At 44.8% G+C, this 71674-nt stretch overlaps 3 protein-coding genes and 3 long non-coding RNA genes across 13 annotated transcripts in view; 5 read left to right on the top strand and 1 right to left on the bottom strand.

The window, feature by feature from the left end:
• Positions 1-374, top strand: part of LOC127328236 (F-box/LRR-repeat protein At2g42730-like) — a 1581-nt gene extending 1207 nt beyond the window's left edge. The window contains exon 1 of the mRNA XM_051354850.1: positions 1-374. This exon is cut by the window's left edge and continues 1207 nt beyond it. Within this exon, the coding sequence (XP_051210810.1) occupies positions 1-374 (374 nt within the window).
• A 6320-nt stretch (positions 375-6694) lies between these two features.
• LOC139835962 (uncharacterized) lies at positions 6695-14183 on the top strand. Of its 4 annotated transcripts, none has more exons than XR_011751387.1 (9): positions 6695-7346; positions 7451-7550; positions 8446-8677; positions 8996-9192; positions 9974-10087; positions 11421-11509; positions 11752-11850; positions 13013-13204; positions 13434-14183. It is a non-coding gene; the product is annotated as an uncharacterized lncRNA (long non-coding RNA). The 4 variants fall into 4 exon arrangements; XR_011751385.1 differs by lacking the exon at positions 11421-11509 and adding an exon at positions 7879-8008 and having other exon boundaries at positions 6697-7346; XR_011751386.1 differs by lacking the exon at positions 11421-11509 and having other exon boundaries at positions 6699-7346; positions 11752-11854.
• Positions 14184-18732: 4549 nt separating this feature from the next.
• LOC127328237 (F-box/LRR-repeat protein At2g42730-like) lies at positions 18733-20312 on the top strand. Its single transcript, XM_071825251.1, has 2 exons — positions 18733-19281; positions 19389-20312. Exons 1-2 carry the CDS (start codon positions 18733-18735, stop codon positions 20310-20312), a joined length of 1473 nt encoding a protein of 490 aa, XP_071681352.1.
• A 6218-nt stretch (positions 20313-26530) lies between these two features.
• LOC139835963 (uncharacterized) lies at positions 26531-28956 on the top strand. Of its 3 annotated transcripts, XR_011751392.1 has the most exons (4): positions 26532-27286; positions 27391-27948; positions 28386-28617; positions 28936-28956. It is a non-coding gene; the product is annotated as an uncharacterized lncRNA (long non-coding RNA). The 3 variants fall into 3 exon arrangements; XR_011751391.1 differs by lacking the exon at positions 28936-28956 and having other exon boundaries at positions 26531-27286; positions 28386-28746; XR_011751393.1 differs by lacking the exon at positions 28936-28956 and having other exon boundaries at positions 26608-27286; positions 27391-27490; positions 28386-28746.
• Positions 28957-28959: 3 nt separating this feature from the next.
• LOC127331289 (uncharacterized) lies at positions 28960-34123 on the top strand. 3 transcript variants are annotated; one of them, XR_011751388.1, is made up of 6 exons: positions 28960-29131; positions 29914-30027; positions 31363-31451; positions 31694-31792; positions 32953-33144; positions 33374-34123. It is a non-coding gene; the product is annotated as an uncharacterized lncRNA (long non-coding RNA). The 3 variants fall into 3 exon arrangements; XR_011751390.1 differs by lacking the exon at positions 31363-31451 and having other exon boundaries at positions 31694-31796; XR_007869690.2 differs by lacking the exon at positions 31363-31451.
• A 3370-nt stretch (positions 34124-37493) lies between these two features.
• LOC127329768 (transketolase, chloroplastic-like) lies at positions 37494-38394 on the bottom strand. Its single transcript, XM_051356219.2, has 2 exons — positions 38118-38394; positions 37494-37884 (listed from the first exon to the last, which is right to left on the bottom strand). The coding sequence occupies exons 1-2, from the start codon at positions 38370-38372 to the stop codon at positions 37702-37704; spliced, it is 438 nt and encodes a 145-aa protein (XP_051212179.1). The 5' UTR covers positions 38373-38394; the 3' UTR covers positions 37494-37701.
• Between the last annotated feature and the right edge of the window lie 33280 nt (positions 38395-71674).

Here is a 71674-nt window from a genome sequence, read left to right on the forward strand (position 1 = left end):
AAATAGGCAGCATTAGGGCAATGATTATGATACTCGAGCAGGCTCCGAGCATTGAGGTTTTGACGTTGTTTTTCAAGCCAATATACCAGCAGAGATTTGAAACCCTCTGGGTGCAGTTGCACAAGCTCAACGATGAGATCCTGGTTCCGGATGTTTCGATCATGTGCTTGCGGAATCGAGTGAAGCGCATCAATCTTGTGCACTACCGGGGCCATGTGGTACAGAGGAAGGTCGCCAAGCTGCTATTTTCCAATGCACTGGTTCTTGAACAAGCCTGTGTTGTATTTCCAAGAGGCCCGCAAGAGGTGCAATTGAAACTGAAGAATGAAATTGACGGATGGGTGGTGAACAAATCAGCAAAGACGATTTTCTAGGCTGGGTGCCAAGGTTGTTTTGTCCTAGGATGACAAACGATCTTACAACTTTAGCCATTTGTTTCAATGCTCTTTGATTAGAAGTTGAACTAATTTATTTTAGAAGTGGTTATTCCTTACTCGACATACAAATAATTGAATGTTTCTCCGCTTATTGTCGTCTGCTTAATATCATCTCATTTCTTCAAACTTGCAAGAACCATAACGTTAGGTTAGATGTTTATTACCAACGTCTTTGAATATTTACGTCTATCATACTAGTAAGCTTGCACGTGCAATGCACGTCTCCACCAATATTCTTTATAGACAATAATTAAGTTTGACGATAAATCAATCATCATTTCCTTACGTATTATAAAATGGGATGCTCCTATGATATATTTAATTGATAATAGTCAGTCTCCACGTCTAGTATCAAAATGAATAGCTCCATCAAAATTTACTTATATGTCTTACTCCTCAAGATCACCATAATACAACAAAGGAAAAATAGGCCTGAAGTTTCTTCCTCAGAGCGCATAAATATCTGCTACAAGTTGTGCACTTATTGTAAGCACCAGCGTGACCTACACCATGATAGATTGAGTAAATTAGGTACACTGATAAATAAGGTCGACCAGATGTTCATCAAAGATACACTGAAATTCTTCAGGTACAAAGTTAACATATATACAATTAAATTCTTCCAACCATGAAATTACCAAAAGACCTACTCTCACTACGGGAAAAAAGGCATTGTCGTGTGGCGCCTCTTTGCCATGCGCCTATGCACGGCAAAGAAGTCTTTGCCGTGTGATGGCATGAAATTGCACGGCAAAGAATAGCCGCATGGCAAAGAATGAAGGAAACGCACGGCAAAGATCTTTGGATGGCAAAGACCCTCAGGACGCACGGTAAATAAAATATTGACGGCAAAGCCGTATCAAGGCGCACGGCAAAGCCGCCGAACACGGCAAAGCATAAAAGGCATCGCCGTGCACGGCTTTGCCTAGTGTTTTTAAAAACGCACGGCAAAGAAGCCTTAATTTGCCTAGTGTAAGCGCACGGCAAAGATGTAAAAACTGGATTTCTTCTCAGCTCAAAAGGCGTGGCGTGGTATAGTTATCAACAAACAAACACTTAGCCCAGTGGCAAGGTTGCATGCTTTCCCTACTCTCCGTCCTAGGTTCGAATCCCAAACCGGCCAGTTTGGGGCCTTTTTTGAGATAAAACATGTTTGGCACATGACAAAGACTTCTTTGTCGTCAATAGCATTGTCGTGCGATCTTTACCGTGCGGCGTCGCACGGCAAAGCCGTTGCCGTGCATATAGGGTCCTTTGCCGTGCAAATAGTCGCACGGCAAAGTCTTATTTCCCCGTAGTGTATCTGAGTCGTTGTACTAACCATGGCAATATCCAAAAAAGACCTACTCTTTATTGAGAATTCTATAAATTTTCTTCCTAGCAAAGTCAAATCTGGTTGTTGGATGAGCCGATGTGGCGGCAACCACTAGGCCTGTTCCTAGTCCTTATGTGTACATGTATGAATTGAGTTCTCTAGCAACAAATTCTATGTGTTTCACGTGTCGTGTCAGAAGAGGTTCTCTTTTATATTCCGATTATCCAAAAGACGTCGTAACAACTGAGATAGACCCTGTGATTACCAAGAGTGGATGGGCAGCATGGTTAGCAGTTAATGCACCATGCATTGTGAATCACCAAAGCAATGTTCTGGAATCAGTGTCCTTGAAATTTGTACCGTCGTCCCATAGCTGGAAGAGACTTCAATTCCAGCAATCGGTAGAAGAGGAAATAAATAGAGACAATCCATGTTAGCGATCCGTGTGAAAAGCCATCTCTACCGTTCATCGTGGTGAGATCTCTCCATCTCAACAAGTAGCTGGTAAATAGTGAGCTAAAACATTCTCTGTTCCTTCCAAAACACACCTATATATATGAGACCATTGTAACTATCCCGCGTGCGGTATCGTGCGGAGAGGAGAGGAGAGAAGAGGAGAGGGTGTGGCACTCCGGCCGGATCACTTGGGTGACGGATCAGAGGCGAGATGAGCACGCACCATTGTCGATTTCACCGAGGAGAGGTGTGGCTGCGATGGGAACGAGTTGTCCCTGTCGTCGATTCCGGCAAGCGGATGATCTCCTGATTACATCAGGTATTTGACTCTCCAACGCAGCTTCATCTCATTATGTATTTAGGTGGAGCAAGAGCACACGGACCGAATCGTCAAATCCTGGAGCTTTTTGTTCGGTTTTCTTTTCTTAATGTGCCTTAATCTTGGTTTTGCTAGTAGTCATCCATGTAGTAGATGGGTTTCACCTGACCTACTAATTCCCTAACAACGTCGCAGCTTTAGTGATCTTTTTCATATATAGTACTCCGTATCATAAGAAATAGAGCACTTTATCTGCAAATCTAGTTGCCAATGACTGAATCTCTGCTCAATAAAAGAAATATTTCATATATAGTATCATAAGACACTATTTACAAGTTGATTCTCTACATCAGTAGTTGGAATTCCCTAAATCCACATTTGTTGCAGCCCTATCTATCGATGAACTATATCTTAAGCTGCAGCGAAATGTCGATTTAGGAAATTTCAAAAGCTGCATCACGAGTTAATGGAATTAATTGAGGGATACATTGTATGAGATAAAATTCGATCGAGAGAAAAATTCCGCTATGGATTAATTAAAGAGCATCAAAACCTTCGGAGACAACCTTAATCATTAGAAGAAAATCGTGTCTGTTGAACCAGGACTCACAACCCATCCTTCTATTTCGTCCTTCAGTTCCCTCTGCAGCTCGAGCACCCCCCTCGGGAGGGCAACACACAGTCGTTCTAGCACCATGGCATTACAGAGCAGCAGCCTAGCCGCATATCTCTGCGCCTCGAGGCCTTGGTAGTGCACCAGGTTGATCTCTTTAAGTCGATTGCGCAAGCACGGGATCATCGAAACGTCCAACTCATCATCGTCGCGGAGCTCGCGCCACTGCTCGCAGACGTGTTGAAAGGTCTCCCGCGACCTTTGCTTCATGAATAGCGACAAGATCTGGACGCTGGGAGCCTGCCAGAGTATCCTAGCCAGTGCCTCGATGCTGCCCTTGTGAAGGTATCCCGTCAGCTGGAGGCGCGTGAGGGCCGGAAACGAGGGGAATCCCGTGGTGATGGCCTTGTTGCTCTCGATGTCAGCACCGAGGTGAGTGGACTTGAGGTGGAGGTGTTTTGTGGCGGCAAACAGCTCGAGGAACTTGGTGAACCGGGGGAGGTCCTGAGCGTAAACCATCTTGCCGCAGAGATCGATGGTGCACGAGGAGATGTTGTGTGCGCCGTGCAGGTCCAGGAAGGACTCTGCCGGGACCGCGCCCCTGTACTCGAACGCCCGCAGCTCGGTCGCGTCGACGCTCACCGTGACCAGGTTGTGGCAGCACCGCAGAGCGAGCCGATGGAGGCGCTTGTCGACGACGGTGATGGTGTAGCTTGGGTCTAGGTGGGAGGAGGCGAACGAGCTGTGAGAGATGGGCGTGTAGCCGCACCTTTCGAGGGTGAGGTCGACGAGGCGCGGGCAGGCTGGAGATGAGGCGTTGGATGATGTTGTGGAGCGTCTCGAGGAAAGGGGCCCACCTAGTTGTGAAATGTCGCGCTTGGATCACGAATTTATGTGATTTTGAGTACGAAAGCAAAAAAAATTATCTTGAAATTTTGGTATTGTGTGGGATGATTTGAATTAGGTGGCACTGGCCATTATAGTACTACCTCTGTCCATAAATAGATGCCAAAAGTTTGTCTAAATTTGAATGTATCTAGCCATGATTTAGTGTATAGATACATCCGAATTTGGACAAATATTTGGCATCTATTTATGGACGGAGGGAGTATGTGGGAAATGTGTCTATGTGGGTACTTGTTTACATAAGAGAACAATAATGGACATAAAATATCAAAAAGAATGAGAGGGGGATGCTTTAATGAGGAAGCGATAATGTGACATATATACCTACTATTATTTTATGTCATGTTACTTTTTATAATCTTTATTCTCCTACAGGTAAACATGTGTTATATCATTGCTAATTCATGTGCATTACAATTATTATTATGTATGTGAATTGATATGTGTTGCATGAAAAAATAAATTGATATTTTGCGCTTAGATACTAAATAGTGCCTACTTTATTTCATTTTATATTTACTAGTGATTCGCCAACCACATTCACCCATCATTCATCTTGTCATGTTTTCGGTCCAATTCTACAGATGCGGATGTACTCGGATACAGGTGAGAATCAAATGTTCTGTCACTTCAGAATATATAGGAATGAGTCAAATATATATAGATTGGTGGAGAGACATACATCCTGATATAATGCACTGTTGTTTCAAGTTCAATCACCAAAGGTACATTTTACCACTTTGTTAGTCTTTCTAGGTTAGGAAACTGGCATATCGGAATATGATAGCTAAAATTAGCTAACATAATTATATTCGGGTACGGATATATCGATTTTCTACTCCACATTTTCTTTATATTTCAGCACCTCATCTGTTTTTTTATCAAGAAATGAATCCGTGTATTTACTGCAATCCATTTCCATAGATGTCCAGGTCTAGATATTACCAATTATATTTTCAATATTTCAAGTATGAATGTCAGATAATTCGGTTTATCCACTACTAGTTTTCTTCCCTAGGGTTAGAGTATAGATATAGGTGCACATCTATAGATCATGTTTTTTTATCAACAAAAGACCTCGTAAGATATATATAGTTCATGACTAATGAACCGCATAGCTAGGTGGCTCCTTTGTACAAGTGGCAAAATAGAATTGAAAAGAAAAAATTAAGAGAGGGAGAGATGAAAATTCTGAACATATATAGTTGGTTAGACATCGAAAGCTATGCGTGGACGCCCACCTGATTTCTTCACGTGACAATATCGTTTCAATATGTCAAGTCACGCGCTATTTTGCATAAACACGTGGATTCCAAAACTGCATGGCCAACAGTATATCGTCCACTAAAATGGTACACCATTTCTCTTATACTTACATGCAAACATACGCACTCTACTATAGTACTATGCATGCAAAGCACACCACCATACGTATATGATGTATATAGTTTCCTCTCACACACAAACCATAAATACCTCAATTTTAAAATGGATCAATATATAGCCATAGAGGGAGAGAAAAGGCAACTAGTTAGAACCCTTGGTTCTAGTCTATTATATTTCACAACTGTCAAACTAAATCTTTCAGCTAGAATCAAACGAGAAATTTACATGGCCCGTAGCTTATATAATATTAAATTGTAATCTTATAGGACAATGTAATTTATGTGGTCGATCTGATCGCCAAGGGCTACCACAAGGTTCATGAAGGAATAGGTAGACCCCAATATTATGACTTATTGATCCATGAGACCACAAAATCTCGGAATCTAGTGATAGCTACGGCGAGGAGCGGGGCAGGCATTCCGAGTACATGGCCCGGATGAGGAGGGGAAATGACGCTCAAAATATAATGATGGTGCTAGCGACACCGAGGAGGGGAAGATTCCCCACTCATAATATAATGATGCACACTTAATTTGGTTAAATAACATATAACTTGCTGCTCTAGGTGCACTCAAATGCTTTGGAATGGGTGTTTCTTCATCAACTCATCCCGCGAAGCACCGATCCGTAGGACCTACACCATCAACCCTCGAAACCTCATATCAAAGTGAGATCGCCTTTTGATGGCATGAATCAACCATGTTTTCGGAAAGTACATGGGCATGCATGACCATCATTGACCAGAGCTAGCTAGATCGATGGGATCAACCAAGCTAAAATATAAAATGTATCACCCGGAGGCAGCCACGGGAGATGCATGCATATATATGCACGCTGCTCTAACTAAAGGATTGCAGCTTGCGTGTCCGTGGTGTCCCGAGAGCAATATCAATTGTTGATTTGAATTATGTAGTCCAATCATTCTCGTACTATCGACTTAGATCAAAAAAATTTGTATACCAAATTTTGTGGTCCCATGACCGCATCGGTGGTGTTGGATACTTGATGTGGGTTTTGTGGCACCGATAGTAAAAGAATCCTGAAAATAAAAAGAGAGTGATATGAAGTACTCCCTCCGTCCTGTAAATTCAGTCATGCTAGATGTACATGCTCATGAATTGACTAGCTCGCTACTCATGAATTGAATGGATTAATGGGAAATGGGAAAGGCGCAAGTCATACTCCTCGATTCCCTTCCCAATGTCTCCTCGATTCTCCTGCCACTACACACACAGAAAAATAGAGTTTTTTTTGACACAAAATTAGAGTTAGTAGGCCGAGCGGGAATCCTGGCACTAATTACTGAGACAAAAGAAAACTACGTACTAGCGAGCAATATCATCTGTGAGTACCGAGCAGTCAGCCGTGTGCATCGAACCTCTCTCCCTTTCTCCTCATCTCGCGTGCGCCTATGTCCCGAGCAATCTCCGCCGCCACTCCACCGTCCTTGGTCCTTGCCGGCATCCAGCAATCTCGCTCCGCATACGACGCTCCGGCGGAATCCCTTGCCTAACCCGCATCCACGCGCCTCCAATCGTGCAGCTTCGGTAGCTCTAGTTGCCGGCCGGTGTCGACAACGACGGGGCCCGGCCTCGTTGTTTTGCTTGACCTCGGCTATGGCTTTCCGTCGATCTACCGGCCGTGGAAGGCGCTGATCGTCCTCGGCATCTAGCGCATCGACGGCTCGCCATCCACGGTCACGGTCTGCCACCGAGGCCCCCGCCGCGCGCGAGCTCCAGCACCTCTGCTCCGCCGCCGTCTTCGCGGGGTCGCCCGACGGAAGGGAGTCCATCGACGCGGCCGTCAGCGACGCATCTGAAGACTGGGAGGGACGTGTCTACGTTCTGCAAGAGCTCGCCCCCCAAGATCCACCGCGACGGCGCCGTTCAGGAGGAGCTCCTCATCGACAACAAGGTCAGATTTTTCCCCCCTTACTCGAGCTCGAATCGAAGCTACTTCTTGCTATTAAATTCCCTCGAAACGATATCTCAAAGTTACTGATTTGGAACCACCTGCAGGAAGAGGGATTTCGCTCACCATCTGCAGTCTGCACGCCAAGTCTTCCGGCATGATGCCGGCGCGCCAGAAGCAGCCGGAGGCCTCGGATACAATAACCAGGTGTGGTGAGCTGTGGTTTCTATCTTCCTCCACGTGCTCTATTTTCCCAGGTCATCGATGCCCAATACGTGATTGTGGTAGGATGACTATTAGCTTGTTTTAACTGGTGAGAAATTGACCTCTTGTCTTGTCTAGGAGCGACACTAATAGTCAATGTTTAATTCATCAATTTTTCCTTGTTGTTAAACGCCAATTTCTTGTGGACGTTGGATTGGTGCTGTGCAGCAATCTTGTTTTGTTGTTGTGATTTGATTCTGATGATAGAAAAGATAAGAACAGAAATGATCTACTGCTTTGTCTTCATGTGGGTTGTACACTGAGATTATAGTGCATTGCCATGTACGTGACTACTGGCTCGCTTGTGGTGAGTGAGAGATTGAGCGTTAGGAGGTGTGCAACTCGCCGGTGTGTGGTGATCCCAGCGGCGATCTTTGTCGATGACGCCGGACGAAAACCAGGTAGGGTTTAGTGCATCGTCAAGTCGGATATATTCAACTTAAATCTTACTACTTTGCCACTGTAGAGTAAAGTATATGCTCAGTTCCAGTCCAAGGAAACAAAATAATAAGGCGCTCATCTTGCTCTTTGCTGTCAAGTCCCCCTTGTACAGAATATAATACATGTATTGAATGCCACACGGATGGAATTATTCTAAAATATGAACATAAATGGTGTTAGGATTTTTCTTAATGAAGCTCAGACGTCAAATGCAAGGCAGGAAATGGTGTTAGTATCCTGCCCTTTTTCAGAAAGAATATATCTATTAATTAGCGCAAAGAAATGCCATTTTCATGTTTCAATTTTGTCTATTGTATCTTGTTGTATTTTTCGTGTTTTGGTTGTTGCTGATGAAGGAAATCATGCTTTTCGTTAACCATGTGTGTATATGTTGCAGGGGAGGTACTGGTTGAGCTACACTGGTAGCTTCACCCGCATGCTGAAGGATCTGGACATGCCGAGCGACGTTTCTCTTAAATAGATCTACATGAGTAATTCAGAAAGAGGCATGCAGATCTTTGAGAGCCATCCTTTGTTGCACATCAACTCCGTGGCTCTCTCATTACGTCAAAGGTCTTGTTATTCTTGACAGGCTGCATGAGAACACGTGCTCAAACTGTTGCAAAGAGGTAGTGGTTTCTACGAGTACTTGGTTCCGATCGAATTATTTGTGTAACACACCTGCTCTTTATTGAAGTGCATTCCTCCAGTCTATGAGCTGGAGATAATCCTGTAATATTACTCTGCACCTTTCTTTAGCCGGTTTCTGTCATGGTTCCAACACTTTCTGCTCTCATACTTAACATTCAACATGATCTCCTGTATGTCATAACTTCTATGCATTGTGTATTTTACTCTCACATAGTAACATGTCATGTTTCTGGAAGTTCTTGTTATGTCGCATACTACCTTTGTGCACAGATGATCACATTAGCCTTTCGATGTAGGAATTGGGAATTCAGCAAGGGAGGAAGGAAGAAGGTTGTAGTGGTATTACAACATTTCATAGTGTTGGTCATATGACAGAAGATGGTGCTCTTGGTATATGTGTATGCTGATCAAAAGGGCATGGGCTCTGTCCTGGCCATTTCCTCGTACGTGCTTGCCAGGAACAATGACGCACCCGCTGCTGCCATGCCAGCCGGTGAGACGCCTACCATCTTCCCTCCCCCCTCTAGAACGGATAATCTTGCATGACACTGCCCGAAGTGTAAAAAACATCATCTTTTACTCCTTTATGATTGGATCCTGGCACTTCAGTTACTTAGTTCTGATTGGTTTGAGTAGAAGCTTACACACTTTTTCTCCAATATAATTCGACCACACATATATGCTAGCCAGTGGCCTCCTAATTCTTATATTGAGGTTTCTTCTGTAATTTGAGCACATCCCATGCTTGAAAAGATCACTTGTAATTTCAGAATTTGAACACTATTTTGCACCATGCATCTAGCTTGTAAGATTTAACTATAATGAGCCGATTATGCTTGTATGCTCGAACTTCGATAACCTTAAGTTCTCAGTTGGCAATATTGGAATATTTCATGTTCACCACTAGCTATGTTTGTGTATTGAACCTTGGGTACCTTAGGTTCTCACTTGTTAAATTCGTGTCCATAACTGAAGTTATTTAATCACTACTAGTAGTTGATCTTCACTGGAATTGAGGATGGGGTATCTATCCCATCTTGGTCATGCTTCAATCAACTAGGCTTGGTTAATCATTTGATTAGGTACCCAGCAACATGGATTTGACTAGTAACCAACAAATTTTAGACTAGTATTTGAGTTGGTACCCCAGCAACTCGTCTCAACTTTATGACATGTAGAACATCACGGTAGTATTATGTACACTTGTGATTTGCCTTATTTTTCAGTTTTCAGCCATTGTTCATATCTTTTATCTAATATTGGTGCTTGGATAGGTTGATCCGGTATAAGAACTTCAAGGAAGGACACAAGAGGATACTTGTGGCTACAAATTTAGTTGGCGGCAAAATTGATGTTGTCCATGCTCTGACTCTGATGTTCTCAATCAGGTTTGTACACTGATACATTTACTTTTTTACTTGTCTGGTATGACCAATAGAGCGCAAGGGGATTTCATATATGTATATTGTTTGAGGCTGCAAGAAAGGTTTGAGGTTGACATAAAGGAGCCACCTGAGCACATTGACACTTTGACATACTTCAACATACACTGGCTTTCTATCATAAACCCACAGTGCTGTTTCTTGATTTTGTTTTAAAGACGATTTTATATTATTGACTTCAATTGCTAGTGCCATCTTGAAAATTCAAGTGGGCAGCTTGAATTGGAAACTAGGAGTTTATGCTTCTTTGATACAACACCCTAAGATTTCGATTGGCTTACCACGCAAGGGATGTTCCAGTTGTAGTTAATCATCACTTGAGTGTGTGGAATGTTTCTTACAGTACCCTAATTGTTTGTAACTAAGAAATCTCAAGGTTCAGGAAAGCGGAAAAAATCGTTGCTTATGCGCGCTAAAGCGCAGTGCGGAGACTTTCCGCATCGATTGCATAAGCGCTTAAGCGGAAAAAGCAGAAAAAGAGGGAAAAAAGCTCCGCTTATGCGCGCTGAAGCGCTAAGCAGAAGGCCACCGCACCAATTAGGCTTAACGCTTTCTTGAACCTTGAGAAATCTATTGGACATGTTGAACTTTTTTGTCTATTTTTTGTTTATCTATGACCTGGTTGTTTAAGTTTCAGTGTCATGATTTCTTTGATTTTGTCAGGCCACAGATTAAGTGATCTTTCTAGTTCATTCTTTGTGGTGTGTTTAAGGTCAGGGTATATTTTATTTTATTGCTAGCTCTAGGCATGATCTGGTGGTTGCTATCACCTCTATGTGTATATAAATATGCTTCTTTTTAGCTGTTAATCCTGCTATAGTTTATCAAATAGTTAATCCTACTATTTTGTAAACCACTGTAAAGAATTATACCATGGATTATATATCTACATGAATGTTGTCTTTTACAATGTGGCAAACTTTATCAATATGTGGATGCATATATGTGTGCCTTGCTGTTCGCTCCCTTGTTTTTATAAGATAATAGTAGTAGCCTGCAAGTTTCTCTATGCTCTGAATGATATTTCTTATAATGAATAGCCAATAATTAATTAGAAAACCAAATGTCCAATCAGTAATGCATAAGAAAATAGCACTGTGAATGGCTGAAGGGATACAATTAGGAAGGCTTAATCACATAATAACAACAATAATTTACTAACATGACAGCTATGTTGTAATGGTGTTTTGGGGGATAAGACCTAAATAGCTGGCTATCTCCTTACGTTGTGTATGGTACAAATTATACACTGATTTTGGTTTATGCCATGGGCCTCTAGAGATGTCGCTGGCATGCTTGTGGATGGACGCACAGAGCTTAGGCATGCCAATCATCGTGCTGTTGTTGCACGGTGCTGGAGTGTGGCATGTAGGTCCCAACTCACCATTGTCAAGTTATCACTAGCTCCCTGTTGCAGGCTTAGCTTGTGTATGCTCTGGAATAATCTTACTATTTTGGAATCTTAACCAAGTGGAATTTTTTCTGTACAATGCATGAGTGTGCTATATGTTTTTGAGCATTTTAGTTTTCCTAACATAAACATGCTAGTTCTATTCCCTTTCATGACATCTAACCTTCCCTTATGCCATTTCATGTTTTTGCTATGGCAGGTTGTTCGGGAGACAACTTACCCATGGTGTTGGTGTTGTCTAAAATTGTGAAGCTCACATACCGAAGTAACTAGGTCCTAACAAGCGACGCATCATACAGTAGGTCCACTCTCCCCCCACGCTAATTCGATCATCCATTGAGTGCGTGCCCTGGGGTATGGAGCTAGCTGGTGCTCTTCTCTTGTATAGTTTTGGCTGCAGGCTGTCTTTAGCGAGCTTTGCAACATGTTGGTTCGTTGCTCCGTTTGTGTTGGGGATCTAGCATTGAATTTCAGTCTCTACCTATGATTGCTTAGCTCTATATATGTGAACATTCTGATTCCAATTTTCATGTATACGACAATAAGTGTGTTGTTTGAGAACCAAGATGAGCTACTTGTTCCATATCTTCCCCAATTAGCTTGATAGTTGGGTAAAAAGTGGGGTATGTTGACAAATGACCCAAACCTGGTTGAAATTGTCCTAGTATTGTGATGAAAACTATATTAGGATCATGCATATTTACTATTTAGAATCCAAGATAATTTTGTGGAGAATTTTTATGACCCAGGCATTTCAGCTTCAAAAGTTGTAGGTGTGCTAGATCGAATGTCTTGAGGATTAGTGATGTTTCTTGTTTCATTTTTCTAGTTTTTGCTTAAGAAGTTGTGTTTCACTTCCTAGTTCCCATCTTGTAGTTACTGAATATGCTTTGAGGGAATAAAAAAATCAGGGAACAATGCAGTTTGTTGTTGTAATTAATGATTATCTTTAGCACTTCATCATTTCAAGTATTAGTACACGCGGACAGAAAGGTTTGCTATAAATCTTGAACATTCTTATTCCAATTTTCATGTATACGACAATCTTTCATCTTATTTGATGATTCCAAAATTCGAGTCAAGAAGATCTTATTTACTCACTACTAGTTTCATATCTGGCTTTGCATCAAATTTCACCTTGTTAGTAATAAAATGTTAGTGCACTTGCTCTGACCCTGCAAGTCCGTTTCAACTTGTTGGATCCATGTGCATATGACTGTCCATGTTCGTATACGACTGTCCATGTTCACTACCTACCCTGTCATGGTACTGTATGAACCGACGATTGAGCCGTGGTACCTCTTGATGCTAATGACCGAGGTTTGTATAAGTTTACATGTACTATAGCTGTGTGAAAGTTGATTTCCATTGTCTAATAAAATGGATCTGCTAATATGTGAAATATTTGTGATAAACTACTATCCATCTTCCGCCTTGTTCTGACAATTTTTTTGTGATAGAACATCGTCTAGAGCATGGAGCTCCTGGAGCTAGGCGAAAGAAGCAGCGCTGCGGCGTGACACATATGTCGGTGGCCTGGTATCCAACCTTTAGGTGGTGGAGTTGTTTGTGTGCATGGCCAAGAACAGGAGCATCTGATTTCCTCCTTCACATCTGACCTGGCTGGCCTCCCTCAACTTATCATTGCACATGTGAGTACTACTAAGGGTCTATTACTCTATTTAACTTTGTTTCCAGGCATCATCATGGTTGTTGGTTCTAGTTACACAAAAACAGCAGCACCAGCTGCTGGTTTTGGTCACACAATAATAGTATCATCTTCTAATCCTGTAAATTGCTTCATCAATTCCATCCTTCAATAAGGAATTTGGAAGTAGACCAGCATGTCAGATTAGTCTAACTTGATTCTTTGCATTTCAGCAGCTAAAGTAAGAAGAAGATGAACAAGACTTGGAAGGATGAGACATCACAGCTAGATCCTTTCTATGAATGTTATACTATTCCGGTCCTTGTAGTGTGAGTACTAGTTGACATTTTTAAGCATCGTTGTTATTGTAATGCTTCCAATCAGGACCTGTAAGTGCTTCCGTTGACATGTTTATTTTTGAACTTGAGGTTATGGTTGGTTAGGCTTATGAAGGAGTTGGCTATAGTATACACCTTAAATCTAGTTTACTGGATTGGATGGAAATTAACCGGTGGTGGTCTGTTTGGATTTCGTACAAAGAGGAGGAACAGAAGAGAAGAATGTTCCAGCCACAGTTGAGATTTTTGCAAATGAGTTACAATGGCTGCTTGTTCGGGCCGTGAGATTTTCATTCGAGACGGACTTGCTCTTGAAATTGATGGATGCTACATGGTGTAGCGATGTGGGTGATGGATGTGTCCTGGAAGTTTCAGGGTAACTACTGTAGATGTGTATCGTCAGATCTACAAGACTATATTTTGATGACTAGCTGATGTTTTGTTGAGCTAAACACGGCAGTGGCTGCGTATGGTGTTGGTTCTTGTAGCTAACTAGCTAGCTTTGTTATATTTACTTTGTCACAAGTGTGTGTGCGCCCAATTCTGTTGTAATTTTGCATTAGATTATCGACATAAGCTTTGAAAGCATGAGACGTATGTATAACTGGTCCCCTTTGTTTATGGAAATTTCATTTGCCGATGCTACATTGTGTGTGTGCAAAATTATTGATACGATAGATGTGTGTAAAAATTATGCAAAATAATAATTACTGTTTTTGGTTGTTCTTGAGAGTCTATCAGTAATTGTTGTTTATCTAGGTGCCTTTTGAAAGCTGAGTATGTGTATGTGTACGAAAAAAAGGTAAGTATATGTACGTCTACTAAAAATGTGAGTATGTGTAGGTGTATGAATAAAGAAGACCAACCAAGGCTAGCTTTTAGTAGTATTTTTTTTTTATAGAAGAGGACTCCTTATTGATAATTCTAGAAATTTGCTCCGGACTACTACCTCAAGTGACTTGTTGAGAATTCTAGAAATTTAAAGCCGGACAAGGGTCGAATTCTGGTTGTTCTTATTTTACGTGTATGAATTGAGTTCTGTGGGGCTGCTATATAAAATAGATCTCTTGAGAAAGGACCATGTAGTTACTCGTAGACAAAGGCGCATGCAACATTGGGAACTACTAAAGTGAGCTAGACTTCTTGAAATTTGTATCGTCACCGGTAGCTAGTGGAAGGGACTCAGTTAATACGAGTAATCCGTATAAAAGGAAATTAATAGGGTGACTCCATGTCAGCAATCCGTGTAACAAGGCATCTCTACCGTTTATCTTGGGTAGATCTCTCCCTCTCAACAGGTAGTAGCAAAGAGAAAACTAAAAAGAATTATCATTCCCTCCTAAAGACGCCTATATATATCAGCTCATTGTCACTATTCCGCGTGCGGTATCGTGTGTGACTTGTGACTTTGGACTTTGGCGAGGAGAGGAGAGGAGAGGTTGTGGCACTGGCCGGATCACTCGGGCAACGGAGGCGAGAAGATGTGGGCACTCCAGCAAGATCACTTGGGCGACGGGTTGGAGGCGAGAAGGTGTGGGCACTACGGCTTGATCCCTTTGCCGGCAAATCGGAGGCAAGATGAGTACCGGAGGCATGGTGTGGGGAGCGAGCAGATCATCTCTGGATTCTAGCAGGTATTTGACTCCCTAACACAGCTTCCTCTGATTTTGTACTTAGGTGGAGCAGAGCACGGCGGAATCGTCAAATCCTGGAGTTTTATATTCGGTTTGGTGTAGTGCTTCACAATTCTAACTTGCTATGCTTGAAGCAATCTGTAATGGACAACGCCAACTCCGATACAGCCAATAAGTAGTAATACAACATAAGAAGTGCAAAAGTTGCAGTGGTTCTATCTGTTGAACGGCAACATCTTAAACTCAATGAGTGTTAGCGGAATTTGTTAGGCATAAGACCAGATCAATTCAGCGCATGGGGTAGCTGTTAACACTTTTAATAGTTGAGGCAAGTAATGAGTGACAAGAAATTTCTACTAGTCACTTCCCATGTTGTATATTTAGGCCTCTCAGAACAATTTAGGGCTGCTGCTCAGAATTTGGTTGTTGACCGGCGCGCTGCATGATGGGGATCGCCGACGCCGGTCCCTGGAGCCGGGCACTCTTGCGCACCGGGCCAGTCGGCACGGTCTTCGTGCGCCACGCCCGCGTCACCGTCTCCATGAGCACCGGCCGGCGCGCGAAGTCGTCCATGTCGTCCACCTCGCCACCCTCCTCCTCAGCCTCCAGGTGCATGCGCTTGTTCTTCGCCGGGGGGCCCAACAAGTCGTCGGAGTCGTAGTACAACCCGGTGGTGAGCAGCGCGGAGGAGTCAACTGGCGGGGACACCGGTGGATCTATTATTTTTGTTACTGTTGATATTTTCTTATTCAAAGTATATCTGTTGTTCATCTTATATCTCTTTCCCATGTAGTCATTGCGATTATGCACTCGAAACAATACATCCATGTTCTGGAATTGCTCTCATCTATTTCTAAAACAATGTTACTTCATTAGTCAGGTGTACAATGCCCGTTCAATGCCCACGAAGAGCACGTGGAGTCGAACCCTGGCGGGCTTGGGCGTGGAGTCGACCACTCTGTGCGATAAAACTTGATATGATGAAGGCCTACGACAGGGTTGAGTGGGTTTTTCTGGAACAGATGATGATAAAACTGGGCTTCTCCAGTGCATGGGTTACAATGGTTATGAGATGTGTCACGTCCACTCGGTTTGCGGTGAAATTAAACGGTGGCATATCTCAATTCTTTGTTCCATCCAGGGGGCTCCGCCAGGGTGACCCTCTGTCACCATATCTGTTTTTGTTTTGCGTGGAAGGTTTTTCAGCGCTACTCCGTCAAGCTCAGCTCCAAAAAAAGATATCTGGCGTCTCCTTTGGGGCGCCGGGGCCAACAATCACCCACCTTCTCTTTGCCGACGACAAATACGTTTTCCTGGAGGCGAGTGATGAAAATTTTGGGGCTCTACGGGGAATTTTGCAAGATTATGAGGAGTGCTCAGGGCAGAAGGTGAACAAGCAGAAGTCATCCATCTACTTTGGGAAAGGGTGCCCTGATGCCACGAAGGAGCGGCTGAAAAATGCTATTGGTATCATCTCTGAAGCTCTATCTGAAAAGTATCTAGGCCTACCAACTGTGGTAGGACGATCGAAGGAAGGGGCGTTTCAGTATCTCCCAGACAGATCTTGGTGCAAGGTCAGGGGATGGAAGGGACAGGGACTTTCGATGGAGGGAAAGGAGACACTTGTGAAGTCGGTGCTACAAGCTGTGCCCGCATTTCCAATGGGCTGTTTTAGACTCTCCAACAAGACGTGCAGCAAGTTAACCTCCATTGCCACGAACTTCTGGTGGGGTTCAGCCGATGGAAGGCGCAAGGTTCCCTGGGTTGCTTGGCATAAGATGTGCAAACAGAAAAGAAGAGGAGGAATGGGGTTTAGGGACTACGCTGCTTTCAACCAGGCGATGTTAGCCAAGCAAGCTTGGCGACTCCTGATGAATCCGTCCTCCCTCTGTGCTCGTGTGCTGCGCGCCCGTTATTTCAAGGGTGGTGAGGTCATGAAGGCAAACTGCCCAAAATCTGCCTCCTTTACATGGAAAAGTATAATGCATGGTAGAGATCTTCTCCGAGAGGGCTTGGTGTGGAGAATTGGGAATGGAGAAGGTATCGACATCTGGAAGGACAATTGGATCCCTCGAGCTGGTTTAAAAAGGCCACTGGGTCAAAAACCGGGCGAGGAGGTTTCGACAGTCAGTGATCTACTACTCCCAGATGGCCAAGGCTGGAATGAGGCACTGCTAAATGATGTGTTCTTTGATGGTGACGTCGCAGATATTGTGAAGACGCCCGTAGGTCGCGCTGGATCCGAGGATTATATTGCATGGAACTACACCAAAAACGGAATCTTCACAGTTAAATCGGCTTACCATCTGAGAATGCAGCTCAAGGATAGGGAGACCAACCAAGTGGGCTGTTCTAACTCATGTGAGGAGCATAGAGGTTGGCTTGCTTTATGGGGTGCGGATGTTCCGGGTAAGGCAAGGATCCATGTATGGCGCCTTGCAAAGAATGGCTTAGCTGTGGGGCAAGAACTACAGAGACGTCATATCAAGGCGGGTGTAAAATGCATTGTGTGCCACCGAGAGGAGTCATTACTGCACCGCTTCTGGAGGTGCCCGCATTCAGCCAGATCTGGGAGCTTGTCCGCGATCTATCAGGATTAAGTCTGCATGGCCCATGCTCGGACGTGCAACGACCCAGGGAGCTGCAGAGCTGGTTACTCGATTGGCTGGGTAAGCTCCCCGACAAAGAGGTCGCCGTCGCCATTATGACTCTCTATCAGATGTGGCTGGCTCGGAATGACGCCAGGGAGCAGGCTTCCATTGAGGATCCGGGCATGATTGCTAGGAGAACTCTAAAGCTGGTCGAGGAATGGCATGGACTGAATAACAGCTCGGCGACTGTGGCTCCACGGAATGGGGAGCACTGGCTACCCCCGGAGGAAGGATGGCTAAAGGTGAACGCGGACGGGGCGTTCCATGCAAGCTCAGGTGTTGGCGGGTGTGGCGCGGTTCTCAGGAATCATCATGGCGACTTTGTGGCGGGAACGAGCCATTTTTTGCCACGTGCGCTGGACCCTGAGCAGGCGGAACTTCAGGCCTGCAAATGCGCCTTAACGCTGGCCAAGGAGCATAACATCGACAGGGTTCATCTGGAGTCAGATTGCCTGGGTGTTGTGGCAAACCGAGGAGTAGTGACTTTGATCGCTCTGTTCATGGACAGCTGATCCAGGAGGTGAAGTCGCTATTGTGGAGCTTTGCTGAACATCGAATTAGGCATGTGCGTAGATCTTGTAATGGTGTCGCGCATAGTTTAGCTAAGTATGGCTGCGTTAATAATGTCTGTATGGTTTGGGTGGGTACTCCACCTGACTTGATTGTGAACCTGGTGGCATCTGAGCATGCCGGTTTGAGTTAATATAAACGCAGCTTTGATCTCAAAAAAAAAAAAAGGACATGCAGCCCAAAGACGGACCAAAATACGCAATAGGTTCTCCCGGCCAGCTGGCTCGGGCCAGCATGACAAGTCGTTTCTATCAGACGAGAAATTAAAGGAACCGTACGTTGATAGATTGCTTGCTCCATGTGAGATCGGATCACAGACGCCGACCCGAGCCGTCATGCATGGCTGCTCCCAAGACCTACCCACGTCCGCAGCCGCCGTGCGATGCACGCTGCAGAGACCGCCTGAGCGACCTCCCGGACGGCGTCCTCGGCACCATCCTCTCCTTCCTCCCCACAAAAGAGGCCGCCCGCGCCGCCGCGCTCGCAAGGCGCTGGCGCCGCACGTTCGCCGGCGTCGACACCATCTCCTTCGTGCAGCGCGAGGCCCACAGCAACGACAACTACACCTTCATGGGGTCTGCCCAGGAGCGCCGGAGCAAGAACGGGGACTTCATCGACGAGGTCAACGCCGCGCTCCTCTGCCGCCGCCGCTGCGGCAGCCACGGCGCGCCGCGCGTCTTCCGCGTGAACTTCGGCTGCTTCGACTGCTGGGACAGGCCCATGCTGAACCGGTGGCTCTACTCCGTGCTGAACCGCACAGCGCAGGAGCTCCACCTCGACCTGCGCCTCCAGCACGCCGCCACCGGTGAGCACTACGTTGGTGATCCCCGTGACGATGGCACCGACGTCAACAGCGACGCCGACTTCCTGCGGATGATGACGAGTGCCGTGCGTACGGCCACGACGCCCATCAGTACAAGCTTCCGCGGAGGCTCTTCTCCTGTGCCACCATACGGACGCTCTGCCTCGACGCCTGCTCGCTCCAACCACCGGAGCTCCTCGACCTGCCTTTGCTCGAGACGTTGTTTCTAAGTAACATCAGGAACTCCGGCAGCAGTGTCCAGCGCTGTGACAACATCCAACGTCTCATCTCTAGTTGCCCGCGCCTCATCGATCTCACGCTTGAGAGGTGCGGCGAAGAAGACAAGTGTTTCACAACCCCTGCTCCCGACAATAGTTACACGATCACAGTCCTCGACAAGCAACTCCATAGATTCGCGATACGGTGCTGCCACAACCTTGTCAGAGCGAGCATCGACGCTTCGGAGCTGAGGGAGATCGATTACAGAGGTGCCGTCCCCTCGGAGTCGCTCCTCGACCTGCACGGCGCCCACAAGAAGATCTCTTCATGCTCCGTCGGTTTCTGCGGCAAGAAGGTTTACAAGGGGGAAATGCCCCGGTTCAGAAAGCTCCTCGACCAGTTTACCGACACGAGACATCTGCATCTAGATTCCACTCATCTCGGATCAGACATCGAGAATAAATCCTTCACGGGATTCCCCTCTTTCCCAAACCTCGTGCGGCTTGAGCTGACTGGATACCTTCAAATAGGCAGCATTAGGGCAATGATTATGATACTCGAGCAGGCTCCGAGCATTGAGGTTTTGACGTTGTTTTTCAAGCCAATATACCAGCAGAGATTTGAAACCCTCTGGGTGCAGTTGCACAAGCTCAACGATGAGATCCTGGTTCCGGATGTTTCGATCATGTGCTTGCGGAATCGAGTGAAGCGCATCAATCTTGTGCACTACCGGGGCCATGTGGTACAGAGGAAGGTCGCCAAGCTGCTATTTTCCAATGCACTGGTTCTTGAACAAGCCTGTGTTGTATTTCCAAGAGGCCCGCAAGAGGTGCAATTGAAACTGAAGAATGAAATTGACGGATGGGTGGTGAACAAATCAGCAAAGACGATTTTCTAGGCTGGGTGCCAAGGTTGTTTTGTCCTAGGATGACAAACGATCTTACAACTTTAGCCATTTGTTTCAATGCTCTTTGATTAGAAGTTGAACTAATTTATTTTAGAAGTGGTTATTCCTTACTCGACATACAAATAATTGAATGTTTCTCCGCTTATTGTCGTCTGCTTAATATCATCTCATTTCTTCAAACTTGCAAGAACCATAACGTTAGGTTAGATGTTTATTACCAACGTCTTTGAATATTTACGTCTATCATACTAGTAAGCTTGCACGTGCAATGCACGTCTCCACCAATATTCTTTATAGACAATAATTAAGTTTGACGATAAATCAATCATCATTTCCTTACGTATTATAAAATGGGATGCTCCTATGATATATTTAATTGATAATAGTCAGTCTCCACGTCTAGTATCAAAATGAATAGCTCCATCAAAATTTACTTATATGTCTTACTCCTCAAGATCACCATAATACAACAAAGGAAAAATAGGCCTGAAGTTTCTTCCTCAGAGCGCATAAATATCTGCTACAAGTTGTGCACTTATTGTAAGCACCAGCGTGACCTACACCATGATAGATTGAGTAAATTAGGTACACTGATAAATAAGGTCGACCAGATGTTCATCAAAGATACACTGAAATTCTTCAGGTACAAAGTTAACATATATACAATTAAATTCTTCCAACCATGAAATTACCAAAAGACCTACTCTCACTACGGGAAAAAAGGCATTGTCGTGTGGCGCCTCTTTGCCATGCGCCTATGCACGGCAAAGAAGTCTTTGCCGTGTGATGGCATGAAATTGCACGGCAAAGAATAGCCGCATGGCAAAGAATGAAGGAAACGCACGGCAAAGATCTTTGGATGGCAAAGACCCTCAGGACGCACGGTAAATAAAATATTGACGGCAAAGTCAGATTATCAAGGCGCACGGCAAAGCCGCCGAACACGGCAAAGCATAAAAGGCATCGCCGTGCACGGCTTTGCCTAGTGTTTTTAAAAACGCACGGCAAAGAAGCCTTAATTTGCCTAGTGTAAGCGCACGGCAAAGATGTAAAAACTGGATTTCTTCTCAGCTCAAAAGGCGTGGCGTGGTATAGTTATCAACAAACAAACACTTAGCCCAGTGGCAAGGTTGCATGCTTTCCCTACTCTCCGTCCTAGGTTCGAATCCCAAACCGGCCAGTTTGGGGCCTTTTTGAGATAAAACATGTTTGGCACATGACAAAGACTTCTTTGTCGTCAATAGCATTGTCGTGCGATCTTTACCGTGTGCGTCGCACGGCAAAGCCGTTGCCGTGCATATAGGGTCCTTTGCCGTGCAAATAGTCGCACGGCAAAGTCTTATTTCCCGTAGTGTATCTGAGTCGTTGTACTAACCATGGCAATATCCAAAAAGACCTACTCTTTATTGAGAATTCTATAAATTTTCTTCCTAGCAAAGTCAAATCTGGTTGTTGGATGAGCCGATGTGGCGGCAACCACTAGGCCTGTTCCTAGTCCTTATGTGTACATGTATGAATTGAGTTCTCTAGCAACAAATTCTATGTGTTTCACGTGTCGTGTCAGAAGAGGTTCTCTTTTATATTCCGATTATCCAAAAGACGTCAGAATAACCGAGATAGACCCTGTGATTACCAAGAGTGGATGGGCAGCATGGTTAGCAGTTAATGCACCATGCATTGTGAATCACCAAAGCAATGTTCTGGAATCAGTGTCCTTGAAATTTGTACCGTCGTCCCATAGCTGGAAGAGACTTCAATTCCAGCAATCGGTAGAAGAGGAAATAAATAGAGACAATCCATGTTAGCGATCCGTGTGAAAAGCCATCTCTACCGTTCATCGTGGTGAGATCTCTCCATCTCAACAAGTAGCTGGTAAATAGTGAGCTAAAACATTCTCTGTTCCTTCCAAAACACACCTATATATATGAGACCATTGTAACTATCCCGCGTGCGGTATCGTGCGGAGAGGAGAGGAGAGAAGAGGAGAGGGTGTGGCACTCCGGCCGGATCACTTGGGTGACGGATCAGAGGCGAGATGAGCACGCACCATTGTCGATTTCACCGAGGAGAGGTGTGGCTGCGATGGGAACGAGTTGTCCCTCGTCGTCGATTCCGGCAAGCGGATGATCTCCTGATTACATCAGGTATTTGACTCTCCAACGCAGCTTCATCTCATTATGTATTTAGGTGGAGCAAGAGCACACGGACCGAATCGTCAAATCCTCGGAGCTTTTTGTTCGGTTTTCTTTTCTTAATGTGCCTTAATCTTGGTTTTGCTAGTAGTCATCCATGTAGTAGATGGGTTTCACCTGACCTACTAATTCCCTAACAACGTCGCAGCTTTAGTGATCTTTTTCATATATAGTACTCCGTATCATAAGAAATAGAGCACTTTATCTGCAAATCTAGTTGCCAATGACTGAATCTCTGCTCAATAAAAGAAATATTTCATATATAGTATCATAAGACACTATTTACAAGTTGATTCTCTACATCAGTAGTTGGAATTCCCTAAATCCACATTTGTTGCAGCCCTATCTATCGATGAACTATATCTTAAGCTGCAGCGAAATGTCGATTTAGGAAATTTCAAAAGCTGCATCACGAGTTAATGGAATTAATTGAGGGATACATTGTATGAGATAAAATTCGATCGAGAGAAAAATTCCGCTATGGATTAATTAAAGAGCATCAAAACCTTCGGAGACAACCTTAATCATTAGAAGAAAATCGTGTCTGTTGAACCAGGACTCACAACCCATCCTTCTATTTCGTCCTTCGCCTCTCTCGCAGCTCGAGCACCCCCTCGGGAGGGCAACACACAGTCGTTCTAGCACCATGGCATTACGTAGCAGCAGCCTAGCCGCATATCTCTCGCGCCTCGAGGCCTTGGTAGTGCACCAGGTTGATCTCTTTAAGTCGATTGCGCAAGCACGGGATCATCGAAACGTCCAACTCATCATCGTCGCGGAGCTCGCGCCACTGCTCGCAGACGTGTTGAAAGGTCTCCCGCGACCTTTGCTTCATGAATAGCGACAAGATCTGGACGCTGGGAGCCTGCCAGAGTATCCTAGCCAGTGCCTCGATGCTGCCCTTGTGAAGGTATCCCGTCAGCTGGAGGCGCGTGAGGGCCGGAAACGAGGGGAATCCCGTGGTGATGGCCTTGTTGCTCTCGATGTCAGCACCGAGGTGAGTGGACTTGAGGTGGAGGTGTTTTGTGGCGGCAAACAGCTCGAGGAACTTGGTGAACCGGGGGAGGTCCTGAGCGTAAACCATCTTGCCGCAGAGATCGATGGTGCACGAGGAGATGTTGTGTGCGCCGTGCAGGTCCAGGAAGGACTCTGCCGGGACCGCGCCCCTGTACTCGAACGCCCGCAGCTCGGTCGCGTCGACGCTCACCGTGACCAGGTTGTGGCAGCACCGCAGAGCGAGCCGATGGAGGCGCTTGTCGACGACGGTGATGGTGTGTAGCTTGGGTCTAGGTGGGAGGAGGCGAACGAGCTGTGAGAGATGGGCGTGTAGCCGCACCTTTCGAGGGTGAGGTCGACGAGGCGCGGGCAGGCTGGAGATGAGGCGTTGGATGATGTTGTGGAGCGTCTCGAGGAAAGGGGCCCACCTAGTTGTGAAATGTCGCGCTTGGATCACGAATTTATGTGATTTTGAGTACGAAAGCAAAAAAAATTATCTTGAAATTTTGGTATTGTGTGGGATGATTTGAATTAGGTGGCACTGGCCATTATAGTACTACCTCTGTCCATAAATAGATGCCAAAAGTTTGTCTAAATTTGAATGTATCTAGCCATGATTTAGTGTATAGATACATCCGAATTTGGACAAATATTTGGCATCTATTTATGGACGGAGGGAGTATGTGGGAAATGTGTCTATGTGGGTACTTGTTTACATAAGAGAACAATAATGGACATAAAATATCAAAAAGAATGAGAGGGGGATGCTTTAATGAGGAAGCGATAATGTGACATATATACCTACTATTATTTTATGTCATGTTACTTTTTATAATCTTTATTCTCCTACAGGTAAACATGTGTTATATCATTGCTAATTCATGTGCATTACAATTATTATTATGTATGTGAATTGATATGTGTTGCATGAAAAAATAAATTGATATTTTGCGCTTAGATACTAAATAGTGCCTACTTTATTTCATTTTATATTTACTAGTGATTCGCCAACCACATTCACCCATCATTCATCTTGTCATGTTTTCGGTCCAATTCTACAGATGCGGATGTACTCGGATACAGGTGAGAATCAAATGTTCTGTCACTTCAGAATATATAGGAATGAGTCAAATATATATAGATTGGTGGAGAGACATACATCCTGATATAATGCACTGTTGTTTCAAGTTCAATCACCAAAGGTACATTTTACCACTTTGTTAGTCTTTCTAGGTTAGGAAACTGGCATATCGGAATATGATAGCTAAAATTAGCTAACATAATTATATTCGGGTACGGATATATCGATTTTCTACTCCACATTTTCTTTATATTTCAGCACCTCATCTGTTTTTTTATCAGTAAAATGAATCCGTGTATTTACTGCAATCCATTTCCATAGATGTCCAGGTCTAGATATTACCAATTATATTTTCAATATTTCAAGTATGAATGTCAGATAATTCGGTTTATCCACTACTAGTTTTCTTCCCTAGGGTTAGAGTATAGATATAGGTGCACATCTATAGATCATGTTTTTTTATCAACAAAAGACCTCGTAAGATATATATAGTTCATGACTAATGAACCGCATAGCTAGGTGGCTCCTTTGTACAAGTGGCAAAATAGAATTGAAAAGAAAAAATTAAGAGAGGGAGAGATGAAAATTCTGAACATATATAGTTGGTTAGACATCGAAAGCTATGCGTGGACGCCCACCTGATTTCTTCACGTGACAATATCGTTTCAATATGTCAAGTCACGCGCTATTTTGCATAAACACGTGGATTCCAAAACTGCATGGCCAACAGTATATCGTCCACTAAAATGGTACACCATTTCTCTTATACTTACATGCAAACATACGCACTCTACTATAGTACTATGCATGCAAAGCACACCACCATACGTATATGATGTATATAGTTTCCTCTCACACACAAACCATAAATACCTCAATTTTAAAATGGATCAATATATAGCCATAGAGGGAGAGAAAAGGCAACTAGTTAGAACCCTTGGTTCTAGTCTATTATATTTCACAACTGTCAAACTAAATCTTTCAGCTAGAATCAAACGAGAAATTTACATGGCCCGTAGCTTATATAATATTAAATTGTAATCTTATAGGACAATGTAATTTATGTGGTCGATCTGATCGCCAAGGGCTACCACAAGGTTCATGAAGGAATAGGTAGACCCCAATATTATGACTTATTGATCCATGAGACCACAAAATCTCGGAATCTAGTGATAGCTACGGCGAGGAGCGGGGCAGGCATTCCGAGTACATGGCCCGGATGAGGAGGGGAAATGACGCTCAAAATATAATGATGGTGCTAGCGACACCGAGGAGGGGAAGATTCCCCACTCATAATATAATGATGCACACTTAATTTGGTTAAATAACATATAACTTGCTGCTCTAGGTGCACTCAAATGCTTTGGAATGGGTGTTTCTTCATCAACTCATCCCGCGAAGCACCGATCCGTAGGACCTACACCATCAACCCTCGAAACCTCATATCAAAGTGAGATCGCCTTTTGATGGCATGAATCAACCATGTTTTCGGAAAGTACATGGGCATGCATGACCATCATTGACCAGAGCTAGCTAGATCGATGGGATCAACCAAGCTAAAATATAAAATGTATCACCCGGAGGCAGCCACGGGAGATGCATGCATATATATGCACGCTGCTCTAACTAAAGGATTGCAGCTTGCGTGTCCGTGGTGTCCCGAGAGCAATATCAATTGTTGATTTGAATTATGTAGTCCAATCATTCTCGTACTATCGACTTAGATCAAAAAAATTTGTATACCAAATTTTGTGGTCCCATGACCGCATCGGTGGTGTTGGATACTTGATGTGGGTTTTGTGGCACCGATAGTAAAAGAATCCTGAAAATAAAAAGAGAGTGATATGAAGTACTCCTCCGTCCTGTAAATTCAGTCATGCTAGATGTACATGCTCATGAATTGACTAGCTCGCTACTCATGAATTGAATGGATTAATGGGAAATGGGAAAGGCGCAAGTCATACTCCTCGATTCCCTTCCCAATGTCTCCTCGATTCTCCTGCCACTACACACACAGAAAAATAGAGTTTTTTTTGACACAAAATTAGAGTTAGTAGGCCGAGCGGGAATCCTGGCACTAATTACTGAGACAAAAGAAAACTACGTACTAGCGAGCAATATCATCTGTGAGTACCGAGCAGTCAGCCGTGTGCATCGAACCTCTCTCCCTTTCTCCTCATCTCGCGTGCGCCTATGTCCCGAGCAATCTCCGCCGCCACTCCACCGTCCTTGGTCCTTGCCGGCATCCAGCAATCTCGCTCCGCATACGACGCTCCGGCGGAATCCCTTGCCTAACCCGCATCCACGCGCCTCCAATCGTGCAGCTTCGGTAGCTCTAGTTGCCGGCCGGTGTCGACAACGACGGGGCCCGGCCTCGTTGTTTTGCTTGACCTCGGCTATGGCTTTCCGTCGATCTACCGGCCGTGGAAGGCGCTGATCGTCCTCGGCATCTAGCGCATCGACGGCTCGCCATCCACGGTCACGGTCTGCCACCGAGGCCCCCGCCGCGCGCGAGCTCCAGCACCTCTGCTCCGCCGCCGTCTTCGCGGGGTCGCCCGACGGAAGGGAGTCCATCGACGCGGCCGTCAGCGACGCATCTGAAGACTGGGAGGGACGTGTCTACGTTCTGCAAGAGCTCGCCCCCCAAGATCCACCGCGACGGCGCCGTTCAGGAGGAGCTCCTCATCGACAACAAGGTCAGATTTTTCCCCCCTTACTCGAGCTCGAATCGAAGCTACTTCTTGCTATTAAATTCCCTCGAAACGATATCTCAAAGTTACTGATTTGGAACCACCTGCAGGAAGAGGGATTTCGCTCACCATCTGCAGTCTGCACGCCAAGTCTTCCGGCATGATGCCGGCGCGCCAGAAGCAGCCGGAGGCCTCGGATACAATAACCAGGTGTGGTGAGCTGTGGTTTCTATCTTCCTCCACGTGCTCTATTTTCCCAGGTCATCGATGCCCAATACGTGATTGTGGTAGGATGACTATTAGCTTGTTTTAACTGGTGAGAAATTGACCTCTTGTCTTGTCTAGGAGCGACACTAATAGTCAATGTTTAATTCATCAATTTTTCCTTGTTGTTAAACGCCAATTTCTTGTGGACGTTGGATTGGTGCTGTGCAGCAATCTTGTTTTGTTGTTGTGATTTGATTCTGATGATAGAAAAGATAAGAACAGAAATGATCTACTGCTTTGTCTTCATGTGGGTTGTACACTGAGATTATAGTGCATTGCCATGTACGTGACTACTGGCTCGCTTGTGGTGAGTGAGAGATTGAGCGTTAGGAGGTGTGCAACTCGCCGGTGTGTGGTGATCCCAGCGGCGATCTTTGTCGATGACGCCGGACGAAAACCAGGTAGGGTTTAGTGCATCGTCAAGTCGGATATATTCAACTTAAATCTTACTACTTTGCCACTGTAGAGTAAAGTATATGCTCAGTTCCAGTCCAAGGAAACAAAATAATAAGGCGCTCATCTTGCTCTTTGCTGTCAAGTCCCCCTTGTACAGAATATAATACATGTATTGAATGCCACACGGATGGAATTATTCTAAAATATGAACATAAATGGTGTTAGGATTTTTCTTAATGAAGCTCAGACGTCAAATGCAAGGCAGGAAATGGTGTTAGTATCCTGCCCTTTTTCAGAAAGAATATATCTATTAATTAGCGCAAAGAAATGCCATTTTCATGTTTCAATTTTGTCTATTGTATCTTGTTGTATTTTTCGTGTTTTGGTTGTTGCTGATGAAGGAAATCATGCTTTTCGTTAACCATGTGTGTATATGTTGCAGGGGAGGTACTGGTTGAGCTACACTGGTAGCTTCACCCGCATGCTGAAGGATCTGGACATGCCGAGCGACGTTTCTCTTAAATAGATCTACATGAGTAATTCAGAAAGAGGCATGCAGATCTTTGAGAGCCATCCTTTGTTGCACATCAACTCCGTGGCTCTCTCATTACGTCAAAGGTCTTGTTATTCTTGACAGGCTGCATGAGAACACGTGCTCAAACTGTTGCAAAGAGGTAGTGGTTTCTACGAGTACTTGGTTCCGATCGAATTATTTGTGTAACACACCTGCTCTTTATTGAAGTGCATTCCTCCAGTCTATGAGCTGGAGATAATCCTGTAATATTACTCTGCACCTTTCTTTAGCCGGTTTCTGTCATGGTTCCAACACTTTCTGCTCTCATACTTAACATTCAACATGATCTCCTGTATGTCATAACTTCTATGCATTGTGTATTTTACTCTCACATAGTAACATGTCATGTTTCTGGAAGTTCTTGTTATGTCGCATACTACCTTTGTGCACAGATGATCACATTAGCCTTTCGATGTAGGAATTGGGAATTCAGCAAGGAGGAAGGAAGAAGGTTGTAGTGGTATTACAACATTTCATAGTGTTGGTCATATGACAGAAGATGGTGCTCTTGGTATATGTGTATGCTGATCAAAAGGGCATGGGCTCTGTCCTGGCCATTTCCTCGTACGTGCTTGCCAGGAACAATGACGCACCCGCTGCTGCCATGCCAGCCGGTGAGACGCCTACCATCTTCCCTCCCCCCTCTAGAACGGATAATCTTGCATGACACTGCCCGAAGTGTAAAAAACATCATCTTTTACTCCTTTATGATTGGATCCTGGCACTTCAGTTACTTAGTTCTGATTGGTTTGAGTAGAAGCTTACACACTTTTTTCTCCAATATAATTCGACCACACATATATGCTAGCCAGTGGCCTCCTAATTCTTATATTGAGGTTTCTTCTGTAATTTGAGCACATCCCATGCTTGAAAAGATCACTTGTAATTTCAGAATTTGAACACTATTTTGCACCATGCATCTAGCTTGTAAGATTTAACTATAATGAGCCGATTATGCTTGTATGTCGAACTTCGATAACCTTAAGTTCTCAGTTGGCAATATTGGAATATTTCATGTTCACCACTAGCTATGTTTGTGTATTGAACCTTGGGTACCTTAGGTTCTCACTTGTTAAATTCGTGTCCATAACTGAAGTTATTTAATCACTACTAGTAGTTGATCTTCACTGGAATTGAGGATGGGGTATCTATCCCATCTTGGTCATGCTTCAATCAACTAGGCTTGGTTAATCATTTGATTAGGTACCCAGCAACATGGATTTGACTAGTAACCAACAAATTTTAGACTAGTATTTGAGTTGGTACCCCCAGCAACTCGTCTCAACTTTATGACATGTAGAACATCACGGTAGTATTATGTACACTTGTGATTTGCCTTATTTTTCAGTTTTCAGCCATTGTTCATATCTTTTATCTAATATTGGTGCTTGGATAGGTTGATCCGGTATAAGAACTTCAAGGAAGGACACAAGAGGATACTTGTGGCTACAAATTTAGTTGGCGGCAAAATTGATGTTGTCCATGCTCTGACTCTGATGTTCTCAATCAGGTTTGTACACTGATACATTTACTTTTTTACTTGTCTGGTATGACCAATAGAGCGCAAGGGGATTTCATATATGTATATTGTTTGAGGCTGCAAGAAAGGTTTGAGGTTGACATAAAGGAGCCACCTGAGCACATTGACACTTTGACATACTTCAACATACACTGGCTTTCTATCATAAACCCACAGTGCTGTTTCTTGATTTTGTTTTAAAGACGATTTTATATTATTGACTTCAATTGCTAGTGCCATCTTGAAAATTCAAGTGGGCAGCTTGAATTGGAAACTAGGAGTTTATGCTTCTTTGATACAACACCCTAAGATTTCGATTGGCTTACCACGCAAGGGATGTTCCAGTTGTAGTTAATCATCACTTGAGTGTGTGGAATGTTTCTTACAGTACCCTAATTGTTTGTAACTAAGAAATCTCAAGGTTCAGGAAAGCGGAAAAAATCGTTGCTTATGCGCGCTAAAGCGCAGTGCGGAGACTTTCCGCATCGATTGCATAAGCGCTTAAGCGGAAAAAAGCAGAAAAAAGAGGGAAAAAAGCTCCGCTTATGCGCGCTGAAGCGCTAAGCAGAAGGCCACCGCACCAATTAGGCTTAACGCTTTCTTGAACCTTGAGAAATCTATTGGACATGTTGAACTTTTTTGTCTATTTTTTGTTTATCTATGACCTGGTTGTTTAAGTTTCAGTGTCATGATTTCTTTGATTTTGTCAGGCCACAGATTAAGTGATCTTTCTAGTTCATTCTTTGTGGTGTGTTTAAGGTCAGGGTATATTTTATTTTATTGCTAGCTCTAGGCATGATCTGGTGGTTGCTATCACCTCTATGTGTATATAAATATGCTTCTTTTTAGCTGTTAATCCTGCTATAGTTTATCAAATAGTTAATCCTACTATTTTGTAAACCACTGTAAAGAATTATACCATGGATTATATATCTACATGAATGTTGTCTTTTACAATGTGGCAAACTTTATCAATATGTGGATGCATATATGTGTGCCTTGCTGTTCGCTCCCTTGTTTTTATAAGATAATAGTAGTAGCCTGCAAGTTTCTCTATGCTCTGAATGATATTTCTTATAATGAATAGCCAATAATTAATTAGAAAACCAAATGTCCAATCAGTAATGCATAAGAAAATAGCACTGTGAATGGCTGAAGGGATACAATTAGGAAGGCTTAATCACATAATAACAACAATAATTTACTAACATGACAGCTATGTTGTAATGGTGTTTTGGGGGATAAGACCTAAATAGCTGGCTATCTCCTTACGTTGTGTATGGTACAAATTATACACTGATTTTGGTTTATGCCATGGGCCTCTAGAGATGTCGCTGGCATGCTTGTGGATGGACGCACAGAGCTTAGGCATGCCAATCATCGTGCTGTTGTTGCACGGTGCTGGAGTGTGGCATGTAGGTCCCAACTCACCATTGTCAAGTTATCACTAGCTCCCTGTTGCAGGCTTAGCTTGTGTATGCTCTGGAATAATCTTACTATTTTGGAATCTTAACCAAGTGGAATTTTTTCTGTACAATGCATGAGTGTGCTATATGTTTTTGAGCATTTTAGTTTTCCTAACATAAACATGCTAGTTCTATTCCCTTTCATGACATCTAACCTTCCCTTATGCCATTTCATGTTTTTGCTATGGCAGGTTGTTCGGGAGACAACTTACCCATGGTGTTGGTGTTGTCTAAAATTGTGAAGCTCACATACCGAAGTAACTAGGTCCTAACAAGCGACGCATCATACAGTAGGTCCACTCTCCCCCCACGCTAATTCGATCATCCATTGAGTGCGTGCCCTGGGGTATGGAGCTAGCTGGTGCTCTTCTCTTGTATAGTTTTGGCTGCAGGCTGTCTTTAGCGAGCTTTGCAACATGTTGGTTCGTTGCTCCGTTTGTGTTGGGGATCTAGCATTGAATTTCAGTCTCTACCTATGATTGCTTAGCTCTATATATGTGAACATTCTGATTCCAATTTTCATGTATACGACAATAAGTGTGTTGTTTGAGAACCAAGATGAGCTACTTGTTCCATATCTTCCCCAATTAGCTTGATAGTTGGGTAAAAAGTGGGGTATGTTGACAAATGACCCAAACCTGGTTGAAATTGTCCTAGTATTGTGATGAAAACTATATTAGGATCATGCATATTTACTATTTAGAATCCAAGATAATTTTGTGGAGAATTTTTATGACCCAGGCATTTCAGCTTCAAAAGTTGTAGGTGTGCTAGATCGAATGTCTTGAGGATTAGTGATGTTTCTTGTTTCATTTTTCTAGTTTTTGCTTAAGAAGTTGTGTTTCACTTCCTAGTTCCCATCTTGTAGTTACTGAATATGCTTTGAGGGAATAAAAAATCAGGGAACAATGCAGTTTGTTGTTGTAATTAATGATTATCTTTAGCACTTCATCATTTCAAGTATTAGTACACGCGGACAGAAAGGTTTGCTATAAATCTTGAACATTCTTATTCCAATTTTCATGTATACGACAATCTTTCATCTTATTTGATGATTCCAAAATTCGAGTCAAGAAGATCTTATTTACTCACTACTAGTTTCATATCTGGCTTTGCATCAAATTTCACCTTGTTAGTAATAAAATGTTAGTGCACTTGCTCTGACCCTGCAAGTCCGTTTCAACTTGTTGGATCCATGTGCATATGACTGTCCATGTTCGTATACGACTGTCCATGTTCACTACCTACCCTGTCATGGTACTGTATGAACCGACGATTGAGCCGTGGTACCTCTTGATGCTAATGACCGAGGTTTGTATAAGTTTACATGTACTATAGCTGTGTGAAAGTTGATTTCCATTGTCTAATAAAATGGATCTGCTAATATGTGAAATATTTGTGATAAACTACTATCCATCTTCCGCCTTGTTCTGACAATTTTTTGTGATAGAACATCGTCTAGAGCATGGAGCTCCTGGAGCTAGGCGAAAGAAGCAGCGCTGCGGCGTGACACATATGTCGGTGGCCTGGTATCCAACCTTTAGGTGGTGGAGTTGTTTGTGTGCATGGCCAAGAACAGGAGCATCTGATTTCCTCCTTCACATCTGACCTGGCTGGCCTCCCTCAACTTATCATTGCACATGTGAGTACTACTAAGGGTCTATTACTCTATTTAACTTTGTTTCCAGGCATCATCATGGTTGTTGGTTCTAGTTACACAAAAACAGCAGCACCAGCTGCTGGTTTTGGTCACACAATAATAGTATCATCTTCTAATCCTGTAAATTGCTTCATCAATTCCATCCTTCAATAAGGAATTTGGAAGTAGACCAGCATGTCAGATTAGTCTAACTTGATTCTTTGCATTTCAGCAGCTAAAGTAAGAAGAAGATGAACAAGACTTGGAAGGATGAGACATCACAGCTAGATCCTTTCTATGAATGTTATACTATTCCGGTCCTTGTAGTGTGAGTACTAGTTGACATTTTTAAGCATCGTTGTTATTGTAATGCTTCCAATCAGGACCTGTAAGTGCTTCCGTTGACATGTTTATTTTTGAACTTGAGGTTATGGTTGGTTAGGCTTATGAAGGAGTTGGCTATAGTATACACCTTAAATCTAGTTTACTGGATTGGATGGAAATTAACCGGTGGTGGTCTGTTTGGATTTCGTACAAAGAGGAGGAACAGAAGAGAAGAATGTTCCAGCCACAGTTGAGATTTTTGCAAATGAGTTACAATGGCTGCTTGTTCGGGCCGTGAGATTTTCATTCGAGACGGACTTGCTCTTGAAATTGATGGATGCTACATGGTGTAGCGATGTGGGTGATGGATGTGTCCTGGAAGTTTCAGGGTAACTACTGTAGATGTGTATCGTCAGATCTACAAGACTATATTTTGATGACTAGCTGATGTTTTGTTGAGCTAAACACGGCAGTGGCTGCGTATGGTGTTGGTTCTTGTAGCTAACTAGCTAGCTTTGTTATATTTACTTTGTCACAAGTGTGTGTGCGCCCAATTCTGTTGTAATTTTGCATTAGATTATCGACATAAGCTTTGAAAGCATGAGACGTATGTATAACTGGTCCCCTTTGTTTATGGAAATTTCATTTGCCGATGCTACATTGTGTGTGTGCAAAATTATTGATACGATAGATGTGTGTAAAAATTATGCAAAATAATAATTACTGTTTTTGGTTGTTCTTGAGAGTCTATCAGTAATTGTTGTTTATCTAGGTGCCTTTTGAAAGCTGAGTATGTGTATGTGTACGAAAAAAAGGTAAGTATATGTACGTCTACTAAAAATGTGAGTATGTGTAGGTGTATGAATAAAGAAGACCAACCAAGGCTAGCTTTTAGTAGTATTTTTTTTTATAGAAGAGGACTCCTTATTGATAATTCTAGAAATTTGCTCCGGACTACTACCTCAAGTGACTTGTTGAGAATTCTAGAAATTTAAAGCCGGACAAGGGTCGAATTCTGGTTGTTCTTATTTTACGTGTATGAATTGAGTTCTGTGGGGCTGCTATATAAAATAGATCTCTTGAGAAAGGACCATGTAGTTACTCAGAGACAGTGCCGCATGCAACATTGGGAACTACTAAAGTGAGCTAGACTTCTTGAAATTTGTATCGTCACCGGTAGCTAGTGGAAGGGACTCAGTTAATACGAGTAATCCGTATAAAAGGAAATTAATAGGGTGACTCCATGTCAGCAATCCGTGTAACAAGGCATCTCTACCGTTTATCTTGGGTAGATCTCTCCCTCTCAACAGGTAGTAGCAAAGAGAAAACTAAAAAGAATTATCATTCCCTCCTAAAGACGCCTATATATATCAGCTCATTGTCACTATTCCGCGTGCGGTATCGTGTGTGACTTGTGACTTTGGACTTTGGCGAGGAGAGGAGAGGAGAGGTTGTGGCACTGGCCGGATCACTCGGGCAACGGAGGCGAGAAGATGTGGGCACTCCAGCAAGATCACTTGGGCGACGGGTTGGAGGCGAGAAGGTGTGGGCACTACGGCTTGATCCCTTTGCCGGCAAATCGGAGGCAAGATGAGTACCGGAGGCATGGTGTGGGGAGCGAGCAGATCATCTCTGGATTCTAGCAGGTATTTGACTCCCTAACACAGCTTCCTCTGATTTTGTACTTAGGTGGAGCAGAGCACGGCGGAATCGTCAAATCCTGGAGTTTTATATTCGGTTTGGTGTAGTGCTTCACAATTCTAACTTGCTATGCTTGAAGCAATCTGTAATGGACAACGCCAACTCCGATACAGCCAATAAGTAGTAATACAACATAAGAAGTGCAAAAGTTGCAGTGGTTCTATCTGTTGAACGGCAACATCTTAAACTCAATGAGTGTTAGCGGAATTTGTTAGGCATAAGACCAGATCAATTCAGCGCATGGGGTAGCTGTTAACACTTTTAATAGTTGAGGCAAGTAATGAGTGACAAGAAATTTCTACTAGTCACTTCCCATGTTGTATATTTAGGCCTCTCAGAACAATTTAGGGCTGCTGCTCAGAATTTGGTTGTTGACCGGCGCGCTGCATGATGGGGATCGCCGACGCCGGTCCCTGGAGCCGGGCACTCTTGCGCACCGGGCCAGTCGGCACGGTCTTCGTGCGCCACGCCCGCGTCACCGTCTCCATGAGCACCGGCCGGCGCGCGAAGTCGTCCATGTCGTCCACCTCGCCACCCTCCTCCTCAGCCTCCAGGTGCATGCGCTTGTTCTTCGCCGGGGGGCCCAACAAGTCGTCGGAGTCGTAGTACAACCCGGTGGTGAGCAGCGCGGAGGAGTCAACTGGCGGGGACACCGGTGGATCTATTATTTTTGTTACTGTTGATATTTTCTTATTCAAAGTATATCTGTTGTTCATCTTATATCTCTTTCCCATGTAGTCATTGCGATTATGCACTCGAAACAATACATCCATGTTCTGGAATTGCTCTCATCTATTTCTAAAACAATGTTACTTCATTAGTCAGGTGTACAATGCCCGTTCAATGCCCACGAAGAGCACGTGGAGTCGAACCCTGGCGGGCTTGGGCGTGGAGTCGAACCCTGGCGGGCTTGGGCTAATGCCCACGAAGAGCACCTCCGTCGTCAGATCGGGTCTCTCGTTGTTGATTCTCGTGACCGCCGGTGTAGCCGGCATGCCCACCAACTCCGGCCATGATGCTTTCCGAGAGCTCATCTTGTGCGTTGCTACGTACTACGAGTATGGTGACTCTGCGTGTGGGGTGCATAAGTATTTCCTTTGGTACAAAATTTATATGCTTGGTGTATAGATTAGTTTAGCATGCAATCCTACGGCCGGCATGACCTAGTCTGGTGTTTCTTTGATGCTAACGGACTAGTTTCTGGATAGATCGCTTGTTGACAAAACATCCGGATCCGGGTTACTAACACTCGAGACATGCATGAATGTTGCAGACAATATTATGCACAAAAAATGGACATGTTTTACTATGAAAAAAAATATGTCCGACACATCCAACAGTTCTTTTCGTATAAAAAGGGAAGGTGGACACGTTCAACTAATTCTCATGAGAAAAAGAGTAGATGGTTGGCAGATTTACCTAATGTTGGTTCTAGGAAACACATTCAACTAGTGAGGAGGGTTTTTTATTTATAAGTTTTAAAAAGCAGGGTTTTATTTTCCTTTCCTGATTCCCTCTTCTCTTGTAACCATTCAGTAAAGACTATTTCCTTGCCTTGTTGACTACATGTTCGCCGGATTTGGTGGCAAAAAATTGACAATATTTGGATTTTTTAGACTATTTGAATTTAAAATTTAGTATTTCTCCGGTTACCAGCTCGTTAATGACAAGTTACCAAAATTACAAAAAAATCTAAATATTTAAAACCTTACATTGTGTATTGGCACAACATGCAAACCTAGCTCCACCGGCTTGAAACAACAACAGAGAGCCTTAGAGCTTGGCACCCCGGATCAATTTGTCCATACATCGGAAAAGGAATTTCTGAAGAACTGAACAAAAAAATATTCTAGAATCAACGCGGGATTTCTGAACCACCTTATACATCAAGTCATGTAGTTGTGGAAGAAATAAAAAATGATTTTAGGGATCTCCCCCTATTATTTCGTTGCAAGCTACAATAAACATTTCATTACGTGCCATGAAACAAAATCAACATCATCGCACCAAATTGTTTTTCCAAAAGAAGATAAACCTACCCTATACATCTACACAAAAAGCTTCAACATACAACATCAAGAAGGTTGTTTTACAAAACTCATTTCATCAAGTGCCATGAAACCAAATCAACACCACATCACAAAAAAATTAGGAAAAAAGGAGATACGTGGTGACCTTGTGCGATTAAGGAAATTTCAACAATCTGCATCGCCTGAAATTAAAGAGCCTTAGTTTAAAACTTAAGTTAAATCTCCACTGCAGAATTGTTTCCAGCAAGGTTCAGAACGGAGATAAAAACCATTTAAACATAAAGATGGTTTCCATTTAAACATCATCAGAAATAAAAACCATGTCAAGACTGTACGAAGCATGGAACATCCAGAAGAACTCTAAAAAAAGAACTACTCCCTCCAATCGATAATAAGTGCCATGGTTTTAGTTCAATTTTGAACTAAAATCACGACACTTATTATGGATCGGAGCGAGTACTAGTTTGAATTTCTAACAGAGTTATCTATTTGAGATTACGAATCTCTACAGGTTAGGTTCACCTTGAACTACAATGTACCTTTTCACCTCATCAGGGACATGGAACGGCTCATGCGACCAGAGAAGATTTTTCCTGGTTGCCTCAACTTCTTTGGAACCTAGAGCGCTGCCATGGACACTGTGGGTGCTTGCCTTGTTAGGAGAACCATAACCAATTGTAGTAGTCACCTACATATACAAAAAAAATTCCTGTTGGCTGTTGTCTGATAAACAAAACAAAACAAATATGGGTGTGCCTATGTCTCAGTTGACTGAGATTTTCTTAAGTCTCAGTCACCTCAGTGCAACTGCAGTTTAAAGAAAAGTGCAACTCGGTCAGTTGCACATTTCTGTCAATTAAAAAAATCTCAGTTGACTGAGATATAGCAAAATCGAACAAATATTACTGTCCATTTGCTCACCTTGATAAGAGTTGGCTTATCTTTAACTTCCTTTGCTTCTTTTATAGCTGCACGGATGTCATCATAACCAGTGTTTCCATTCTTCACCCAGATAGTATGCCATCCTAGGGCCTCATATCGAGCAAGCACATCTTCAGTGAAAGCAATATCCGTACTACCATCTATTGATATATGATTATCATCATAGAAGGCAATCAATTTTCCGAGACCCCAATGACCAGCAAGTGAGGCTGCCTCATTCGCAACACCTTCCATTTGGCAACCATCCCCAAGTATGACATACCTAAGACCATCAAGAAAAAAAAATTGTATTAACCCTCACCTGTGCACATCAGGATGGTATGATTCCTGCATTCTGAATCGTTATGCTGGACTAAAAGTCTGAAACTGAAAGTATGAACAATTGATCTCTGATTGTATGATACGATCTACTGTGTACTTGTGTTGTTGTGTACTGGTCTGATTCGGTAAGCTATCTTTATTCCACTGTTCTGTTCAAATAATACTCGTTGTTTGGCCTGAAATTCCTGATTTTCGCTAGTTTTTGGTCCTGCCGTTGACTAAGTCAAGAACGCTTTAGCACCGCTTAATCACGCACTAAATGCATAAGCTCTAAGCGGAAGGCCACCGCACTGATTACGCTTTCCGCTTTCCTGAACCTTGAATCAAAAGATGGCGATTTCTGCAACATAAGGACCCTAACTATGCAAATCCTAACGTTAAAACACCAGTCATAGCTTTGAGCAGAGCTGGAGCTACCTGAGATGGGGATGGTGGTCTCGGTGAGCGCCGAAAAGCACCAGCACGTGGTGCACCCGAGGCCAGGGAGGCTTGCAGGGGCAGCAGCAGTAGCTCCTCGTCCTTAACTGTAAGAACGGGTAGGAGAATGAGCAAAGATGAAATCGAGGTTTGGAGGGAGAGAGGCAAAGTCGAGGGCAGCAGGGTAGGCGACAAAAATGATGTCACACTAGAAGAAAATGAATTAGGTGTATAAGTGTCCTACAACAGCATAAACAAGTATGTAAACAGTGGCTGGTCGGGCATCCAAGATTAAGTATCATAGGTGAGGAAGAGCATGTATATAACCGACTATAGCAATAAGAAATGTAACACATGAAAAATGGACTAAAAGATAAGGATGGCCTGCACAATTACTAGAGTTTTTTTTAAACAATAACAGACTAAGACTCAATACGGAAAACAAATGGAAAACTAGAGATCAACATTAAATATAAAACATGTTACATGTAACCAAAGTATTGCAAGATTGCAATACATTTAGTCAGCACCACTTATTAATCATTGCCTCCTAGTGTCAGTTCAATCCAATTCATATAAGTGCAAGCAAATCAAATTTGTATAAGCAGTAAACAAATAAAACAGAGAAGAAATCCTCCCCCTACAAGTTTCTGCAGCAATCGACTTGACTGTGACCAAGGAGGTACCATCAGATGCCGATATCGACAAACTATTGAACAACGGGGGCCACTACGGTATGCCTTGTTTTGAGAAGCTCGGCAGTGCCTGTATACAGCAAGACACTTGGAATTAACAACACACATTTAATGGTTTAAAACCTACTCAAGCATAGATGGTTCTTCTGAACATGATCAAACCTCCACTAACAGGATACCTTCGAATGTGCAGCATTAGGGCAATGATTAGGATACTCGACCAGGCTCCGAGCATTGAGGTTTTGACGTTGTTTTTCAAGCCAATGTACCAGCAGAGGTTTGAAACTCTCTGGGTGCACTTGCACAAGCTCAGCGATGACATCCTAGTTCCAGATGTTTCGATCATGTGCTTGCGGAATCGAGTGAAGCGCATCAATCTTGTGCACTACCGGGGCCATGTGGCACAGAGGAAGGTCGCCAAGCTGCTATTTTCGAATGCACTGGTTCTTGAACAAGCCTGTGTTGTATTTTCAAGAGGCCCGCAAGAGTTGCAATTGAAACTGAAGAATGAAATTGACGGATGGGTGGTGAACAAATCAGCAAAGACGATTTTCTAGGCTGGGTGCCAAGGTTGATTTGTCCTAGGATGACAAACGATCTTACAACTTTAGCCATTTGTTTCAATGCTCTTTGATTAGAAGTCGAACTAGTTTTTTTTAGAAGTGGTTATTCCTTACTCGACATACAAATAATTGTATGTTTCTCCGCTTATAGTTGTCTGCTTAATATCATCTCATTTCTTCAAACTTGCAAGAACCATAACGTTTAGGTTAGATGTTTAATTACCAACGTCTTTGAATATTTACGTCTATCCTATAAGACAATAATTTATGATAATCTAGACAAAAATAATTATCAATAAACTGCAGCATGGGATAATCCCTCCTAGCCTCCCTCACCCATCATCACAATACAACAGAACTAATGGAAATTTTCAAATGATCACGATGTTCATTTTATTTAGGACATGTATATTTGCATATTAGAGCATCTCTAACCAACTTAATATTTTGGTTTTACTCCTCTAACCGGCACCTAACCAATCCCTTATAACATCATTAGAGGAGTAACTATTATGCTCAACCGCGCGGCGCTCCCTTATATTTACTCGACCGAACGGCGGTTCTAATAATTTATTGGATCAACACAAGTATAGATTGTGGAAGTTACAGACTGTCAAATTAGAGTGACCTCTTTCGATGTTTGGTGTAGTGCTTCACAATTCTAACTTGCTATGCTTGAAGCAATCTGTAATGGACAACGCCAACTCTGATACAGCCAATAAGTAGTAATACAACATAAGAAGTGCAAAAGTTGCAGTGGTTCTATCTGTTTAACGGCAACATCTTAAACTCAAGGAGTATTCGCGGAAGTTGTTAGGCATAAGACCAGATCAATTCAGCGCATGGGGAGCTGTTAACACTTTTAGTAGTTGAGGCAAGTAATGAGTGACAAGAAATTTCTACTAGTCACTTCCCCTTTTGTATATTTAGGCCTCTCAGAACAATTTAGGGCTGCTGCTCAGAATTTGGTTGTTGACCCGCAGGTCTCTAATTCCATAATTATTAGTGATTTATTTCACGCCAGCCTAACATATGGTAGAGCACTTTATCTGCAAATCTATTTGCCAATGCCTGAATCTCTGCTTAGTAAAAAAAAGTCATATATAGTATCATAAGAAAATATTTACAAGTTCCTTCTCTACATCAGTTGTTGAAATTCCCTAAATCCACATTAATTTGTTGTAGCCATATCAATCCATGAAATCTATCTTAAGCTGCAGCCAAATGTGGATTTAGGAAATTTCAACAAGCTGCATCACATTAATGGAATTAATTTAGGGATTCATTGTACGAGATAAAATTCAATCGAGAAAATAATTCTAGGGATTCATTGTACGAGATAAAATTCAATCGAGAAAATAATTCTGCTATGGATTAACTGAAGAGCATCAAAACCTTGGCAGACAACCTTAATCATCAGAAGAAAATTGTCATCGTTGAACTATTCACAACCCATCCTTCCATTTCCTCCTTTAGTTTCATCTGTAGCTCGAGCGTCCCCCTCGGGAGGGCAACACACAGTCGTTCTAGCACCATGGCATTACAGAGCAGCAGCCTAGCCGCATTTCTATGCGCCTCAAGGCCCTGATAGTGCACCAGGTTGATCTCTCTGAGTCGATTGTGCCAGCACGAGATCATGAAACGTTCGACTCATCGTCGCGGAGCTCGCGCCACTGCTCGTGGATGTTGTGCAAGGTCACCCGCGACCTTTGCTTCATGAAGAGCGACAAGATCTGGACGCTGGGAGCCTGCCGGACTATCCTAGCCAGCGCCTGGATGCTTCCCGTGTGAAGGTATCCCGTCAGCTGGATGCGCGTGAGGGCCGGAAACGAGGGGAGTCCAGTGATGGCCTTGTCGCTGCTGTCGATGTCAGCACCAAGGTGGGTGGACATGAGGTGGAGGTGTTTCGTACCGGCAAACAGCTGGAGGAACTTGATGAACCGGGAGAGGTGATGGTCGTAAACCATCTTGCCGCAGAGATCGATGGTGCACGACGAGCTGTTATGGGCGCCGTGCAGGGTCGGGAAGGATTCTGCCGGGACCGCGCTCCTGTACTCAAACGCCCGCAGCTCCGTCGCGTCGACACTCACCCTGACCAGGTTGTGGCAGCACCACATAGCGAGCCGATGGAGGCAATGTTAATGATGTCCGCATAAGCACTAAATAACGGTTCAGAGAAAATTCTCTAGGGAATACTATATTTGTGACCGGTGGAAAGATATATCTTAGACTCTCGAACGACCACACTAACGCGGGATTCCTGAACCACCTTATAAGAAGTCATGTAGTTGTGGAAGAATAAAAAAATGATTTTAGGTATGTCCCCCTATTATTTCGTGGCAACCTGATGCGTGGGGAGGGAGATGACCCATGACGGGTCATGCTTGGCCAGGCCACGGGTTACGGGGCTAATAGTGTCGTTGCCTATTCGACGGTACCCCGGAGGAGGGATCCTCACGAGGGGGAGAAGAAGTAGGGGCCATAGGGCGGAGTGCACACGGGACGGTGGTACGCGAGTTACCCAGCTTCGGAACACCTGCACGATGACATGGCCTACTGCTGCTTGTCTGGAATTATCTGGGCGCTTTCGCGTTGTTACAATGAGTTGTGGTTGTGCCTCTAGGGCTCCCGGGATCCGGCTTATAAAGGCGCACGGATCTAGGGTTTACATGGAGAGTCCTAGCCGGATTACAGATAGCCTAGCTACGGTACAATATCTTGCCGTGCACGTCACGGATCCGCCTTCCATATACATCGTACTGGATCCGGGTTCCTCATGGGCCTCCGTGGATCCGGGTTACTCCTAATGTCGGTACGGATCCGGCTTACTGATCCTGGGCCGGACTTCTTCCTTCATGATCAACAGCAACTGGGCCGCCCGATGGGCCACATGCCTCATCACTATCTGTGGGCCACCCGGGCTTGCCGGATCTAGGCACTGTCGATGGTACACCCATGAAGTATACCCACAACAGTAGCCCCCAGAGTTCTCCGAATTTCGCCTGCAGTTTCCGCCATGCTTGCACCTTAGGTTTCCGGCATCGTTGGTAACGCGGAGAAATTTGAAGAACTCCAACTTCACATTTTCTTCTTTCCTAACCTTTAGTCAGAAAATCCCCCATCCCGCGGGACTTCATCCATCGACAGTTTCAAACATGTCTCCGGGTTACTCCCCTGCTTGTGAATGAGAATTACTTATCTTCACGCCTTTACCCGGAATCTTAATAGACTCAAACGGTTCCGCCAATTCTGGCGCCATTTTCGCGCGATTTGTGCGGTAACTTATCTCTAGCCATTTTTACCGTTAGGGTTTGGGACACGTGTCACGCATCCAACGGCGCGACGCTTGCGTTCCGACCACAGGATGCGGAGCACGAATCTCGTCCCTCAGCCTATAAATATCCACCGTCGACCTAATCTCCTCATTCACCCCCCTTTCTCACCTCTCCACACAGCGCCGCTCGCGAGCTCTTCCTCCGCCGTGCCGGAACCCGCCGGAATTTTCGCCGGAGCATCGCCGGAGCGAATTCACCACCGCAGTGTTCTTCGTGTTCTTAACTCCGGCGAGCCACCGCACGTAAACCTCGTCGCCGGTGACTCCGACCACCGCGGAATCCATTAAGGTAAGTTCTCCGAGCTTTGACCCTTTGCCGTAGTTGGTAGGGATGATCGCTAGGTTGACGATGTGGATCCGACTAAATTTCGTTTTCCGCCACTGCTTTTTTTTTCTTCAGATGTCTTCTGTGACTCCGCCTCCAGCCTCCGAGCCCATCATGGCAACTCCCATCTCCTCCGCCCCTCCACCCTTCGCCCCGGTCCATCTGGATCCCCTCAAGGATTCCGGCAAGGACACCGAAGGAACTTCTGCTAACCCGGAGAAAGCCTCCGGGGAGGAAAAGGCGGAACAAAAAGCGGAAGAAATCACCGCCAAGAAATCCAAAGCTCGTCAGCGAGACGTTGAAGCCAAAGGGAAATGGTGGCCCTGCACCACCACCGAGATGGAGCTAAAGAACCTCGAGGCGGAGGGTTTCCTACAACCCGGAAGCTGGAGGTCAATTCCAAATGAACTAGCTCCGGCTCCTAAGGACGACGAGATGGTGGTAACAAAGGCGCTGGTGGAGCGAGGTTTCTCTTTTCCACCATCGGATTTCTTCTCGGAAATCCTGAAGGCGTACGGGCTCCAGCCCCACAACATATCGCCGAACAGCATCCTGGCGATCAGCAACCACATCACTCTCTGCGAGGGCCACCTCCGGGTAGCTCCCGAACTTTCCCTCTTTCAATACTATTTTTCTGTCAAGAAGGAGAAGATCCGCCAGACCTCTGAGTTGGCGACTTGCGGATCCATCACCTTCATGCTCCGCCCCGGCCGCGTCTACCCCCATACCGACCGCCACGAATCCGCGCGATATTGGTCCGGAGGCTTCTTCTACCTGAAGGACGTCTCCGACCAGGCGGGCAACAGGAAACTTCCATTATTCAAGAACAGCCCCGCCAGTGAAACTCCGGCATGGACACAGTGCCCCCACTTCTCCGACTCGCCTCAGCTGACCCGCGCTGTTAGGCGGATCTGCAAGCTCACGGAGGAGGGGCTGACGGGGAAGGACTTAACCCTTTCATGGTTCACCAAGCGGATCCAGCCGCTGCAGCATCGAGACCGATTGATGTTCCACTACACGGGGCGCGACGACCCAATGCGCGCCACCAAAGACAATCTCTTTGCCGACGCCATTGACAAGAGGATCCGGGTCCTCATCAAAATCCCACGTGAACTCCATGTTCACGTGTGCAACAAAGACATCCACACGAATGGATTCGGAACCGCGGTACGTCATCTTGACTTTGGTCTATTGCTTCCCTTCAAACTTTTTGGTCTAAGTGTTTAACTTTGCATTAGCTCGAGGCGCTTGAAGAAAACGAACTCGGAACTCTCCTCCGAGTTCCTTCCACCGGCAACGCGGATCCGGAAGCTGCATCGGAGGCGGAAGCTCCCGAGGCCCCACGCCCTGCTAAGAGGAAGAAGCCGGCTCCTTCCAGCCCCTATGCAAAACGCCCCCGCGAAGTGCTTAGCACTGCGGCTACCCGAAAGGCGGAAGCGGAAAAGAAACGCCTTTCACTGATCAACACCAGCAACAAGGGGCAGCCTGCCATCCAGCATTTCTTCAAGCCTTCCGGGTAAGCGCCTACTTCCAAGATCCAAGTTCTGGTTTCACGCTCAAACTCATACTTTTTTGTTTTTCTGAAGCTCCGGAAGCCAGCCCCCCAAGGCCCCAAGGGTCCCGAAGAAGAGAGCCAGGCCATCTCCGGCTTCTTTTCCTATTACTCCTGAGGTTGAAGTTCCGCCCAAGGCTTCATCCGCCTCCAAGCCGGATCCGAAAGATGTCATCGACCTTGATGACCTTCCTGAGGATCCCGCTCACCACGGCGATTCCGCCAAGGGGACCTCCTCACCCGTTCCTCCGCAAGATCAGCCAAGCTCCGCTTTCGCGGGGCCCACAGGAGAAGAACAGGAGCAAAAGGCAAAGCTCCTTCAAGTTACCAATGCGACTCGAGTCAACCTCCAACCAACTCCGTCCCTTCAAAAGCTTACCCTTGCAGAGCGTCACGCGGAAGTTTCCGCCATGCTGAACAAAGTGTGGGGAAAACCGGACGAGGAGGTGCGAGAGCTCGCCGACCTGGAGGACAACCTGAAGGATTTTTTTGCCAAGCACAAGGAAGTGCGGCAGGTGATACTAGCCCCCAAGCATTGGGTGATATATTTCCGTGTAACATGTATTAGCCGATGCTTTCCAAAAATGTACCTTTAGGCGGAAATTTGAAATTTTTATCCCAAGACTTTGAATTCTTCGCTAGCCCCCCAAGATTTTAGTATCCGACTAACTCCTTGCTGCTTCGCAGACCACGCGGAAATTGCACGAAGACATGCGCGTGCACGTGCTGGAGCAAATCACAGAAATCGAGGGGCTGCGCCAGCACGCGGAAAATAGCAACAAAGCTATCCAGCTGCTTGAGACCCGCCTTCAAGGTACGAGATCCGGGTCTTTACTTTTTGTGCGGACATAGTTGTTCAGGATGCATAATATGTGCAACTTTCTGCCTTCAGAAGAAACTGCCAAGCACTCCTCGTTCGATGAGCTTTCCGCCAAGGTCAAGGTGCTTGAGGCGGAGAACGAGTCCCTCAAAGCCTTCATCCAAGAATCCTCGAGTAAGGAGACTGAGGCGAGGAAAGAGCTCTCCGAGAAGCATACCCGCGACTTGGCGGAGCTGAATGAAAAACTGGAGAGAAGCCAGGGTCGCGTGATCTCCGTGGTAGCCAAGAACAAAGTTCTGGAAGCGGAGGTGGCGATTGCGAGAGGGATGTTTGGTGGGTGGGCAAAATCATCAGTTGAAAATATGTAGGACAAAAACTTTGACCGAAGGAACCAGAACCAGTTCTTCCTTTTAATAAAGTAGAGAGTAGAGATACTATATTTGTGACCGGTCGAACGATATATCTTAGACTGTCGAACGACCACACTAAAGCGGGATTCCTGAACCACCTTATACGAAGTCATGTAGTTGGGGAAGAAATAAAAAAAATGATTTTAGGTATGTCCCCCTATTATTTCGTGGCAAGCTACAATAAACATTTCATCACGTGCCATGAAACAAAATCAACATCATCGCACCAAATTGTTTTCAAAAAAGAAGAGAACCCTGCCCTATGCATCTACCCAAAAAGCTTCACATACAACAACATCAAGAAGGTTGTTTTACAAAACTCATTTCACCGAGTGCCATGAAACCAAATCAACACCGCACCCAAAAAAAAAAATACAAAAAAAGAAGATACATCGCGACCTTACGCTATAACAAGTGTGAATTTAGGAAATTTCAACGAGCTGCATCACGGGTTAATGGAATTAATTTAGGGATTCATTGTACGAGATAAAATTCGAACGAGAAAACAATTTCTCTATGGAATAATTAAAGAGCATCAAAACCTTGGTAGACAACCTTAATCATTAGAAGAAAATCGTGTCTGTTGAACCAGGACTCACAACCCATCCTTCTATTTCGTCCTTGAGTTTCCTCTGCAGCTCGAGCACCCCCCTCGGGAGGGCAACACACAGTCGTTCTAGCACCATGGCATTACAGAGCAGCAGCCTAGCCGCATATCTCTGCGCCTCGAGGCCCTGGTAGTGCACCAGGTTGATCCCTTTAAGTCGATTGCGCACCGTGGTGATGGCCTTGTTGCTCTCGATGTCAGCACCGAGGTGAGTGGACTTGAGGTGGAGGTGTTTCGTGCCGGCAAACAGCTCGAGGAACTTGGTGAACCGGGGGAGGTCCTGGTCGTAAACCATCTTGCCGCAGAGATCGATGGTGCACGAGGAGATGTTGTGTGCGCCGTGCAGGGCCAGGAAGGATTCTGCCGGGACCGCGCCCCTGTACTCGAACGCCCGCAGCTCGGTCGCGTCGACGCTCACCTTGACCAGGTTGTGGCAGCACCGGAGAGCGAGCCGATGGAGGCGCTTGTCGACGACGGTGATGGTGTAGCTTCGGCGGTCTAGGTGGGAGGAGGCGAACGAGGTGTGAGATATGGGCGTGTAGCCGCACCTTTCGAGGGTGAGGTCGACGAGGCGCGGGCAGCTGGAGATGAGGCGTTGGATGTTGTCGCTGCATTGGATGCTGCTGAGGAGCAGCGTCTCGAGGAAAGGGAGACGGATGCGGTCCGGCGGATGGAGGTCGCATCCGCCGAGGCGGAGCGTGCGCAGGGCCATGCAGGAGAAGAGCCTCGCCGGAAGCGTGTAGCCATCCGCTTGGTACATGGTGTGCGCGAGGCACTCGCCGTCCGCGTCGTCGGAACCGTGGCGGTAGCCCCACTCCTGCCCGTCGAAGTTGTGCTCGCCCATGACGGTGAGCTGGAGGCGGAGGTCGAGGTGGAGCTCCTGGCCGGCGCTGCGCTTGAGCAGGAAGGAGAGCCACTGGCTGAGCATGGGCTCGTCCCAGTCGTCGAAGCAGCCGAAGTGGACGCGGAAGGCGCGGGGCGCGGCGTTGATGTCGCCCGCGCAGCGGCGGCGGCAGATGAGGGCGGCGTTGACGGCGTCGATGAACTCCCCGTTCTTGCTCCGCTTCTCCACGGCCTCCAGGCAATAGGTGTAGTCTTCGCGGGTGACGCCGTAGTGCGCCCTCTGCTCCACGAAGGAGATGGTGTTCACGCCGGCGAACGCGTGTCGGTAGCGCCTGGCCAGCACGGCGGCGCGGGCGGCTTCCTTGACGGGGAGGAAGGACAGGATGGTGCCGAGGATTTCGTCCTTGAGGTCGCTCAGGCGGTCTCCGCCGTGGTGCTGAGCCGAGGCGTTTCGACAAGCCATCGCCATGGATCGATCGCGTGCTTCTTCGTCGTCGTCTTGTTGGCAACTTAACTCTGATCAGATCGAGATTGATCTCGTGAGCCTTTACACAACTCAAGATAAGTCGGTATGTTCCTTAATCATAGGTCGGTTCCTTTGCTAGGTTTATGCGTGATCCGATCTGAACTGTAAGTATGTGTCCCAATATATTTAGAAACAACCATTCCTTACGAATTCCACGTCTGGAACGAGGGGCAGTTTTTTTTTTTTTTTTTTTTTTTGAGAAACACAGTACAAACGCAGGCGCTCACATACACGCGTATACACTCACCCCTATGAACGCACACACGCACACCCTACCCCTATGAGCACCTCCGAAAGACTGGGCCGGCGGATTGGATCTTGAAATTGAGGAAGTCACCACAGGCGTCTCGCTGTCGACGGGAACGTCGCCTCCCACTGAATAAATATTCCGCCTTTATGAGACACACAGATGTCAAATCTGGGATTTGAACTCTGGTGGGCTGGGGGTACAACCACCCTAGAGTTTTTTCATAAAGGAAATATGTATACCAAGACATACCAATTATACATCTAGTCTCTGCAACAACGCAATACTCTAATGATAGTATGGATACATACAACCAAAACAATAAAAAAATAAAACTAAGAAATAAAAAGTCCCGCTACGGTATTCTAACCTAGCCGCAATAATATATCCACCACCAAGACAACACCTCTCCAAAAGCGACGCTGAATGGATCGTAGCGAACAAGAGTGAGGGGTGAATGGACGCTACGCAAAGTTTTAGCCTTTTTCAATTTTTAGTGCAACGGAAGTAAATGTGATAGCTTTGATGCTCAAGATGATCCTAGTATGATCCTAGATAAGTGCAACAAGTAAAGAACCAAGCATGATAGTAAGAGTAAGGAGCGAGACAACCGGAGGGCGCGGAGACGATGCAAGGTTTGTTTCCCGCAGTTCCTCCCATAAAAAGGAGTACGTCTGCGTTGAGGAGGTGCTAGCCTCACACAAGAGGCTAGGCGGCCACACCACAAAGGAGGCCTCACCTTCTTCCTCGAGAGAGCTCCACAAAGGGGCTCCCTCTTCTCCACTAAGGCACCGGTCGAGGCTGTGGTTCCTTCACAAGGTTGGGGCGAGCTCCACAACACAAGGAGGCTCCCAACAATCTATGGGGCTAGCACAACACCAAGCTAGCCTCCATAGGTGCACTTCTTCCAAGATCCCACCATACGAACCCTACCAACAAGATCCACTAAGGACTAGCACGAGTCGGTGGAAACTCTCTTGGTAGATCGATAGATCGGGGTCTCCTCCACCAATCCTCAAAGTATGAGCAAGATTGATTGGGTAGGTAGGAAGATCCACTAAGTTTGAGCTCAGCAACAATGGAGGAGAGAGAGAGAAGAGCTAAAAACGAGCTGGGGAAGAAGGGGCTTTTTTATAGGTCTCCTCAAATCTAACCGTTATGTACAGTTTCTGCCTAAGCGGTACTACCGCTTTGGTAAGCGGTACGACCGCTCTGGATTCGAAATCCCCACAGAACTTATCCACGTGGACACACAGCGGTACTACCGCTTGCGGTACCACTTGAGGTACCGCAATGGCCTCCAGGGCTTACTGGATCCCAAGCGGTACCGAAGCGGTACGACAGCGGCAGTGCCGTAACTTATCTTACGGTACCTAAGCGGTACCGAGGCGGTACTACCGCTCTCAAGCGATACTACCGCTCAAGGTACCGTAGAGGTACCGTAACTTGTTCTGCGGGACATTTCAGTGTAAAACCTCCAGAGCGGTACTGCAGAGCGGTACCAGTAGGGTAGCGGTACTACCGCTCCTGGTACCGGTAGTACCACTTTGGCTGAAACTGCTTTTCCTCTTTTTCTCTCCAACCATGTCGCCTCGCGACACACACGCAAAACCAGAAAAACTAAGAGCTACGCTTCAGTCCTCCGATCATGATGTGTTCAGCGAGGGCACCGTGCACTTGCAAATCTATCAAAGACAATCTTTGCGCACGGTTAAATTCATTCAAGTGTTGTCAACAAACACACAAAACACGGGATATAGATCTTGCTCTTTCAATCTCCCCTTTTTGGTGTTTGATGACAACACAAGAATTTGAAACATAGCATAAGATATTATGATAAGGTTCTTGATTTGCAAAAGTAGACGGAGCTCCCCTAGATGTGTGCATATATGGAATATGCATTTGTATACAAATGCACACATCCTAGAGGGATAACTCCCCCTAGATTCTACAAACCATGCACATAAGCCAAGAAGGATATTTGACAAGATCATATAGCATATACACACTATGGAGACAACACGTGATCATGCAAGGAGCTTTGGGTGGATTTGCCATACCTTTGCCTTGAGAATACCCAAACTCACAATGAGTGCCTCCATAGAATTGATGTAGCCAATCAAGAGATAAATAACGAAGACCAATGTAGGCTACCAACGAATAAGTCTTAATACAAACCGGGGGATCGGGAGATCCATAAATAGAGTAGCAAGCACACATACGAATAAAGTTCCGAATAACTAGGGATAAGATATGATGTCAAGGCCGATGAAGAACCAAGCCCTTGGCATCCCCATGCAAATACCCGTCCTAATAGATCAACTTCTCCCCCTTTGGCATCGAAACACCAAAAAGGGGAGAAGGAGCATACTAACGTCCCAAGGGGATCACTCGTCATCATCATCATCCTCCTCGTCTTCCTCGTTGCCCTCCTCCTCATCATCCTACATCTCCTCGTCCTCGTCCTCTTCATCTTCGTCTTCAGCTTGGCCCTTGCCATGAGGTGGTGGAGAGGGACGAACAACGCGATCGGGGATGGAGGTCCTCGGAACTTGACCAAGTGTACTTGGACTTCCATTCTCCGGGAGGAGTGATGTTTTCCTCGAAGCCCTCGGAGACGGGAAGCCCCATGTGCATCATCATCGCCTTTTGGCGTTGGCGGATCTTCTTGTTGTCGTGGTGAGCTTGATACATCTTGTCTTGGAGGTCCTCCTTGAAGCAAAAGTACTTCTTGAGACGAGCGGTGAGCTTGGCGAAGAGGCCTTTGGTCTTGACGGAGTTGGGCACGAAGTCGGAGTCATCACTATCGGCTTCCTCCTCCTCTGTGTCCTTGGGCGCCTTTTTGCCAAACCTCGGAAGATCATGATTCTTGACAAGGGGGCTCTTCTCCTTATGGATAGTGATATTGGGGAAACATTGATCTAGGAGATCTCCACGGCCATCTTGATCCCATTTGAGGCATATGAGCCTCATGATGTAGGGCGCATATTGAGGAAGCTTGCGAAGAAAGGCACAATCACGCATCTCATGCCATATGTAGTCCATGACATCCAGTTGCTTGCCGCGACCCCTCATCTGATCAGTGCGTACAAGGAGGTTCACAAGAAAGCCATGCACCTCATCTTGGTTGGTATGCTTGGGGTTGATGGTGCTGCGGTAGATGCGGTTCATGATGTCATAGACGGGTAGAAGATGATAGGCACTTCCACACAACATTCTTCCGGGGATGTAGAGGTTGTCCATTTTCTCCTTGACCATTGGCTTGGCTTGAAGGTGAATCCGGAAGAAGTTGATATCATAGTCGGGGAGATCATACCCAATGCCCCTAGCAAAATCCTGCCATGAGGCCTCCATTACATACTCCTTGGTCATCCACTTTAGCGAGCGGTAGCCACCTTCATCCTCAAGAAACACCACAGTGGCATAGAATTGACATATCACCTCTTTGGAGTAGTTGTGGGAGAAGGTCATCAAAGGAATAAGCCCTTGATCTTCACATATCTCAAGAGCCTCCCCAAAGTATTTGTGCTTAGATTCGAGCTTTTCCATGCTAATGGAGTATTAGGGACAACAATTGAATTCCTTAGCCCCATAGACTTCATTGTAAATCCTCTCTTGGTCGGCATGATAGAAGAAAGGATTGGGGCATTGACAAGCATTCCTTGGCAACAAATACGGATTGGCTCCTCGTACTTGCAAGCATTGAGCTTTCTTGAGACCGGTCATAGACTTTCGAGGACCCTGGGCGGTCCTTTTGCTAGCTGCCGCTGCTGCATCCTTTTGGCGCTTGGTGGTCCTTGTTGGAACAATCTCTTAATGCTCTTCTTCTTCTTGATGACGACGAGTAGGAGGCTTGACCTTGGCGCCACCACGGGGCTTGGATGGACCTTATCATTGACCGGTAGAGCATGAGACCATTTCCTTGTCGGCCTCATCAAAGGAGTGTTGACACTTAAGGTACTTTGGGTTCCTGTACCATTGACCCCTTACATATCTTGCTCTTGAGTATGTCTTGACGTACTTTGCTTGAGATATGAAAGAGCCTTGACGCTTTTGCACATCGGCGAGAATGGACCATAGGGATAGATTCTTGTGAGGTCCTTTGATCTTCATTATGGTTTAGGTTCCTGCCTTGACCCTCATTGTTGTTGATGCCGAATTTGAGGTTGTGGAAGAGGTGGACTCTCACTAGGTTGTTCAATGAAAGAAGCTTGGCCTTGTGGTGTAGATGGCTCTACATAGGTGGAACTTCGACCTTCCCCGGAACTCGTAGAAGGTAGCTTTTGAGGTCGGCGAGTGCCAACACCCATCCTTCCTACGGTAACCGGGGGAATTGCATCTCCTTTCTCACAAGAAGCACTTCGCCCCTCTAAAGAACTATCATATTCATCAAAAGTCCCATCACACAATTCCACAAGCACACAATAGACTCATACTCCATCATCATGTTTGAGTGTCTTCACTAAAGTTGGACTTTCTCTTCCGGCAACCCCATGGTTTTGGGGAAAGAAAATAGCTAGGAGCATATGTTAGATTCCTTCTTTGCCAAGGAAGACATCCAAGATGTAGAACTTGAACTCCATAACATTGTTGCTCCTTATTGCGAAGATCATGGTGTAGAACTTGCGTTGAACTTGATTGAAAAACTTCACAATGGTCCATTGGGGGCTTACTCTTGAACTTGTGATAAATATGGTTGTCTTGGCCTTGTGAGGAGCCCCATGAAATTTCCTTCAACGCAGTCCCTACAAACACGATCTCTACACAAGGAAGCATTGTCTATTAGTCTGAGACCGTGGCCTCTTGGAGAGACAAGCTCCACAAGAGGACCACCACATGTTCATTGTAAAGGGTACAAAGACCCAAGCATGTGAAGCGATGAACGGAAAGAATTGTAAACAAGGGTCTTGACAAGGTAGGGAGTTATCACCACCTTGTCAAGGCCCAGTACCTTTAAGCTTGCTTGTGTTGTCGTCATGAAAAATGGTAGAGAGAGATGACTTGATGACGATAACAAATTCCTTGCTTTCGGTCATAAGACTTGTGGCTTCAACATCAACCACCCAATAAGCACCACCGAAAGCAAGGCCCTTCATGGATCAAGACTTGGAAATAGGAACCCATTTCTCAATGGGTCCTATCATGATGTTCCTCTTTATCTTGATCCTTCTTCCTCTCTTCTTCTTCTTTGGCTTGATAGCCACTTCTCCTTCATTGCATGAGCCCTCATGGGCTTCGACTCTAGCTTCAAAGACTCCTTCCAAGAATTGGGATTGGATTTGGAGACTTTCAATTTTCGATTTCAAGCGGTTGACTTCATCTTCATGATCCGGGTGAGGGTGAGTGATGTCAAATACTTGAACCTCTTTCTCCTTATTCACCCGGAATTGTTCCGATAATGCTTCTTCTAGAAGAGAATTCCTTTTCAAGAGCAAACGCTTGTGTCCTTCTAAGGTGGCAATGTCGTCTTCATGGTTGCAACAAATGTGGTCCTTGTTTGCGAGATGGTACTCTTTCAACGCTTCATCTTGCATGGTCTTGATCACCATAAGGTTGGCCTTGCTCCTCTTTAGAGAGGCAATTTCTTCCTCATGGTTACAACAAGTAACATTTTCCTTGCTCAAGCGAACCCACTCCATCAAGGACTCATTTTGCATATGATTTACTTCCTTGAGCTTGGCCTTGTGTCTCTTTAGAGTGGCAATCTCTTCTTCATGATCACAACATGGCACCTTCTCTTTACTCAAGCGATAGTACTCATCCAAGGCTTCCTCTTGGGTAGAAATGACTTCCAAGAATCTTGCATTATGTCTTCTCAAGAAACAAACTTCATCAAGGAGATTATCACAACATGAATTAGGACCATCATCTTCTTTCTCCTTGAACACTTCTTCTTGAGGATGCCTCCTCATCTCAGATAGGAGCTCAAACTTTCTTTCCAAGGATTTGAAGTACTTGGTGAGGGTTGCAACATCCTCAAGCAACCATTCATGGCTTTCTTCAAGATAACGCTTCTTCGTCTTGAGCTCATCCACCCAACCAAGAGCATAATATCGGTCCTTGATGAGTTGGGAGATGAGGGAATTGTTGGAGTCTTCAAGAACAATAGCAATAGCTTCAAGAGACATGCGCATGCACACCTCTTCCTCATGAGCTTGAGTGAGAGAGATAAGCTCTAATTCCGCCTCCTTCTCAAGCCTCTCCTTTTCCACCATACGGTCTTGATACCTTAGCATGTTAGTGAGAGGAGCATCCAAACCCACAATAGATATAGCATTAGAAGAAGGTGTAGGTTTGGAAAGGGGTTCTACCTCCAACAATACCTTTGCCACTAGGCAACGAGAGTTGTTGGTGATGAGGTTCTCATTTGGAGAGTCGAAGAGGGAAATGGAGGGAGTAGAAATGGCGATGGCAGCCACTCCCTCTTCCTTGTTGTTCGAACCCTTGTCTTGACGCTCATCACCTTCATCGGAGGAGTACTCCTCAGTGATAATGAAGGCTCTAGGCTTCTTGGTGAAGGAGACCTTGGTGTCATCAGAGTTGGAGGAGAACTTGGAGAAACCTTTGGAGAGGGATTTGAACTTGCTCTTTCGGACGAGCCTTCCACCATTGTCTTCCCTTCTCTCAAAGATACAATCTGCAACAAAATGACTTTTGTCGCCACAATTGTAGCATGATCTCCCCTTTTGATCCTCCCTTGGGCTCTTGGAGGAGTTTCTTGTAGAATCATGAGGTAAGTATCTCCTTGACCTTGAGCTTCGTGTCTTGTTTCCACTCCAAAAACTCTTGGCGGCAAGAGCCATGTGTTCATGATAGTTGGCCTTGAGATCATCCGGACCCCACTCAATGGGATCCACACTGCTCTCACTAGCTCCATGCTCCTTCATCTTCAACGCAAGGTTGGGCTTGCGGGTGTTGTGGGCGCGATAAACAAGATCTTCCGCATTCTTCTTAGAGATGTCCAAAGCGATGACTTCGCTAAGAACTTCATCGGATGTCATAGCGCGGAAGGAGGCGTTTTGGCGGATGGCCGTCAAGTTTACTTCCTCATAAGGAAGGAGAGCATTGTAGAACTTTCTCTTGATCCAAGGGTCATCCACAAACGTTGCTCCAAGATCTTGCGTTTGTACGGCGAGAGCGATAAGGCGCCGGTACATCTCTTCGGGCGATTCTCCCTGATTCATGACGAAGTTGTTGGCCATGTTGTTCACTTCATTGAAACGAGAGCTTTGAATGCTCTCATTTCCGAGGAAGAGCTTGTCGAGTTTATTCCATGCTTCCTTGGCGGTGTTGAGTGAGCGAATATGAGCGCGGTCCTTGGGCGTGACGGCCATGTGAATCATGTTGATAGCGGTGGCGTTGAGTTGATCATCCACCACCTCTCTTCTTGTCAAGTTCTTTGGGTCCCGTGGTGAATAACCCTCCTCGATGATGTGCCAAAGCTCGGTAGAAGCATTGCGCACATGAGAACGCATTAAGAATTGCCAATTTTCAAAGCTATTAGATTCAAGTAGCGGTGGTGAACCATGAGTCAAAATATGAGGCATATGTATTGGGACATTCACGGTGTAATCACTCGGTGGAGGCACCGCTTGGTTACTTCCTAATTGTCCCGCAACCGGAGGTTCATCCTTCCCTTTTGATGAAGTGCCAACATCCTCAAATTCCCCTTCTCGAGGTGGTTTTGTCGATTGCGCGCCAAACAAGAGGAAGGGTGTTGACTTGTTGTGGAGGAACATTGACACTTCCCTTAGAATCTATGATGGGGTTTGGTTTTGGAGCAATCAACTCCATCATCATAGCCTTCATTTGAGATACAATGGATGACTCCAATTTCTTGAGGTCATCCAAAGTAGCCGGAGTGCTATCGGCAATTGATGGTGGAGATGATTGCTCACCGGGAAGGGATCCATTCACAACCGTCCCTTGTTAGGCCATTTCTTAGGCGGTAAAGCCCGCGCAAGAAAACCTTGCTCTGATACAATTGAATGGATCGTAGCGAACAAGAGGGGGGTGAATGGATGCTACGCAAAGTTTTAGCCTTTTTCAATTTTTAGTGCAACGGAAGTAAAGGTGATAGCTTTGATGCTCAAGATGATCCTAGTATGATCCTAGACAAGTGCAACAAGTAAAGGAACCAAGCATGATAGTAAGAGTAAGGAGCGGGACAACCGGAGGGTGCGGAGATGAGGCGAGGTTTGTTTCCCGCAGTTCCTCCCACAAAAGGGAGTACGTCGTATGCGTTGAGGAGGTGCTAGCCTCGCACGAGAGGCTAGGCGGCCACACCACGAAGGAAGGCCTCACCTTGTTCCCCGAGAGAGCTCCACAAAGGGGCTCCCCCTTCTCCACTAAGGCACCGGTCGAGGCAGTGGTTCCTTCACAAGGTTGGGGCGAGCTCCACAACACAATTAGGCTCCCAACAACCTATGGGGCTAGCACAACACCAAGCTACTCCATAGGTGCACTTCTTCCAAGATCCCACCATAGGAATCCTACCAATAAGATCCACTAAGGACTAGCAAGAATCGGTGAAAACTCTCTTGGTAGATCGATAGACCGGGGTCTCCTCCACCACTCCTCAAAGTATGAGCAAGATTGATTGGGTAGGTAGGGAGATCCACTAAGTTTGAGCTCAGCAACAATGGAGGAGAGAGAGAGAAGAGCTAAAAACGAGCTGGGGAAGAAGGGGCCTTTTTATAGGTCTCCTCAAATCCAACCGTTATGTGCAGTTTCTGCCTAAGCGGTACTACCGCTTTGGTAAGCGGTACGACCGCTCTGGATTCGAAATCCCCACAGAACTTATCCACGTGGACACACAGCGGTAATACCGCTTGCGGTACCGCTTGAGGTACCGCAATGGCCTCCAGGGCTTACTGGATCCCAAGCGGTACCGAAGCGGTACCACAGCGGTAGTGCCGTAACTTATGTTACGGTACCTAAGCGGTACCGAGGCGGTACTACCGCTCAAGGTACCGTAGAGGTACCATAACTTGTTCTGCGGGACATTTCAGTGTAAAACCTCCAGAGCGGTACTGCAGAGAGGTACCAGTAGGGTAGCGGTACTACCGCTCCTGGTACCGTTAGTACCGCTTTGGCTGAAACTGCCTTTTCCTCTTTTCCTCTCCAACCATGTCGCCTAGTGACACACACGCAAAACCAGAAAACTAAGAGCTACGCTTCGGTCCTCCGATCATGATGTGTTCAGCTAGGGCACCGTGCACTTGCAAATCTATCAAAGACAATCTTTGCGCACGGTTAAATTCATTCAAGTGTTGTCATCAAACACACAAAAGACGGGATATAGATCTTGCTCTTTCAGACGCCTTCAAGAAGGAACAGTGCACAAGTGCCGTCGTCGCCCGATCCAAAGATCTTAGGTTTTCACCTTCAAGATAGTCCCCGTTGTCAAAACAATACCTTCAACAATGTCACTGCCAGGTTTGCCCATGAAAAGTAAGACCCTGAACTTCACCTGGGTTCCTACCCTACTGCGAAACCCGAAACACCAAACAAGTCCCTCAACAACACAGAGACTCGAACCTCCATTGCTAGTTCTCCAATCCGACCTTCACGATATTCCCCGCCTCCGATTCACCATGGACTAGAATGTCATCTGATGGCAAAAATAGAATAGAGCTTCGTGCCGCTTCCTCTAGAACCAAACGGTCAAAATAAAAGCATGGGTGCGCGCGACCGAATACCACCTGATCCAGCAAACTCCAGGCACAAGGTGCACTGTTACATTCGCCGGCGGAGCCTTCCAAAACAAATCACTCTGGCGATATCTAGACGAACATGCCTCGGGCAGGCCTTCATCTTCGCACAAGACAGACCCTAGGACCGCCACCATTATTTGGGTTGGGCCCCAACGATGCCGACCATCCCAGGCCGGCTGACGCAAAGCGGCGACACCAAGCGAATGGGCAACGCCTTGCAGCCGGCCGACCCTCCATCGGCGACAACCAGGATGGGCATGCCTTCCTCGGCCATCGTTGGTTTCCACGCCTCCCCATCTAACCACCACGACTCGGTAACAGATCATTAGACCCACCACCCCATCCTCAGGCCGACCATCTCCGAAGAAGAGGGCCGCCTCTGACATCCAACCTAGGGTTGCTGCCCCAGGCGTCCTCTGCCGCGGGAGAAGCCCGGGAGCACCATCTCGCACCAACAGGAGGCAGGGAGATGCAGCAGGTGCTGCAGAACAGATCATGTACCTCGGTCGCCGCCTACTGGCCTTTGCTGCCAGCCACCATCGGCGTGCCGTCGCCAGTGTCGAGGGGGGATCTGGCCACCGCCCCCAGCGCAGCAGGAGGCGATCCGCCGCCGCCGCTACCACGCCACGTGGGCTTTGCCCGGCAGTGCAACTAGTGGTAGCAGTAGGTTGGGTTAGGGTTGGGGGAGGTTGGGTGCATCCCAAATGTGGAGTTGTTAGCATAAAAGCACCAGATTTCATTTCAGGCTAAATGTCGATTTTGGCACCACTTTATATTTCGGGAGTAAAAAACTACCACATTTAGCGAAAACCTCGGCAAAATGTGGTACTTTTTTTGCTCCCGAGACGTTGAAAGAACATTTCCCACCCTTATGGGTTTTGTGTGTTTGATATCAACAAAGGTACGAGTTTATGTGTGTTCTTGTATACAGGTAAGAAAGCTGATACACATTACTGTGCTGGATAGATCAGTCAAAATAAAGAAGTTGTTGTGTTTTTGCTCTAGGCGGAAGTTCTGGCCACAGTTGGCGGAACTACCGCCCAGATTCCTCTATCAGCAGCGATAGCATGACGCGCAGGAAAGGCTTCGGGCGGAAGTTGACCGAACGGGTACTACCGCCCTACTTCCAGTCTACTTCCGGAAATATCGTTTTTAGTTACAGATTGTTTCTAGGGGAGTTTCCCGCGATTCCAAAAGTAGACCGGCCGGTAGTACCGCCCTTGTTCTGCATGTGCAGACAACAACATCAGTTTAGCCGAAGAAGGAATCCAGCCGGTACTTCCGGCCGTTGGGACCGGTACATCCGGTTTTACACAAAAACTTTCACAACGGTCAGATCTGAAGTAACTACTCATATAAATACCCGCTCATCCCAATGGAGTTAACCCTTCAAGCACATCTTGTAATAACCCAGAACATAGAAACATCGAAGGGTAGATTTAGATTTGGGATGTGCATTTCATCACAAAATGAGGGAAATTTTCGCGCCTTATTGCATAAAACCTAAGAGGGATCGAGGTTCTCTCTCATTGCAATTAGGGTTAGGCAATGTGAGTATTAATAATTTTGACATGGTCTCTTTTGAACTTGTTAGTTTTGGGAGATGATTTTAATTGACAAGTCATATTTGAATTCAAATAAAAGAAATAATAAGTAAACAATATAAAAATAAATTATGAATTCATAATTCAGTTCATATTATACATACACAAATAATTCATAAGTAAATGATACATTTACAAATAAGCTCATCAGCAAAACTTGAGCTTTATTGATCATACACACATAATACATTGTCTTTACAATATTCATCATACAAGAATTGGATGAATAATAAACAAAATAAAAAGAAGATTACAAGGATTTGATTCTATACTAAAACCTAAACTAAGTGTCTTGGAAGGAATTGTTCTTGGATCATCTTGAGCATTGCAACCTGCAAAATAAGAAAAGAACTAGGCAGGGGGTTAAAACCAAGTGTCCAGGACACTTATCAATGTCCAAAACTTGGCCAAAACCAAGATAGGCACCAGCAGACCAAACCTGAGCCAATGATGGGCTCAAGTTTAACCAAAGGAACACACAGCTCACAGAGCTGCTGTGCATCCAACAGCAAGCCAAGACTATGGCTTAGTCACCAAGCCATGCCAGGCTTGTGTGTCACAGCCAGAGAATAACCAACTGATGGTGTAAAAGGAGTAGAACCACCAGGAACAACTCACAAGTCGACCATATAAACATTCACCAAGCACAAGCAATGAACAGTGCATAGTTCATCCATGTTCTTGCTCAAGAACAGCAAAACCAACCACTGAAACCATCTATCCATCCAAATCAACCAACCAAAACCCAACAGAGACATGGGGACTCAAGCAAGATCACTAGGAGCTAGGAGGAACAGGGCAAGTCACCAGAAACATCAAGTAACAACTCAACAGCAGCTGAGCATAACCATCTAGGAGCTGGAACAAGGTATAGCAAGTTCCTGGAGAGGATCCAGTGGATCCGATCCAAAATTATTGCATGACACAAGGCATGAGATGAGAAGATGCTCATGGGGTTGTCATCACTTGGTGTGACCAAGGATCACTGGCAGAAGTGGAGCAGTTAGTTGCCCTAGATCATCTAGATACTATTCCAGTGCAAATAGGCAAGCATAGATGCGCAGATAGCACCATTAGAGGATCTATAGGTACTAGAAGCTACCAAGAACTACTTATTGAGATACTAGCCAATAAACCATCAGTTTAACCCTATATTTCTTCACAGGCAAACATAGTGGCATTCATATCATGTATGATACCTATTGTGCAAGCAGAGATGAGTAGCCAACAAGAACTAATCAAATTGTGTGAGCAACCAAGCAGTAGCAAGGCTACTGTGGTCACATCAACCACAAATCCATCCATCTAAACCAAAACCATAAGTCATCACTATCCAGAAATGGATTCAGAGTTCATATATCTCCAAACTGATCATGGAGATATCAAATCATGCACAACAATGTATTTTATCAACACTGCATAAGCAGTTCATCCATAAATAATGCACCCAAGCACACATACACATTAATCCATTCATGAACAATGTAATAGCATCACTGAGAGGCAACAACAACATGAACCATTGCATCCTAGCCATTGGATCTTGTCCAATGAGATATGGACAACAACAGCAGCACATACACACACTTGTGCATCAGCTAGAGCAAGCATAAGTCACAACAGCAGCTAGATAATCCATTCAATTAGCCAAAGATCAACTAGTAGCTAGTCACTAGCATCTGATTGAGCAAATGAATCAATTAGATCAAGCCCTAGACATAGCAGAGCATCACAAGCATGTAGTGATCCAAGAATTGGATCAACTGAATCATACATAGGGCATATGTCAGCATCACTGACACCACAAGTGCCTCAGCAGTGCTAACCTAGGTCAATAGCAAGGCCATTAGCAAGCAATTGCATAGCAGAGGAGCACAACTGGATAGAATAGGATGAAAAATCACTAGTAAGCATATGAACAAGCACCAGAGAGCATATGAACAACACAAGAACATGAACCAATAGGATAGTGTTGGAGATATGCCCAAGAGGCAATAATAAAAGTGGTTATTATATATCTTTATGTTTATGATGAATGTTTATATACCATGCTATAATTGTATTAACCGAAACATTGATACATGTGTGATATGTAAACAACAAAGAGTCCCTAGTATGCCTCTTAACTAGCTTGTTGATTAATGGATGATTAGTTTCATAATCATGAACATTGGATGTTGTTAATAACAAGGTTATATCATTATATGAATGATGTAATGGACACACCCAATTAAGCGTAGCATAAGATCACGTCATTAAGTTATTTGCTATAAGCTTTCGATACATAGTTACCTAGTCCTTATGACCATGAGATCATGTAAATCACTTATACCGGAAAGGTACTTTGATTACATCAAACACCACTGCGTAAATGGGTGGTTATAAAGGTGGGGTTAAGTATCCGGAAAGTATGAGTTGAGGCATATAGATCAACAGTGGGATTTGTCCATCCCGATGACGGATAGATATACTCTGGGCCCTCTCGGTGGAATGTCGTCTAATGTCTTGCAAGCATATGAATAAGTTCATAAGAGACCACATACCACGGTACGAGTAAAGAGTACTTGTCAGGAGACGAGGTTGAACAAGGTATAGAGTGATACTGATGATCAAACCTCGGACAAGTAAAATATCGTGTGACAAAGGGAATTGGTATCGTATGTGAATGGTTCATTCGATCACTAAAGTCATCGTTGAATATGTGGGAGCCATTATGGATCTCCAGATCCCGCTATTGGTTATTGGTCAGAGAGAGTACTCAACCATGTCCACATAGTTCACGAACCGTAGGGTGACACACTTAAGGTTTGATGTTGAAATGGTAGAACTTGAATATGGAATGGAGTTCGAAGATTTGTTCGAAGTCCCAGATGAGATCCCGGACATCATGAGGAGTTCCGGAATGGTCCGGAGAATAAGATTCATATATAGGAAGTCATTTTATGAGTTTGAAAATGATCCGGTGCATTTATGGAAGGTACTAGAAGGTTCTAGAATATTCCGGAAGAAAGTCACTATGAAAGGCGGAGTCCCGAAGGGACTCCACCTCCATGGCCGGCCAACCCTAAGGGGTGGAGTCCCAGGTGGACTCCACCTATGATGGCCGGCCACCCCCTCCCAAGGGAATGTGGGAATCCCACCTCTAGTGGGAGTCCTAGCTTGGCTAGGTTTCATGTGATATGGAAGGTTTTGGTTTGGGGTCTTATTCGAAGACTTGTAGACCAACTCTTGGGTGTTCCACCTATATAATGAGGGCCAAGGGGAGGGGGCCGGCCACCCCAAACACCACAAGGTGGCCGCACCCCATAGTGGCCGGCGCCCCCCTCTCCCCAAACCCTAGCCGCCCCACTCATCCTTCTTCCCCGCACGCTTAGTGAAGCTCCGCCGGGATTCTCCACCACCACCGACACCACGCCGTCGTGCTGCCGGATTCAAGAGGAGCTACTACTTCCACTGCCCGCTGGAACGGGGAGGTGGACGTCTTCTTCATCAACAACCGAACGTGTGACCGAGTACGGAGGTGCTGCCCGTTCGTGGCGCCGTGATCAAGATCTTCTACGCGCTTTTGCAAGCGGCAAGTGAACGTCTACCGCAGCAACAAGAGCCTCATCTTGTAGGCTTTGGAACTCTTCAAGGGTGAGACTCGATCATCCCCTCGTTGCTCCCATCTTCTAGATTGCATCTTGGCTTGGATTGCGTTCTCGCGGTAGGAAATTTTTTTTGTTTTCTATGCAACGTTATCCTACAGTGGTATCAGAGCCGTGTCTATGCATAGATGGTTGCACGAGTAGAACACAATGGTTTGTGGGCGTTGATGCTTATGTTGTCTTTAGTTTGAGTACTTTGCATCTTTGTGGCATAGTGGGATGAAGCGGCTCGGGCTAACTTTACATGACCGCGTTCATGAGATTTGCTCCACGCTCGACATGCAACTTTTATTGCATAAGTGGCTTTGCGGGTGTCTGTCTCTCCCACTATAGTGAAGATTCAATTTACTCTTCTATTGACAACACTAGTATCACCGTTGTGGTTCATGTACGTAGGTAGATTAGATCTCTCTCGAAAACCCTAAACCACGTAAAATATGCAAACCAAATTAGAGACGTCTAACTTGTTTTTGCAGGGTTTGGTGATGTGATATGGCCATAATGTGATGATGAATATGTATGAGATGATCATTATTGTATTGTGGCAACCGGCAGGAGCCTTATGGTTGTCTTTAAATTTCATGTTGAGTAGTATTTCAAAGAAGTTGTAATAGTTGATACATGGGAGAACAATCATGAAGACGGAGCCATTGACCTTGACGCTACGCCGACGATGATGAAGATCATGCCCGATGATGATGGAGATCATGTCCGTGCTTTGGAGATGAAGATCAAAGGCGCAAAGACAAAAGGGCCATATCATATCACATATGAACTGCATGTGATGTTAATCCTTTTATGCATCTTATTTTGCTTAGATCGCGACGGTAGCATTATAAGATGATCCCTCTCACTGAAATATCAAGATAATAAAGTGTTCATCCTTAGTAGCACCGTTGCCAAGACTTGTCGTTTCGAAGCATCTCGTGATGATCGGGTGTGATAGAATCAACAAGTGCATACAACGGGTGCAAGCCAGTTTTGCACATGCGGATACTAAGGTGGCCTTGACGAGCCTAGCATGTACAGACATGGTCTCGGAACACGTGATACCGAAAGGTAGAGCATGAATCATATGATTGATATGATGAACACTTTGAGTGTTCGCCATTGAAATTACACCTTGTCTCGTGATGATCAGACTTAGGTGTGGTGGATTTGGTTCGTGTGATCACTAAGACAATGCGAGGGATATTGTTTTGAGTGGGAGTTCACCTAGTTTTTTATTATGTTGAATTAAAAATTGAACTCAATTTGTCATAAACTTAGTCTAAACTATTGCAAATATATGTTGTAGATATGGCGTCCCCAATCAATTTTAACCAGTTCCTAGAGAAAGAAAAGCTTAAGAGCAACGGTAGCAACTTCACTGACTGGTTCCGTCATGTGAGGATATTCCTCGCTGGCGGAAATCTGCAATATGTGCTTGATGCACCGCTAGGTGACCCTCCTGCAGAAACTGAAACCGATGAAGTAAAGAATGTTTACGCAACTCGGAAAACTCGGTACTCTCAAGTTCAGTGTGCCATCCTATGCAGTCTGGAAGTCGATCTTCAAAAACGTTTTGAGCACCACGATCCACATGAGTTGATAAAAGAGTTGAAGACTATTTTTGAAACTCATGCGGCCGTGGAATGCTATGAAGCATCGAAACACTTCTTCAGTTGCATGATGGAAGAAGGTAGCTCCGTTAGTGAGCACATGCTCGTTATGACCGGGCATGCGAAGAAACTCAGTGACTTGGAAATATTTATTCCTAACAGACTGGGGATTAATTGTATCCTTCAATCACTGCCACCTAGTTACAAGAACTTTGTGATGAACTACAATATGCAGAACATGAACAAAGAGTTACCTGAACTCTTCTCCATGCTTCAAGCTGTTGAGATTGAGATCAAGAAAGAGCACCAAGTGTTGATGGTCAACAAGACCACCAGTTTCAAGAAATAGGGCAAGTCTAAAGGCAAATTCAAGAAGGGTGGCAAGAAAGCTGCCACGCCTCCTGTGAAACCTAAGACTGGCCCTAAACCTGATGCTGAGTGCTATTACTGCAAGGAGAAGGGACACTGGAAGCGTAATTGCTCCAAGTATTTGGCGGATCTGAAGAGCGGCCTTGTCAAGAAGAAGAAAGAAGGTATATCTGATATACATGTTATAGATGTTTATCTTACTGGTTCTCGTACTAGTACCTGGGTATTTGATACTGGTTCGGTTGCTCATATTTGTAACTCGAAACAGGAACTAAAGAATAAACGAAGACTACTAAAGGATGAAGTGACGATGCGCGTTGGAAATGGATCCAAAGTCGATGTGATCGATGTCGGCACACTTCCTTTACATCTACCTTCGGGATTAGTTTTAAGCCTAAATAATTGTTATTTTGTACCTGCGTTGAGCATGAACATTATATCTGGATCTTGTTTAATGCAAGACGGTTATTCATTCAAGTCTGAGAATAATGGTTGTTCTACTTTTATGAATAATATCTTTTATGGTCGAGCACCTGAAAAGAATGGCTTATTTCTGTTAGATCTCGATAGTAGTGATACACATATACATAACATTGATGCTAAGCGAATTAAATTAAATGATAATTCTACTTATATGTGGCACTGTCGTCTTGGTCATATTGGAGTGAAACGCATGAAGAAACTCCATACCGATGGATTACTTGAATCACTTGACTTTGAGTCACTTGATAGATGTGAAGCATGTCTAATGGGAAAAATGACTAAGACTCCATTCTCTGGTATTATGGAGCGAGCTACAGACTTATTGGAAATCATACATACCGATGTGTGTGGACCAATGAGTGTAGCCTCGCGCGGTGGTTATCGTTTTGTTCTAACCTTCACAGATGATCTGAGTAGATATGGGTATATCTATTTCATGAAACATAAATCTGAAACTTTTGAGAAGTTTAAGGAATTCCAAAGTGAAGTAGAAAATCAACGTAATAAGAAGATCAAATTTCTACGATCTGATCGCGGAGGTGAATATCTGAGTTATGAGTTTGGCATGCATTTAAAGAAATGCGGAATACTTTCACAATTGACACCGCCGGGAACACCACAACGTAACGGTGTGTCCAAACGTCGTAATCGAACTCTCTTAGATATGGTTCGTTCTATGATGTCTCTTACTGATTTGCCGTTATCATTTTGGAGTTATGCATTAGAGACAGCCGTATTCACTTTAAATAGAGCACCATCAAAATCCGTTGAAACGACACCGTATGAATTATGGTTTAACAAGAAACCTAAGTTGTCGTTCCTTAAAGTTTGGGGTTGCGAAGCCTATGTAAAGAAGTTACAACCGGACAAGCTAGAACCCAAAGCGGAGAAATGCGTCTTCATAGGATACCCTAAGGAAACTATAGGGTACACTTTCTATCACAGATCTGAAGGCAAAATCTTTGTTGCTAAGAACGGAACCTTTCTTGAGAAAGAATTTCTCACTAAAGAAGTGACTGGAAGAAAAGTAGAACTCGATGAGATTGATGAATCTTCACTAGTTGATCAGAGTAGCACAGTACCGGAAGTTGTTCCTGTGCCGCCTACACCAACAACAGAGGAGGCTGATGATAATGATCATGAAACTTCAAACGAGATAGCTGATGCGTGTGGTTGGCACGTCCGTTGGGAACCCCAAGAGGAAGGTGTGATGCGCACAGCGGCAAGTTTCCCTCAGTAAGAAACCAAGGTTTAATCGGACCAGTAGGAGTCAAGAAGCACGTTGAAGGTTGATGGCGGCGAGATGTAGTGCGGCGCAACACCAGTGATTCCGGCGCCAACGTGGAACCTGCACAACACAACCAAAGTACTTTGCCCCAACGAAACAGTGAGGTTGTCAATCTCACCGGCTTGCTGTAACAAAGAGTTAACCGTATTGTGTGGAAGATGATTGTTTGCGTAAAAACAAGAGAACAAGTATTGCAAAGAGATTGTATTTCAGTATAGAGAATTGGACCGGGGTCCACAGTTCACTAGAGGTGTCTCTCCCATAAGACGAACAGCATGTTGGGTGAACAAATTACAGTTGGGCAATTGACAAATAAAGAGAGCATGACCATGCACATACATATCATGATGAGTATAGTGAGATTTAATTGGGCATTACGACAAAGTACATAGACCGTCATCCAACTGCATCTATGCCTAAAAAGTCCACCTTCAGGTTATCATCCGAACCCCCTCCAGTATTAAGTTGCTAACAACAGACAATTGCATTAAGTATGGTGCGTAATGTAACTAGTGACTACATCCTTGAACATAGCACTAATGTTTTATCCCTAGTGGCAACAGCACAACACAACCTTAGAACTTTCTCACATCGTCCCAGGTGTCAATGCAGGCATGAACCCACTATCGAGCATAAGTACTCCCTCTTGGAGTTACAAGCATCTACTTGGCCAGAGCATCTACTAGTAACGGAGAGCATGCAAGATCATAAACAACACATAGCATAACTTTGATAATCAACATAACAAGTATTCTCTATTCATCGGATCCCAACAAACGCAACATATAGAATTACAGATAGATGATCTTGATCATGTTAGGCAGCTCACAAGATCCGACAATGATAGCACAATGGGGAGAAGACAACCATCTAGCTACTGCTATGGACCCATAGTCCAGGGGTAGACTACTCACACATCACACCGGAGGCGACCATGGCGGCGTAGAGTCCTCCGGGAGATGATTCCCCTCTCCGGCAGAGGTGCCGGAGGCGATCTCTGGATCCCCGAGATGGGATCGGCGGCGGCGGCGTCTCTCGGAAGGTTTTCCGTATCGTGGCTCTCGATGCGGGGTTTCATCACGGAGACTTTTATAGGCGGAAGGGCAGGTCAAGAGGCGGCACGGGGCCCCACACCACAGGGCCGCGCGACCAAGGGGGGCCGCGCCGCCTAGGGTGTGGCCCCTCCGTGGCCCCTCTTCGTCTCTCCTTCGGACTTCTGGAAGCTTCGTGAGAAAATAGGCCCCTGGGCTTTGATTTCGTCCAATTCCGAGAATATTTCCTTACTAGGATTTCTGAAACCAAAAACAGCAGTAAAACAAAGAATCGGCACTTCGGCATCTTGTTAATAGGATAGGACCAGACAATGCACGACTATGACATAAAGTGTGCATAAAACATGTCGATAACATCCATAATGTGGCATGGAACATAAGAAATTATCGCTACGTCGGAGACGTATCAGCATCCCTGCTTAGTTCTGCTCGTCCCGAGCAGGTAGAACGATAACACGAGATAATTTCTCGGGGTGACATGCCATCATAATCTTGATCATACTATTTGTAAAGCATATGTAGTGAATGCAGCGATCAAAACAATGTATATGACATGAGTAAACAAGTGAATCATATAGCAAAGACTTTTCATGAATAGCACTTCAAGACAAGCATCAATAAGTCTTGCATAAGAGTTAACTCATAAAGCAATAATTCAAAGTAAAGGCATTGAAGCAACACAAAAGAAGATTAAGTTTCAGCGGTTGCTTTCAACTTGTAACATGTATATCTCATGGATATTGTCAACATAGAGTAATATAATAAGTGCAATAAGCAAATATGTAGGAATCAATGCACAGTTCACACAAGTGTTTGCTTCTTGAGGTGGAGAGAGATAGGTGAACTGACTCAACATTGAAAGTAAAAGAATAGTCCTCCATAGAGGAAAAGCATCGATTGCTATATTTGTGCTAGAGCTTTGATTTTGAAAACATGAAACAATTTTGTCAACGGTAGTAATAAAGCATATGCATCATGTAAATTATATCTTATAAGTTGCAAGCCTCATGCATAGTGTACTAATAGTGCCCGCACCTTGTCCTAATTAGCTTGGACTACCGGATCATCACAATGCATTGTTTTTACCAAGTGTCACAAAGGGGTACCTCTATGCCGCTGTACAAAGGTCTAAGGAGAAAGCTCGCATTGGATTTCTCGCTATTGATTATTCTTCAACTTAGACATCCATACCGGGACAACATAGACAACAGATAATGGACTCCTCTTTTATGCATAAGCATGTAACAACAATTAATAATTTTCTCATTTGAGATTTGAGGATTGTTGTCCAAAACTGAAACTTCCACCATGGAGCATGGCTTTAGTTAGCGGCCCAATGTTCTTCTCTAACATATGCATGCTTAACCATATGGTGGTAGATCTCTCTTACTTCAGACAAGACGGACATGCATAGCAACTCACATGAAATTCAACAATGAAAAGTTGATGGCGTCCCAAGTGAACATGGTTATCGCACAACAAGCAACTTAATAAGAGATAAAGTGCATAATTACATATTCAATACCACAATAGTTTTTAAGCTATTTGTCCCATGAGCTATATATTGCAAAGGTGAATGATGGAATTTTAAAGGTAGCACTCAAGCAATTTACTTTGGAATGGCGGAAAATACCATGTAGTAGGTAGGTATGGTGGACACAAATGGCATAGTGGTTGGCTCAAGTATTTGGATGCATGAGAAGTATTCCCTCTCGATACAAGGTTTAGGCTAGCAAGGCTTATTTGAAACAAACACAAGGATGAACCGGTGCAGCAAAACTCACATAAAAGACATATTGAAAACATTATAAGACTCTACACCGTCTTCCTTGTTGTTCAAACTCAAAACTAGAAATTATCTAGACCTTAGAGAAACCAAATATGCAAACCAAATTTTAGCATGCTCTATGTATTTCTTCATTAATGGGTGCAAAGCATATGATGCAAGAGCTTAATCATGAGCACAACAATTGCCAAGTATCACATTACCCAAGACATTTATAGCAATTACTACATGTATCATTTTCCAATTCCAACCATATAACAATTTAACGAAGGAGAAACTTCGCCATGAATACTATGAGTAGAAACCAAGGACATACTTGTCCATATGCTACAGCGGAGCGTGTCTCTCTCCCATAAAGTGAATGCTAGGATCCATTTTATTCAAACAACACAAAAAACAAAAACAAACCGACGCTCCAAGAAAAAGCACATAAGATGTGATGGAATAAAAATATAGTTTCAGGGGAGGAACCTGATAATGTTGTCGATGAAGAAGGGGATGCCTTGGGCATCCCCAAGCTTAGACGCTTGAGTCTTCTTAGAATATATGCAGGGGTGAACCACCGGGTGCATCCCCAAGCTTAGAGCTTTCACTCTCCTTGATCATGTTGCATCATACTCCTCTCTTGATCCTTGAAAACTTCCTCCACACCAAACTCGAAACAACTCATTAGAGGGTTAGTGCACAATATAAATTGACATATTCAGAGGTGACACAATCATTCTTAACACTTCTGGACATTGCATAATGCTACTGGACATTAATGGATCAAAGAAATTCATCCAACATAGCGAAAGAGGCAATGCGAAATAAAAGGCAGAATCTGTCAAAACAGAACAGTTCGTATTGACGAATTTTAAAATGGCACCAGACTTGCTCAAATGAAAATGCTCAAATTGAATGAAAGTTGCGTACATATCTGAGGATCATGCACGTAAATTGGCTTAATTTTCTGAGCTACCTACAGGGAGGTGGACTCAGATTCGTGACAGCAAAGAAATCTGGAACTGTGCAGTAATCCAAATCTAGTACTTACTTTTCTATCAACGGCTTAACTTGGCACAACAAAACACAAAACTAAGATAAGGAGAGGTTGCTACAGTAGTAAACAACTTCCAAGACACAAAATAAAAACAAAGTACTGTAGGTAAAAACATGGGTTGTCTCCCATAAGCGCTTTTCTTTAACGCCTTTCAGCTAGGCGCAGAAAGTGTGTATCAAGTATTATCAAGAGACGAAGTGTCAACATTACCTTGGGCTTTACCCTTACCTTTCTTATTGTTTTTCTTTCCCTTTGGTTTAGGAAATGTATGAGTTTCCCCCGGTATAG

Source organism: Lolium perenne, chromosome 2 (genome assembly GCF_019359855.2).
Source record: "Lolium perenne isolate Kyuss_39 chromosome 2, Kyuss_2.0, whole genome shotgun sequence".
Classification (NCBI taxonomy): domain Eukaryota; kingdom Viridiplantae; phylum Streptophyta; class Magnoliopsida; order Poales; family Poaceae; genus Lolium; species Lolium perenne.

Excerpts from the sequence above, each read along its gene's own strand:
- LOC127328237 (XM_071825251.1), top strand. The coding sequence starts at position 18,733 with ATGGCTGCTCCCAAGACCTACCCACGTCCGCAGCCGCCGTGCGATGCA. Across the intron at positions 19,282-19,388 it reads TGCGGATGATGACGAGTGCC|CTCCTCGACCTGCCTTTGCT; the intron begins GTGCGTACGGCC and ends CAACCACCGGAG.
- LOC127329768 (XM_051356219.2), bottom strand. The coding sequence starts at position 38,372 with ATGGAAGGTGTTGCGAATGAGGCAGCCTCACTTGCTGGTCATTGGGGT. Across the intron at positions 37,885-38,117 it reads ATAAGCCAACTCTTATCAAG|GTGACTACTACAATTGGTTA; the intron begins GTGAGCAAATGG and ends TTGTATATGTAG.